General features: G+C 37.0%; 3 protein-coding genes and 1 pseudogene across 3 annotated transcripts; 2 read left to right on the forward strand and 2 right to left on the reverse strand.

Moving 5' to 3' along the window:
• The first annotated feature begins 16,039 nt into the window (after positions 1-16,039).
• LOC116896113 (small proline-rich protein 2D) lies at positions 16,040-16,297 on the forward strand. Its single transcript, XM_032897077.1, has one exon. It carries the CDS (start codon positions 16,040-16,042, stop codon positions 16,295-16,297), a length of 258 nt encoding a protein of 85 aa, XP_032752968.1.
• Positions 16,298-33,344: 17,047 nt separating this feature from the next.
• On the forward strand, positions 33,345-33,563 carry LOC116896117 (small proline-rich protein 2I-like). The gene has a single exon (XM_032897080.1). The coding sequence runs from the start codon at positions 33,345-33,347 to the stop codon at positions 33,561-33,563; it is 219 nt and encodes a 72-aa protein (XP_032752971.1).
• Positions 33,564-51,148: 17,585 nt separating this feature from the next.
• Positions 51,149-51,367, reverse strand: LOC116896118 (small proline-rich protein 2I-like). The gene has a single exon (XM_032897082.1). It carries the CDS (start codon positions 51,365-51,367, stop codon positions 51,149-51,151), a length of 219 nt encoding a protein of 72 aa, XP_032752973.1.
• A 3,497-nt stretch (positions 51,368-54,864) lies between these two features.
• LOC116896116 lies at positions 54,865-55,095 on the reverse strand (annotated as a pseudogene).
• Positions 55,096-61,649: the final 6,554 nt, after the last annotated feature.

Consider the following 61,649-nt stretch of genomic DNA (forward strand, 5'->3'; position numbering starts at 1 on the left):
CAGAGGGTAGAGCAGCTGCTGTCTAGTCTGTGTACTCAGAAGATGTTTTTCAAAACTGTCAGTCACCTTAGTAATTGTGTTGTCCCTGTGATTTCATTTCCCGAATAAAGCACAGTCTGATTAATGGTATTCATGTGTCCCTTTCTGAAACACTCTATTACCTGCCTGACATGCTTATGTTCCTTTATTTGTATTCACTGATCCCAAGGTCATTCTCCCGCAATCAAGTTTTGACTGATATTGGACCATATCAAATTTTACATAGTGTTTGTTGATTTGCTTGAGAGACACATTCTTTTATTCTGCACAACTAAATGTCTCCTTGGTCACTTGCTAACGTAGAAAGAGTATCTGATATTTCAAAATGTGTGTGCCGCTTTGCACATGCTTCTACATTCTCCTAACTCCCCCATATGTTTGCTCTTCATTGACCCCTTCCTCTGACCTAATAGTTACATATTTACATCAATTATCATAGTTATGTTTTTCTACATCTCTAATTTAGACAACTATGCCAACCTGATATTTTCAAATGTCCTTATATTTCTTAACATGATAAAATGCAGTTCATTCAGCTTTCTAAAAATGCCATATCATTGTTTGTTATTACTGACTATTATTTCACTACATATACATGCCACATTTTTTAAAACCATTCATTCATTAGTAAGCAACTAGGTTTATTATTTATCTTGAATCTAAGGAGTTGGTACTAACATACAGATAGGCATGCAGGCATGTCTATTTTATGCACTATTGGACTTTTTAAATATGAACATAAGTGATGATGGTGTTCATATAATATGAATCATATGATAGTTTTGCTTTAGTGTTATTTCTTTGGAAGACTCCACACTGATATCCATATATGTTGGGTTCATCTACTTTCACAGTCTGAGAATTTGCATCCCTTTTTGACCACTTTTCTGTCAGGTCCTGCTATTATGTTGATGGTTCTCTTCTTACACAGGTATGATGATTCTGGTATTATTTTTGTTTTTGTTTCTCCACCTCTGCTACCTACCAGCTTCGTTTCACAGTCCATAAAAGCTAAAGAATCATCTTCTCAGTGTGCCTCACTGCTGCAGGTATTTTAAGAGCTCATCTGGTTTCACAGGTAAACAAATCAGTGGTTCCCATGTTAATTTAGAATTGTCAATACTGAAGATATTTAACATTTATATTTATGTACTGAAATCACAGGTCAACTAAGGTCATGTCATGTGACAACTAAGTCCTTTCCTAGACTGACATGAAAATGTAAATGGAACTAAAGGCTGTTAGCTTGTAGTAAATGGATTTTAAACCACAGTTTCACTGCAACCACCATGGTTATCTGTTCAGCTACAAGAACCTTGAGGACAAGTGTGAGTCTCCATGATTTTTAGGAGTCTTTTTTGGTTCATTCCCTCAAAGCACAGTCAGGTTCTTCAAGGTAGCTTTTCAAAAGGTAATATTGAGTGAAAGTTTTCATGGGAATGACTAAAACCATGAAGTTTTGTTTGTTTCTCCAATGATTCTTTAGTGACATTCCAGTATATTTTTTTTGAAATAGCATGTGGCGAATGCCAGGCATCTTGTCAATATAGAAAAAAATATTATAATGTCAAAGTGAGAAGAAGTCATCTACTCTCCTATGTCCCTGCTTGAGACAAACATATTTTATGGAACTAAAGAGCTGCATATCCACTTCTATCAAGGTATAGATTTACACATAGTGCAGAGAAACCTCTCTTATGGAAGCTGTTAGTGGACGTTTGTTTTCTGTTTCCCCAAAATAGGCTGGTCAGTCACATCTTTAGGAGCAGTGCAAACTCACCTCTTGGTGTCCAGTATTGGTTTACTGTGCTTTATTATTTGATGTTTTGTTTCCACTCCACTATCAAAGCATTTAGACTCATGTGGATGTTGACGTCATTATTCTTCTAAGCACAGCAGTCCTGGTAAATATACAAACATGCAGAGACTCTGGCAGCATACACAGGACCTGGACAGGTCTATGTCTAATGGGGTATCTCCAATTGATAACAACTTGCAAATAAACAATACAATTTCTCTAGTACAGTCGTAATGGGTATACAAACTATTCAAGTCCAGGACCCTTAGCCAGCTGTAGATGTCCAACACAAATAGAAGTCAAAAGAATTTGGGGACTTTTTTCTTTTGTTAATCCACAGGTCCTTTGCTTATATATGTTTACAAATTTGTATTTGTTTTACATTTTTAATGACATTTCTGTATTGTCCAATATGTGTGTTTCTATATCTCTGTGTGTTTCCTGTGGCTTTCCTTTGGGTCTTTGTTTTTCTGGTCATTTGCTTAGTGCTATTCATTTTCTTTGTTTTTAAATCTCGTTTTGTTACCTTCTGTTTTACTTTGTAAATACCTGTGGTGGGAAGGTATAGAACTTCTGGAATGAGTTGAGGAGTCAGAACCATAATCAAATATTATTGCATGGAAACTACCTATTTTCAAGAAGCTTAAAATAAAAATAAACTACATCCCCCAAATCAAATAAAGTATTATTAAATGTAATAATGTACGGGTGAAGTGATTCTAGCCACAGAATCCGAGGTCTGCATAGAACCTCCTGTTTCTTGTTCTTATTTTTTGCATATGTTATTGTACAATCTTGATTCTTTTCATGCAGTATTTTCTTAATGGAATAGGATATACTGCAGTAAAATATAAAGTTAAATGAAAACTCAAAAACATTTAATCTTGATGTTCAGTTCTATAATTTGATTCATAAAAAAAACTTAGAAAACCGGGATCTCCAGGACAAGAGAGAGACCTGGTAAAAGGAAGGTGCCCAAGAATCAATGGAGGTGACCTTAGCTGTGAATCATGACATTGAGGATATGGAACCTGAAGAGACTACTTCCTGTACCCAGGCAGGAAGCCCAGTGGAGTGATAGAGACACCAATCTACCCACAAACCTTTTCATCCAAAATTTAACCTGTCTAAATAAATTGCATGCACAGGGGACAGAGTAGAGACTGAGGGAATAAATAAGTGGTCCACCTTGAGACCTATCTCATGAGCATGCACTAGTCTCTGACACTAGTTTATTATTGGATATTTTAAAATTTGCATTTCCTGATCAAAGAAGCTTCTCCTTGCTGTAGATTATTAACACAGAGACCATCAAATTATCATGGTACAGAGAAAAAGGGAAGAAAGGCACAGAGGGTACATAAGGAGAGATGTTGGGGGATAGCTCTATGGTAATTCTACTGATCCAGGAACATAAGAGATCTTTCTATCTTCTGATATCTTCTTCCATTTATTTCTTCAAAGAGGTAAATTCTTACCATAGAGGTCTTTTATTTGCTTGGTTAGAGTTACACCAAAATATTGTATATTATTTTGAAGGTTGTTATTGCTGATTTTCTCAAAGTAACAGCACTTGGTTTTGTTGATTCTTCATGGTTTTTGTTTGTTTGTTTGTTTGGTTGGTTGGTTGTTTCTAATTGACTAAGTTCAGCCCTAAGTCTATTTCCTGTTGTTTATTCCTCTTGTGTGTGTTTACTTCCTTTTGTTCTAGAACTTGCAGGTGTGCTGTTGCATTCCTCCTATAAATCTCTCCAGGTTCTTTATGAAGGCACTTAGTGCTATGGATTTTCCTTTCGTCATTGCTTTCGTCATCTCATAAATTTGCATATTTTATGCCTTCATTTTCATTGCATTCTAGAAAGGCTTTCTTTCTTTCTTCCCTGACCAAGTGACCACTGAGTAGATAGGTCCATAAATATGTTCTGTTTCCATGAGTATAGGGGGCTTCTGTTGTTTCTGTTATTATTGAAGACCATATTTAATCCATGATTGTCTGATAGGGTGAAGGTATTTTTTCAATCTTGTATCTACTGAAGCTTGCTATGAGTCAGATTATATGGTCAGTTTTAGAAAAAGCTCTCTGAGGTGCTGAGAAGAAGGTATATTCTTTTGGTTTTGTGTGAAAGGATCTATAGAAATCTTTCAGATCCATTTGGTTCATAACATGTTAGCATCATTGTTTGTTTATTTTGTGTGTTGATTACCTGTCAATTGTTGCTAGTGGGGTGTTGAAGATCCCCATTATTACATGTGGTTCAATGTATAATTTTAGATTTAGTAAATTTTCTTTCACAAATGAGGATGCCCCTGCATTTGGAGACTAGAAGTTCAGAATTCTGATATCAACTTGGTGGATTTTTCCTTTAATTAGTATGAATTTTCCTCCCCACTTCTTTTGATATTTTATTAGATATCACAATGGTTATACCAGCTTGGTTCTTGGGTCCATTTACTTGAAGATCTTTTTTCCAGCTCTTTACTCTGAGGTATTATTTATCTTTATACCTGGGGTGCGTTTCTTATATACAGCAGAATGGCATATCCAGTCTGTTAGCCAGTGTCTCTTTATTTGTGAATTGAGTCCACTGATGGTGACAAATATTAATGACAAATGATTATTTTTTCCTGTTGTTTTGACGTTGGTGGTAGTACTATTGTTTTGGTTTTTCTGTCATATGGTTGAGTTCTTGTATTTTCTTGGTGTAGTTATTCTCCTTGTGTTAGAATTTTCCTTCAAGTATCATCTATAGGGCTGTATTAGTTGAAAGACATTATTTACATTTGGTTTTGTCATGAAATTCCTTGATTTTTCCATAATAATTGAGATTTTGTCTGGATATAGTAGTCTGAACTGGTATGTGTGGGTCACTTTGGGTCTATAAGATATCAGACCAGGATCTTCTGGGTTTTAGAGTCTCTGTTAATAACTCTAAGATCAAGAATCAACAAATGGGACCTCATAAAACTACAAAGCTTCTATAAGGCAAAGGACACTGTCATTAGGACACAACAGGTTGGGAAAAGATCTTTAATCTTTGGGTTGTGATGGTCAGATTGCACTAACATTTATTGATTTATGCTTTTGAACTTGCCTTTTTCTGTCTGGTTGTCTCTTGTATTGGTTAGCCTGGTTATACCTGAGAGTAAAGCCTCTGGAACTGGTTGTTCCAGATAGTTGCAGGTCTCTCAAAATGCAAGCAGAGCTGTGAGCTAGAATGTGGGGTACAGAGTCTTTATTGCAGGAGCAGATGTGAACCAGAATGAAGATGGAGCTCCCATCGAGTAGAACAGAGCTCACCACTGCTGGACTTGTTGGTTCCAGCATATGGATACATTGAAGCATGGGTGTCTCACCTGGATATCCTGGACTGGGGCAAACCTCCTGGGTGGCAGGTGAAGTTCTGGGGTAAGGAACAGTGTGTTGTTCCAACATTGGCAGTGGGATCCTTGTACCTTTTTCAAAAGATATTCAGTGTTAGTAATCTCTCTCCATATTTCCTGATATACCCTGCCCTCACATCTCTCACACAAATATTTGTTTTCCTTTTCTACTGTGGTCTTTGTCTCTTTAAACTTTTCTAAGTGGGCTATACTCAATAAAACTTCAGATGTAACTAATGTTGTGTCCTATGGCTCCATAATCACAATACAGTTGGTTATTTTGTAATTTGGCATAAGAGCTACTAGATATTTGTCTAAGGAAGATACTATTGGTGTGATATGCAAATATAGAAAGTATTAAGCCTCCTACTGACCTGGCTCTTTGTTATATGTACTAACTTTTTTGAGCAATCTTATGGTCATAAATTACTCAGCACCTGGCCCCGGGTACAGAACTGATGACTCTTTCCCATTAGGGACAAGGACAATGACATTCTCAGCTAAATTCTTCCTTACTGTCAGAGGCATTGACAGTCATAGGAAACTCACATACATCACTGAACCTGAATCAATGTCTGGGTGCTTCTCCAAACAGAGTTGGGACTAATTGAGGCTTCGTTTTACCTTCCTCATTTTAATCTTTCTTCTTCAATTATAATGTTCCGTAAAGCTTTAATGATTGCTTTATTAAGATGAGGAAATACTAGCAACAATGTAATGCAAGGCATTCTTGGAGCTACTCTGAAAGGAGAGTTCCACCTGGTGTTTACAGCACTGTTGTCAATGGTAAGATGTCAGCACCTTTAGTGCAGAGCACACAGGTGGAGACTGTGATTCTGTTCATGAAAGAAAGAATTGCAGAAAATGTCAGGCTCCAACTAGTTAAGCAGATGGCTTAATCCAGCCTTACCTGTTATGGAAGGCAGATGCTATTATTACTTTTTTCTTATTAATTTGTTCCAGAAAAATATTTAAACTCTGGGAGGAGAAAAAAATGGATACAGATTGCCAGAGGTGGACATGGAATCACAAATGATGTTTCTTCTACTTTTTCCTTCTTATGGCATAGTGAGAAATTGTATAAGAAATGCAATGATATAAGTAAATATATCAGTGTGCTCCAAAGTGGCAAAAACCTGACATGGGTAGTTTCAAATCCAGGGAAGATGAGGAAGAGAAAATGATATGGTAGTCAAAGAGAAAATAATTGTATAGAAACCAGCTAGAAGATGCTTCAGTTTCCACAGCTGCCAATAGTTACTGAAAATGTGGGAAATGTAAGGATCTCTGACTCAGAACCCTTCAGCAGTGAAGATGCTCAAGAAGAGTGATGTCCTTCTTTGTATAGTACTGGCTTAGCCATTTATGTATAATTAGCATTTTGTTTAGGATATTATTAGACATGCTCATCCAAAGCAGTCTTATGAAGAAGCTCTTGGATGCATAAATGCAACAAGACTTCACCTCAAGCACAAAACTACTTCTGAAAACTCTGAATTCCGAAATGTCTGAATTTGTCCTTGCTCAGCTCCTGTTTATGCACTCATGTTGGTGAAACTTCATGCACATAGTGTGTGAAATTACTAGCAGAAACAGTCTCATAGCAAACTACCTGATCCTCTGACTTTGACAGGCTTTTTTCTTTTTTTCTCATTTTCCCTGAAATTTCTCTTAGCCATAGAAAGGGGGAGATATTTTGTAGATGTATCTATTGGAACCATAATAAAAAATTTGCATTTTGATGGGTTTTTGTTTTCTACAATAGTCTTTCTGTTGGGAATAGCCATCTCCTTCATGGGGAACAAGTGCTATACTTACCTGTGGGTATAAGAACAGATATTTAGAATGTACTTAGAGAGTAAAGTAGCTTATAGGTTCTTCTCCAATGTCCTTAATTTCACCTGTCATGGGAACTTCAGTAGGTTTCCAGTATAATGCATTTTTCCCCTCTTGTTGAGAGGATCTTATATCCAATACAATCAAGACTTGCTGATTACTGTAAATGTATGCTTGTCACTACTGCACCCTTGGGTTTATTGAGCCACACTTGTTGTTGTTTTGGTTTAACCAGTCTTATCTGGTTAGGGTTGTTGGTTGTTCCCTTTCTTTGTAAGGTTGAATAGTGTCTTTAACAGCAATAAACATACTATACTGGATGGAAGAAAAACAATGAGGCCTCCATTCTACACAGAGACTACAAAGAACAAAGGAACACTGAGAGTGGTGGAAATACTCTTACCCAGGGAAGGCGGCTATCCAATATCAAATGGTCAGCTCTGAAAACATACATACAAGTTACATTATGCATACTGAATAAGTTATATGCAGGAATACACACACACACACACACACACACACACATATATATACATATATTTATGTAACAGATATTAATGAAAAATAGGGCATGAATTAGAAAAGAAGCAAGAAGGGATAGATAGGAAGGACTGTACAGAAGAAGGGAAAGGGCAAACTGAAAAATAATACATAAACAAACTACAAAGAAACCCAGGAATGAAACATTCTATAAAAAAAGTTTTGAGGCAATGGCTGCACATGTTATTAAAAAAATATAGTGTATTCAAATATAAATGGTTAAGATTTTCAGCCTTTCCCAACTTCCTGTCCTCCTGTGTTGATGAAATATGATTTCCTGGCCTCCTATGCTAGTCTACTCACCATCCTTCTACAATGTCTTCCCAACCAGGCAGAACCACATACCTTTTGAAACTGAAAGAAAAAATGATCACATCCTCCTCAAACTTTGCTTTTAATCATTGTATTTTTAATCACAAAACAATAAAAAGTAATAGAATATATATTTAGAAGTTGCATTCACATTGTTTCAATTCATCTAACAAGAGAATTAAGAACTTAAATTTGCCTTGGTCTTATGTCTTATCCAAACACGAGCTTTTGAGTGTGTTCACAATACCAAGTATGATATATGCACACACATATATATATGTGTGTGTGTGTGTGTGTGTGTGTGTGTGTGTGTGTGTGTGTGTGTGTGTGTGTGTGTGTGTGATGGAAAGTGTTTCCAGGCTAATCATAAAGTGATTGGGTTAGTATCACAACAGTCATGGCACTGTTGCCCAAGCGGGTATATTTTGACTAGGAGAGTGGTACTAAAGTTTCTGGGTACACAGCGAGGTAAGACTATTGATGCCTTTTCTCATTCAGCCTAAGTAGCATCTTCTAAGCACTATGAAAGTTAAATTGTCAGGGAGGAGGTGTCTAACACAGCTATATCCTGATTTCTTAAGCAACCAATATGCAAGATGTCTTCAGCTATTCAAACATTTCACCCCAGGTATTTCCCATGTCTACTTTCATATTTTCTGTGTTCTACTCTCTACCCTCACCCCTTTTAAGGCAACCACTTCCCAATAGTCTCTTTGTAGACTTCTGGCTTTTCCAGGAGTTCTAAGCTAAATGCAACAACTAGAGATTAGAGACCGCATGCATAAAAACAAAACAAGACAAACAAACAAACAAACAACATCGGGCACTTGCTTTCTCATGTCCAGGTTTCTTCACTACATTATTTCTAGTTTCATTCATTTACCTAATAATTTTACAGTTATACTGTTGCTTATAGATAAATAATATTCTATCATGTAATAAATTAGATGTTGTAAAAACAGGCTGATTCTATAGTAAAGCAATTGTGAATAGAGGTAGCAAATATCTTAATAGTAGACTATAAATGTTTTTTGGTGAATGCACTGGAAAGTACTAGATGAGTCAGAATTAATCTAGTTTTTTGGGGAATCATCACACAGATTTTCACTGACTGCACCAGTATTTATACCTGCCAACGTACATAAGTGTTTATTATTTTGTTCTCTTCTTCATTAGCACTTGTTGCTTGATTTCTTATTTGTTTGTTTATTTATTTATTTATTTACTTACATTTCAAATGTTGACTCCCTCCTCTTCCTCCCGCCTAAAGTTCTTCATCTCTTTGCCTCTGAGAGGGTGTAACACCCTAATCCCTGTGCATTCCACTTCCCTGAACATCAAATCTTTACAGGATTAGGTATATCTTTTCTTGATTTCTTTTTTTTTCCCATCTTTATTAACTTGGGTATTTATTACTAACATTTCAATTGTTATTCCATTTCCCACTTTCCAGGACAACATCCCCCTAACCCCTTCATCTCCCCTTCTATATGGGTGTTCCACTCCCCCTCCTCCCAACATTACTGCCCTCCCCCAAACAATCACGTTCACTGGGGGTTCAGTCTTGGTAGGACCAAGGGCTTTCCCTTCCACTGGTGATCTTACTAGGATAATCATTGCTACTTATGCATTTGAAGCCCAGGGTCAGTCCATGTATAGTCTTTGGGTAGTGGCTTAGTCCCTGGAAGCTCTGGTTGGTTGGCGTTATTGTTCATATGGGGTCTCAAGCCCCTTCAAACTCTTTCAGTCCTTTTTCTGATTCCTTCAATGGGGGTCCCATTCTCAGTTCAGTAGTTTGCTGCTGGCATTCGCCTATGAATTTGCATATTCTGGCTGTGTCCCTCAGGAGAGATCTACATTCAGTAGCTGTCAGCCTGCACTTTTTTACTTAATCCATCTTATCTAGTTTGGTGGTTGTATATGTATGGGTCACATCTGGGGCAGGCTCTTAATGGGTGTTCCTTCTGCATCTGTTCTAAGCTTTGCCTCCCTATTCCCTCCCAAGGGTATTCTTGTTCCCCTTATAAAGAAGGAGTGAAGCATTTGCATTTTGGTCATCCTTCTTGAGTTTCATGTGTTCTATGCATCTAGGGTAATTCAAGCATTTGGGCTAATAGCCATTTATCAATATGTACATACCATGTGTGTTTTTCTGTGATTGGATTACCTCCTCAGGATGATATTTTCCAGTTCCATCCATTGCCTATGAATTGCGTAAAGTCATTGTTTTTAAAAACTGAGTACTATTCCATTAGGTAGATGTACCACATTATCTGTATCCATTCCTCTGTTGAAGGGCATCTGGGTTCTTTCCAGCTTCTGGCTATTATAAATAAAGCTGCTATGAGTGTAGTAGAGCATGTGTCTTTGTTATATGTTGGGGCATCTTTTGGGTATATGCCCAAGAGAGGTATAGCTGGGTCCTCAGGTATTTCAATATCCAACTTTCCGAGGAACCTCCAGACTGATTTCCAGAATGGTTGTACCAGTCTGCAATCCCACCAACAATGGAGGAGTGTTCCTCTTTCTCCACATCCTTGCCAGCATTTGCTGTCACCTGGGTTTTTGATCTTAGCCATTCCAACTGATGTGAGTTGGAATCTCAGGGTTGTTTTGATTTGCATTTCCCTTATGACTAAAGATGTTGAACATTTCTTTAGGTGTTTCTTAGCATTTTCGCATTCCTCAGCTGTGTGGGATTCTTTGTTTAGCACTCACCCCATTTTTTAATAGGGTGATTTATCTCCCTGCAGTCTAATTTCATGAGTTCTTTGTATATTTTGGATATAAGCCCTCTATCAGTTGTAGGATTGGTAAAGATCTTTTCCCAATCTGTTGGTTGCCATTTTGTCCTAACAACAGTGTCCTTTGCCTTACAGGAGCTTTGCAGTTTTATGAGATCCCATTTGTCGACTCTTGATCTTAGAGCATAATTGGTGTTTTGTTCAGGAAATTTTCTCCAGTGCCCATGTGTTCGAGATTCTTCCCCATTTTTTCTTCTACTAGTTTGAGTGTATCTGGTTTGATGTGGAGGTCCTTAATCCATGTGGACTTAAGCTTTGTACAAGGTGATAAGAATGGATCAATCTGCATTCTTCTACACGCTGACCTCCAGTTGAACCAGCACCATTTGCTATCTTTTCTCCATTGGATGGTTTTGGTTCCTTTGTCAAAAATCAAGTGACCATAGGTGTGTGGGTTCCTTTCTGGGTTTTCAATTCTATTCCACTGGTCTATCTGTCTGTCTCTGTACCAATACCATGCAGTTTTTATCACTATTGCTCTGTAATACTGCTTGAGTTCAGGGATAGTGATTCCCAGGAAGTCCTTTTATTGTTGAGGATAGTTTTAGCTATCCTGGGTTTTTTGTTATTCCAGATGAATTTTCAAATTGTTCTGTCTAACTCTTTGATGAATTGACTTGGTATTTTGATGGGGATTGCACTGAAACTGTAGATCACTTTTGGTAAAATGGCCATTTTTACTATGTTAATCCTGCCAATCCATGAGCAAGGGAGCTCTTTCTATCTCCTGAGATTTTCAATTTCTTTCTTCAGAGGCTTGAAGTTCTTATCCTACAGATCTTTCACTTGCTTGGTTAAGGCCACACTGAGGTATTTTATATTATTTGGGACTATTATGAGGGGTGTCATTTCCCTAATTTCTTTCTCGGCTTGTTTCTCTTTTCTGTAGATGAAGGCTACTGATGTATTTGAGTTAATTTTATACCCAGCCACTGTGCTGAAGGTGTTTATTAGGTTTAGTAGTTCTCTGGTGGATCTTTTGGGATCACTCAAATATACTATCATATCATCTGCAAATAGTGATATTTTGACTTCTTCTTTTCCAATCTATATCCTTTTGATCTCCATTTGTTATCTGATTGCTCTAACTAGAACTTCAAGAACTATATTGAATAAGCCTTGTCTAGTCCCTGATTTTAGTGGGACTGCTTCAAGTTTCTCTCCATTTAGTTTAATATTAGCTTCTGGTTTGCTGTATATGGCCTTTACTATGTTTAGGTATGGGCCTTGAATTCCTATTCTTTCCAGGACTTTTACCATGAAGGGGTGTTGAACCTTGTTAAATGCTTTCTCAGCATCTAATGAAATGATCATGTGGATTTTATCTTTCAGTTTGTTTATATAGTGGATTACATTGATGGTTTTCCGTGTATTAAATCATCCCTGCATGTCTGGGATGAAGCCTACTTGATCATGATGGATGATTGTTTTGATGTGCTCTTGGATTTAGTTTGCAAGAATTGGGTATTTTTGGATCGATATTCATAAGGGAAATTGGTCCGAAGTTCTCTTTCTTTGTTGGGTCTTTGTATGCTTTAGGTATAAGAGTAATTGTGGCTTCATAGAAGGAAGTCGGTAGTGCTCCATCTGTTTCAATTTTGTGGAATAATTTGGGTAGTATTGGTATGAGGTCTTCTATGAAGGTCTGATAGAATTCTGCACTAAACCCATCTGGACCTGGGCTCTTTTTGGTTGGTAGACTGTTAATGAGTGCTTCTATTTCTTTAGTAGTTAGGGGGTTGTTTAAATGGTTTATCTGTTCCTGATTTAACTTTGGTAACTGGTATCTGTCTAGGAAATTGTCCATTTCCTGCAGATTTTCAAGTTTTGTTGAATATAGGCTTTTTGTAGTAGGATCTGATGATTTTTTGAATTTCCTCTGATTATGTAGTTATGTCTCCCTTTTCTTTTCTGATTTTCTTAATTTGGACACACTCTCTGTGTCCTCTCGTTAGTCTGGCTAAGGGTTTATCTATTTTGTTGATTTTCTCAAAGAACCAGGTTTTGGTTCTGTTGATTTAATGATATCTGTTCTAACAAGTCTGAGATAGAATCTCAAATTTATCTACTAATTTTTTTATTTGTTTATCTACATTTCACATGTTATCCACTTCCTGGTTTCCCCTCTGAAAACTCCCCATTTCATGCACTCCCCAGCCCCTGCCTCCATGATGGTGCTCTCCCACCCATCCAATCACTCCTGCCCCACTGAATTAGTATTCTCCTATGCTGGGGCATCAAGCCTTCACAGGACTAAGGGCTTCCCCTTCCATTGATACCAGACAAAGATATCCTCTGGTACATATGTAGCTGGAGCCATGGGTCCCTCCATGTGTACTCTTTAGTTTGTGGTTTAGTCCCTGGGAGCTCTAGGGGTTCTAGTTGGTTGATATTGTTGTTCCTCCTATGGGTTGCAAATCCCTTCAGATCCTCAGTCCTTCCCGAACTCCTCTATTGGGTTCCCCATGTTTGTTCCAATGGTTGGCTGCAACCTCAAATTTAGATCTGCATTTTCTCTATGGGTAATGTTGTTGAACACTGTTAGAAATACTTATCATACATCAATATTTATTCCTTTGGAAATTCTCATTTTATATTTGTAGATATTTTTGATTATTGTAGGTATTATTGTAGGTGTTTTGTTGATATTTGATTAATTTTATTTATTATTTATTTATTAAGTTTTTTGAGACAGAATTCCTCTGTATAATCTGTGTAGTACCTACTGTCCTTGAACTTGCTCTGTAGATCAGGATGGCCTAGAACTTAGAGAGCCTCCTGCCTATGTCTCCCAAGTATTGGCATTAAAGGTTTGCACTACCACAGCTTGGCTTTAATGTTATTTCTTACATTATAGTTTGATTTTTAAATTATGGTTTTAATTGAAACAAAATTACATAACCTAATCACTATCTTTATTCCAACCCAGTCTCTTCTGGCTAAGTTCCTTATACTATATTGCATCTGCTTTCCCTAACCCCTGCAAGTTGCCAGCCTCCTTTTGGTAACTAGTATCTGTCTAGGAAATTGTCCAGTTCCTGCAGATTTTCATTTTTTATTGAATATAGGCTTTTGTAGTAGGATCTGATGATTTTTTGAATTTCCTCTGATTCTGTAGTTATGTCTCCCTTTTCATTTCTGATTTTGTTAATTTGGACACACTCTCGTTAGTCTGGCTAAGGGTTTATCTATCTGTGAGATCAACTACTTAGAGATGTAATATGAGTGAAATCACACAGTATTTGTTTTCCTCTTTTTGACTAACCAGTTTACAGAACATAGTTCTATCCATAGTTATTACAGCTTAGACTCTGTCTTTTACATGCTCATATAGTGTTATGTGGTGTATATTCTCATCATATTTTTTACCTGTAATCTGTAGACATATTTGGCATGGATTGTATTTAGGACAGAAACTAGAAGCCAGAAGGAACTTTTAGAAAATGGTTGTGTATATTTCTTATTCTTTTAGCAATATACTTAAAAATAAAGTATTTATCAGGCTGGAATACAGTTAATAATAACTTGAAAATTTTGATGATACTGTATAAAAATTCAGACATTTTAAACAGTGTCTTTAAAAGCATATATATTTATTTGATTTTGGTTCAAAATTTTGTATAATCAAAAATGGCCTTTTCAAATACTATCTAATGAATTTAAAATTGCAAAACAATAATGTTTTATTTTGTCAGTATTTATTTGACAGTAATTAAAGTAAACCTTAGAAAAACAGGAGTGATACATATAGCTACATGGGATGGAGGTTAAGCTCTAAGACTCATGGTCTTTCTGTGTATGTGTCTCTGTTTCTCTTTGTCTGCCTCAGATCCTGCCCCCTTGCCACCATCTCTCTCTGTTTGTGTGCATGTGTGTGCGGGCGTGCTTGCATGTGTGTGTGTGTGTGTGTGTTTGTGTGTGCATGTGTTAACCACCTAAATTTGTGCTACTATCATGACAAGCAGTCTTGTGATTATCTTCAAAAGTGAGTTCAAATATATATCTGAAATATGTCATTTGACACGCAGTCCTGAAGAATGTCATAAGACCAAAAACAATTAGTATTCACTAAAAAAGGCATATACAATTTTCCGATATTCAGAAAAAAAAAAACATTGTCAGGAAGGAGACATGAATTGACTCTAGGCACAGGGTTTTCATACATGAAGCTAAAACCACAAAATTTTTTTAATACTTTCTTTCAGTCTATAGGCAAATTATATTAAAAAAAAAAGAAGAAGAAGTGAGCAAAGGCAACAGAGACTATTAATAAGCTAAAGTAGAACAAATAAAATACATAATTTAGGACATATGAGAGTTGTAACAGAGGAAAAAATAACATTGGCTACAATCACAAAAGAGCACATAGGCAACCAGTTAGATCTTACTGAAACTTAAAACAGGGAAGGACTCACTGAGTCACAGCTCTCAACAGTGATGATGTCCAGGAACAGGACGTTTCCCATTTTGTAGAGTCTCAGTCAAACCAGTCATGAGTGGATTTGCATTTTGGTTTGGAAATTTTGGGACCTGCCCACTCTCAGTCATCTCTGCCTCCACTGGGATAACCAGCCAGTTCTATAAATTGGTCCTTTGACTGTATGACTGCAGATTCCGGATAGTCACATCCTAGACTACTTTGGAGAACCTGGTGAGTATCTTTTCTTGAGTTGGTCTGTCATTTTGTTCTTTGCATGTGCTGTAGTCAATTTTGACAGAGTAAGTGTCTTGAGCTCAGCTTTGGTTATGGGATGAATGGGACCTACCTAGCAGTAAGAAAATTCACAGTGGATACAACAGTCAAGGGTGACACATGGCTTTCCTTTACATATAATAACTTGTAGAACACAGAATATTTCTCTTTTATGTACATCATTTGGTGTACTTTGAAAGGCTATATACCTAAGTAGGTATTACAACCTAAGACTTTCTTCAGCTGTCCTTTACTCTCCAATCCCAGACACCCTGCTGGGGTAATACATGTAATGAAGAGGACAGGAACTGGTGCTGTTATTTTTCAGGGCAGCAGTACTTGTGACAGCCTGTCTTAAAGGTGTTCTCTTGTGTAAACAGCATTACTTGTTTCTTTGACAAAATACTTTATCTTGGGAGAAGGAATGAAACACAGGATCATTTCGCAAGGCTGCTGCAAAAGAGTGCTGACAAGAAAGAGAAAAGCCAGAAAGTCCTAAAATAGGAGTTGGGAAATGATGTTGATGTTCAGAGGGACAAGTTCAGTTGATAATTCATAGCTCCATCTCTCTTCTCTGAGTTTCTCACCCCTGAACACCCTCATGTAATCTCTTTCAGATCCTGAGACTCCAGCACTATGTCTTATCAACAGCAGCAGTGCAAGCAGCCTTGCCAGCCTCCTCCTGTGTGCCCACCTCCAAAGTGCCCAGAGCCATGTCCTCCTCCAAAGTGCCCTGAGCCTTGTCCTCCTCCAAAGTGCCCAGAACCTTGTCCTCCTCCAAAGTGTCCAGAGCCTTGCCCTGAGCCATGTCCCCCTCCCTCATACCAGCAGAAATGCCCTCCTGTGCAACCTCCTCCACCCTGCCAGCAGAAGTGCCCACCCAAGAGCAAGTGAGGACTTCAGCACTCATCAGGAGAAGGGAAGAGAAGAGAATCTGTCTCATGTACTTGCAAAGGAACACCTTCCCCTTCCCTCCATAGTCTTTCATGAATGCACAGGAATCTTCTAAACTTTTCCCTCTCCATGTGCCTGTGATGACCCCTTACACAGAAGATTTCCTGCTTTTGGTATCAAGAGCCTGATGAAAATGATCTCTCCTAAGTGATTATGTGTTCCAGATACTCAGTGGGAAATGTAGCTCTTATCTACCCTGTGCACTCAGAAGATGTTTCTCAAGATGTCAGTCACCTTAATTGTAGTGCTGCCACTGTGATTCCTGAATAAAGCACAATCTATTGAATGGTATTAATGGATCCTTTTTTTTCTTTTTTCTTTTTTCTTTTTTCTTTTTTTTTCATTAGATAGGTTTTATTTTCACTTCAAATGTTATCACCTTTCCAGGTTTCCTAGTCATGAGTCCCCCTATCCCTTCCACCTCCCCTACTTCTGTAAGGGTGTTCACCCTCCACACACATCCCCATTCCATTCACACTCTCCTAACATTGCCCTGCAATTTGAAGCCCAACCTTGGCAGGACCAAGGGCTTCTCCTCCCTAGGTACCCAAGAAGGCCCTTCTCTGTTACATATGCCGCTAGAGCCATGGGTCTGTCCATGTGTAGGCTTTGTAGTGGTTCAGTCCTTTGGAGCTCTGGTTGTTTGGTATTGTTGTTCTTATGGGATTTCAAGTCCCTTTGGCTCCTTCAATCCCTTCTCTATTTCTTCCAACAGGGACCTGTTCTCATATATATATATATGTATATATTCTCATATATGTATATATATATATATATATACAGATTATATATATATATAATCTGTATCATCATGTAAAGCAGGCTCTCAATGTCCATTCCTTTAGTCTCTACTCCAAACTTTGTCTCCATATCTCCTTCTATGAATAATTTTGTTTCCACTTTTAAGAAGGACTGAAGCATCTGCACTTTGGTCACCCTTTTTCTAGACCTTCAGGTGGTCTCTCGATTGTATCATGGGTAATTTGAGTTTTAGGGCTAATATACACTTATCAGTGATTTCATACCATGTGTGTTATTTTGTGATTAGGTTTTACTCAAGATGATATTTTCTAGTTTCATATATTTGCTTCTGATTTTAATGAAGTTATTGTTTTCAATATCTCAGTAGTACTCCATTGAGTAAATGTACCTCATTTTCTGTATCCATTTCTCTGTTGAAAGACATATGGGTTTTTGCAGCTTCTGTCTATTATAAATAAGGCTGCTATGAACATAGTGGAGCATGTATCTGTGTTGTATGTTGGAGCATCATTTGAGTATATGCACAGTAATGGTATAGCTGGGACCTCAGGTAGTGAAATGTCCGATTTTCTGAGGAACCTCCAGACAGATTTCCAGAGTGTTTGTACCAGTTTGCAATTCCACCAACAGTGGAGGAGTGATAATCTTTCTTTCTTTCTTTTTTCTTTCCTTTCTTTCTTCCTTCCTTTTCTCCTACTTAATTTCCATTCTCTCTCTCTCTCTCTCTCTCTCTCTCTCTCTCTCTTCTCTCTCTCTCTTTTGTCTCTTGTAAAAATTAGTATTCATTAATTATTTTATTTCTTTACATTCCTAATGCTTCCACTTCCCAGTCCCACCACTGTGGTATTCATTCACCAATTGCCCTTTCCTGCTAAACACTGATGTGTTTTCCCCTCCCTAGCATGCCCTCTCCAGGGCACTAAGTCTCTACAGGACTAACAACATCTCTTGTACTGGCCAGACAAAACAGTACTCTTCTGCATATATGCCTGGGGCCTCAGACCAGCCCATGCTTTTTCCATGCTTGGTGATCCAGACACTGGGAGCTCCTAGGATTCCAGGTAAGTATGGAGTTAATATCCCCTTAAGTTCCTTCAATGTTTCCTCCAACACTAAAAAAATGGGTCTCAATCTTCAATTAAATATTTATTTTGAGCATCTGCATCACTTTCAGTCAGTTGCTGGTAGAGCCTCTCTGAGGACAGCCATGCTTTTCACCCATCTGCAAGCATAACATAACATCAGTAATAGTGTCAGTGTTGGTGTCTGTCAACGGGATGGATGACAAGTTGGGCAGGTCATTGGTGAGCCTCTGCTCCATCCTTGCCCCTGCTCCTCTTCCAGATGTGAACACACTTGGAACAGAACTTATACACTCGGGTTAGAGTCACCAATCTTCCACTAGGGGGCCTCTATAAATTGGAGTTGTTCTCTTCATACTCTACATCCCCACTGTCAGGCATCTATGCCAAGTTCACATACTTGTCAATCCTATTACTATAACATTTAGACTCCTGTGCATGTTGAAGTCATTATGCTTCTAAGCACAACAGGATTGGTGAACATATGAACTTTCAGAGAATGTGATAGTAGTCACAGGATGAGGACAGGCTTAGGCCTGAATGCGTTTCAGTGCTGAGAGTCAAACAGACACCCAGAAACTTAATCTACAAAATGTCTTCAGCTGACAATCATTTGCAAATGAACAATACATTTTCTCCAAGTGTCCTAGTAGGTATACAAACTATTCAAGTCTAGGACACATGACCAGCTGGAGCTGTTTAACAGAAAGGGAATTCATTAGAATTTTGTGATATTTTTTCCTGTTATCCTGTTTGCTTGTTTACTATGGTTACACATTTGTATTTTTTTCCTTTTAAAATGAAATTTCTGTGTTTGCCAACATGTGTGTCTCTATATTTCTGAGTGTTTCCTGTAGTTCTTCATTGGTTATTGAGGTTTTGACTTGTGACAATGACAACCAGGGAGACAGGCTGAAAGCAGAGACTCTCAGGCACAGCACTGTTCTCAGTAGTAAGCAGTGGTTACAGTTTTGGGTTGGCCCCGACATGTGAAGCCCATTTATGATATCTTTATGCATATATTTCCATTCATTCATTTTTATGGATCCTATGGCACACATGTATGTTCAAGTGCTGAATTGCTTCCCCTACTTAGTAGAATAGAGAGTATTTTCTGAAACCGTAAAAGGTGGACTGCGGAGAAGTGTGCTAATCCATCTGGAATCATATAAACACCTGTGTTCCTAGTGTATAATAAATGAAATTTAGTAAATTTTATATAAATATAAATCAATATGATTTCTTGAGTTTTTATTAAACCATTTTAATGACATTTGTACCACTTCTATCTTCTGTTTTTGTATTGAACTCTCTATCACTTTTTCCACAGGAATTACCTCCCCTTCATTCTATTACGTGTACATGTATGTATCTGTGTATGTGTTAATGCACACAAATACAATGTTTAGGATGCCAGAAGGTGATACCATGTTCTATGGGAGTGGAAGTACAGGGATTTGTGATCTGATAGACATTCATGTTGGCAAGAGAACTTGGGTCCCTTGAGAGAAGTTAAATGTTCTTAACCCTTGAACCATCTCTCTTGCCACTTCTCTTTCTCTATCTCTCTTTCTCTCTCTCTCTCTCTCTCTCTCTCTCTCTCTCTCTCTCTCTCTCTCTCTCTCTCTTTTCCCTATTTTTTCTGCTTTTCTTTTTCTGTCTTTTCTTTCCTTCCTTTATTTCTTACTTCTTTTTGTCTGTCTTCCTGTCTTTCATATTTTTCTTTCTTTTTCTTTCTCCCTCTCCCCACCACCCCTCTCTTTATTTTTTTGGCTCCTCTCCTTTACTTTGAGTTACCTGTGGATTTTCGTTATTAGTCCTGCATGGGATGTTGTAGGTATTTGTCAAGGGGGTGATACATATAATACAGCACAACACTTTAGAACTCAAGGAAACTATCCACTGGTTAGCACAACCATGATGGATATGCCTAGGAGAAGGGGAGACCTGAGGACTAAGTGTCCTAAGGACTACATTCGTTGTAGAGTTTTCCTCTGTTTGTTGCTCTCAAAGCCACCATACTCCTCCTAATCAATGAGTTATATGAATACTTTAGGAGGTTTTTAGTCCCTCAGTGTGCAGTGTGACTGACAAAATATTAGTGATGGATCTTTTTCAAGCAGTGATACTGGAGCAGATTTATGAATTAACTACCACCCTTAGAATGTAGAAGGGTGAAGAAAATTATCACAGGTGGCAAAGGGAGGGAGGGGGAGGAAAAAAGGCCAAAACCAAGTATAGAAGGAGATAGGAGAGAGAAGTACAGAGGGTCAGGAAACTTAATGAAGGTATGTAACAGTGGGGGTTGGGGAACTGGGAGAAGGCATGAGAAAGACACAGATGCCAGAAAGTCAAGAGAGTCCCAGGACCCAAGAGGGATGGTATTAGCTGAAATACCTAAGAAACGGGAGAGAGAACTTGTAGAGACCATATCCAGAAGTTAGGTACAGCCCCCAGTTGAGGAACAGGGCCACCCACACATCTCAAAAATATTAGCACAGAATTGTTCCTGATCAAAGGAAATGCACAAACAAAGTGAAGCAGAGACTGAAGGAAAGACTATCTAGAGACTACCCCACCAAGGGATCCATCTCATCTGCAGATACAAAACCCAGACAAGATTCTTAATGCCAAAATTGGTTGCTGAGAGGATCCTGGCATGGCTGTCCTCTGAGAGGCTCTTCCAGAGCCTGAGCAATACAAATATGAATGTTGCAGCAAACCACTGGACTAAATATGGGACGACAATGGAGGAGTTATGGGAAAGACTGAAAAAACTGAAAGGATTTACAACCTTATAGAAAGAGCCCCATTATCAATGGACCATGTGCCCCAGAGCTCCCATGAACTAAATCACCAACCAAAGAGTACACATGGACGGACTCATGGCTCCAGCTGCTTAAGTAACAGAGGTTTTTCTTATTCAGTATCAATGGGAGGGGAGGCCCTTCATCCTGTGGATACTCAATGATCCAAGGTAGGGGAAGGCTAGGGGAGAGAGGCAGGAATGGGTAGGTGAATGGTTGAGATCTCTTATAGAAGCAGGGAAGAAGGGGAGAAGGAGAATGTGATAGGGGTTTGTGGAGGAGAAACCAGGTAGGCATATAACATTTGAAATGCAAACAAATAAAATAACCAATAAAAAAGAGAAAGAATTTACATATGTGGATTTTTAGCAAAAGTTGGTTAAGATGTTTTTCTTAATGACTTTGACATAGAAAATACTGGAGAACCATTTAATGCTCAAAAAGCAAACTCCTAATAATTGAAGGAGTTTTTTTAGGTCATGGAACAAGAAAAATGGCAGCCCAACAAATACTAGTTGATTTGTGTTTTGTTTAGGCTGAGCTGGTGATCCAGGTGATGAATAAATTCTTCTACCAATTTTTGCTGTCAGCTTTCGGGTAGTATTTACTAAAAAGTTGTTTTTGAGTCGGTGTGGTCTTTGAAGATTTAAAGTAGAAGATGGTGTTGGCTTTTTATATATAAATGTTTACATTTTTGATGCTTTGAAGGGTTTTTATGATTTTGCTTTAAGACTAAAAATAAGATGAATGGTTTCTTCTTTGTAACTGAAAGTTCAGCCTGTCAGTAAGAGAGACTGGCTGTGAAAAAATATATTGCTAGCTTATGTTTTTTAATTTATAATAAGTTGCTTAGGTATGGTTGTAAGTGTATTCTTGGAACTAATGTGTCTTTTACTGTATTACATAAAATGTTCAATCATGTAATGTTATTATGGAAAATGGTACTTTTTAACTCATGGTAATTATTCATATAAATAAAAATAGAATATGATCACATTGAAATTTTTATGTTGCTTGAAAGATTTCTTGGGATACATAAACTTGAAGAAGCAATAAAGTTTTTTGAGCTTGTGGAACCAAACTACATACATGGGATGTGTGTGAGTGTGTGTGGTGTGTGTGTGTGGGTGTGTGTGTGTGTGTGTGTGTGTGTGTGTGTGTGTTCTGTGTGTGCCTATATTCCCTTTCCCTTTTCTCTGTCCTGAGAGAGTTTACCTCTGGGAAACAACCTATTAAAGTTTATTCCTTCAGAAAGAAGTCTACCCAGTGAATAATTGCCTACTCCATACCTCCTGAAATTAACCTGACCTATTGAAACTGTCTTAAACAGGCATTTATATTTAAAAACTTGTTATAACACATATCCCCAAAGCTGTTGCCAGTAAGTTGGATTTGTTCTTGTACCTGGGATGCCTTTTCTGTCCTCAGTGGGAGAGGAAGTGCCTAGCCTCACAGACTTGAAGTGCCAGGATGTGGGTGGGGGATAACCAATTGAGCCCCTCCCTTCCAGGGAAAATTGGAGGTTGTTGGGGTAAGGATTGTCTGAGGGAGTGGTCACAAGGAAGGCAGTGAATAGGATGTAAAGTGAAAAAATAAAATAAATAAAATGCAAAATAAAATAAAATGGAAAGCCTGTTTTTCTTAACAATGTGCTACCCATTCATATATTTCTATAATTAGTTTCTATTCTTGATCATGATTTGTGCACAATTTCTGTATCTGATTTATTGGAAGCCATGACATCAAAGTTATATTAGCTTCATTTAAGGAGAAGCATTTTCAACTGCTATTTAGAAAAATATTGTATAATATACAAATATTTCATTCTTAAATAAAAATGTAAATTTCCTAGTTAAATTAAATTTAAAAATAACTTGATATAACTGCTTTTGCTATACATCCAGTGTCCTAATAGGTTCAAGTCTAGAGATTTAAAGCTTTAAACATTACTTTGGTTTTCTAATAATTCAAAAGAAAATTGTTCAATCTCCATGTATTTCTACAACTTTGAAGTATACTTCTTCCTGTTTCTATTTTTCTGCAGGGCAGTATCAGTTTTTCATTTTGTTATGATTACCTTCTGTCAATAAACCTTGGTGTATCACAGAGAAATTATCTCCATATAAGACAGTTCATTTCACAATGTTATGTAGCTCAGCCTGTAGGGTTTGGCTTGAGAGTGAGATATATTTCACATTTTAAATATGAAGAATCTTTTGTTGTAGTTTTTTGTGTGTTTTTGCGAAGATTATCTGTGGCTGACAGTGGTATACATATGAGGGTTATTCCTTTTTTCCCTGATGAATATCTCTATTCATGTCTATCAGTGATTAATTACTAAAATTTTGCGAACTTGGCTTATATATATAAAGCTGCAGTTTCTCAGTTGATTGTTTCCTTTTTTCCATGTAGTGGTACTTTTTCATTCCTCTGCTTGGCTTTAAAGTTTCTGTTGCAGATGATGATCACCAATTCAGGGAAGCCTAATCATTCTACTTTTTTGGAGAATGACTTTTTTCACATGTTCACTTCTATCTTTGTACAGCATTGTGTTAATGGTCTTTAGAAAATAACACAACAAAAACCTGAAGCCTTTTTTTATTTGGATATTTCCATTTTATTTTTAATGGAGTTTCATTATAGTGCACGCAATGAGTGGTACCATGATTCAAGCAAACATTGCTGACAGTTCAAACCAAGGTCTGTATATTCCACACTTACAATGTTTACCATTGATTATGGTGAAAACAATCCTGTGATGTAGAAATTTGACAATACAAAAAGGTTCACTGAACTCTTTTTGCATTGATTGTACCTTAGATAATTTTCGAAAACTTTTCATATTCTTCTGTCACCTACACTGAACTCATGGAAACCAATGTCATCCTGTAAGACTCCGTGATTTGAAATTTGAGAGAAATCACACAGTATTTGTTTTCCACTTCTTGAGTAACTTCAGTTAACATGCCTGAGTTTTGATCATAGTTATTGCATGCTATGCTCTTTCTTTTACATGCCCATACACTATTATTTTCATATATATATATATATATATATATATATATAATGTTTGTTTTTTGTCTATGTCATCTGTCACTGGGATATGGATTGTATTTAGGACAGAAACTAAAGCCAGAAGAAACATTTAGAAAATTAACGTGTACAATTCCTATTCTTTTAGCAATATATTATATATTAAAATATGCACGTTGCTGAAATAAATTCAATTAATATTGGAAAACGTTGATGGTATTGTATAAAAATTCATACATTTCAACAATGTCTTCAAAACCATATATGTTTATCTAATATTGATTCAATAATTTGTATAATCAAAAATGGCTTTTTCTAATAGAATTAAATAAATGAATTAAAATTACTAAAAATAACATTTTAATTAATTTTGTCAGATTTAATATGACCGTAATTTAAGTAAAGGCATAGGAAATTAGAAAGTCATACTTGTAACTACATGTGAGGGAGGTTAAAGTGTAAGACTGATGGGCTTTCTGTGTATGTGTTTCCGTTTCTCTGTTTGAGTCTTTGTGTGCCTCAGCTCCTGTCTGCCCCGTACCCCATATGTTTGTTATGTCTTACCAACAGTGTCAGTGTAAGCAGCCTTGCTAGTCTCCTGCTGTGTGCCCACCTCCGATGTACCCCAAGCGTTGTCCTCCTCCAAATTGCCCTGAACACCTAAGAAAGAACATGGAACTTTAGTTTTGGTACAGTCTTGTGTTCATATTTAGAAGGGAGTTCAAATATATACCCCAAAAGTGTCCTTTGACATGCTGTCCCAAAAAACGTCAAGATCCAAGACCAGGTAGGGGTAGATCATTCAAAATGCAAATAAATAAAGTAACCAATAAAAAAAGAGAAAGAATTTAAAGATGTAGATTTTAAGCAAAAGTTGGTTAAGATATTTTTCTTAGTGACTTTGACATAGGAAATATTGGAGAACCATTTAATGTTCAAAATACACACTCTTGACAATTGAAAAAGGAGTTTTTCAGGTAATGGAACAAGAACAATGGCAGCCCAACAACTACTAGTTGATGTGTGTTTTTTGCTAAGGCTGGGCTGGTGATCAGGTGATGACAAAAATCTTGTACTAAGTTTTGCTTCAGCTTTCTGATATGATGTACTAAAAGGTTGTTTGTGATTTGGTGTGGTCTTTGAAGATTTAAAGTAGAAGATGCTGATGGTTTTTACATATAAAAGTTTATATTTGTGACTCTGAAGGGTTTTTATGGCATTGCTTTAAGACTAATAATAAGATGAATGATTCTTCCTTGGTGACTATAAAGTTCAGACTGTCAGTAAGAGAGTCTGACTGTGAAAAAATATATTGCTAGCTTATATTTGTTAATTTATAATAATTTGCTTAGTTATGGTTATAAATATGTTCTTGGAAATAATGTGTCTTTAACTTGTATTACATAAAATGTTCAATCATGTAATGGCATTGGGGAAATGGAAATTTTATTTCATGGTAATTATTTACATAAATAAGAGTAGAATATAATCACATTGGCATATTTATATTGCTTGAAAGATTTCATTGTGATATACAAACTATTGAAGAAGAAAAAAGTTTTTGGTGCTTGTGGAACCTTGCTTCACACATGGTTTGTGTGTGTGTGTGTGTGTGTGTGTGTGTGTGTGTGTGTGTGTGTGTGTGTGTTTTGAGTGTTTGTATATTCCCTTTCCCTTTTCTCTGTCCCTAGAGAGTTTATCTCTGTGAAACAAAGAATTAAATTTTATTCCTTCAGAAAAATTTTGTTGTGCAAATAATTGCCTATTTCATGCCCTCCTTAAATTAACCTGACCTGTTGAAACTGTCTTCAATAGGCATTTATATTTAAAAAATTTTAAAACACATGTCCCCAAAGTTGTTGCTATAGGTGGGATTTGTTCTTCTACCTGAGATGCCTTTTCTGTCCTCAGTGGTAAAGGAAGTGGCGAGCCTCACAGACTTAAGTGCCAGGGTTGGTGTGGAAGATAAGCAGAGGAGCCCCTCCCTTCCAGGGAATAGTGGAGATTATTGGGGTAAGGATTGTGGGAGTAAGTGGTCAGGGGGAGGCAATGGCAATGAGCAGGATGTAAAGGGAAAAAATAAAATAAAATACAGTAAAATAAAATAGAAGATAGAAAAGTAGTGTGCCATCACGATGTGCTATCCAATCATATATTTCTATAATTAGTTTCTATTCTTGATCAAGATTTGTGCACAATTTCAGTATTTTATTTATGGGAGGCAGTGGCATCGAAGTTATGTTAGCTTCATGAAGAGAGAAGAAATTTCATATGCTATGGTGGAAAATATTGTATAATATAGAAATATTTCATAATTAAATAAAATGTAAATTTCCCAGTTAAATTAAATTTAAAAATACCTTGATACAACTGCCTTTTCTGTATATCCACTGTTCTAATAGGTTCAAGCCTAGAGACTTAAAGCTTTAAACATTACTTTGATTTTCTAATAATTTAAAAGAAAATTGTTCATTCTCCATGAATTTGTACAACTTTAAAGTATACTTCTTCCTGTTTCTATTTCTCCATTATTATTTGATAAAACAGAGGAAAGTATCACTTTTTAAGTTTGTTAAGATTACTTTCTGTTTAAGCCTTGATGTATCACAGAGAAATTATTTCCAGATAAGACTGTGCATTTTACAATGTTGTATAGCTCAGCCTGTAGTATTTTTTATGAGAATGAGATATATTTTATATTTTAAATCTAAAGAATACTTGCTTTAGCTTTTTTGTTTGTTTGTAGAGAAGATTATCTATGGCTGATAGAGGTATAAATAGGAGAATTATACTTTTTTCCTTGATGAATATCTCTCTTCCTGTCTACCAGTGATTAATAAAATTTTGCGAACTTGACTTGTATATGTAAAGCTGCAGTTTCTCATTTGATTGTTTCCTTTTTTGACATGTAGTGGTACTCTTAATTCCTCTGCTTGGCTTTTAGATTCTGTTGCAGATGATGGTGACTAATTCAGGGAAGGCTAATGATTCTATTTTCTTGGAGTATCATTTTTTTCACGTGTTCACTTCGATCTATGTACAGCATTCTGTTAATGGTTTTTTCAAAATATCAAAATAAACACCTGAAGTCTTTTAATTGTATATTTCCTTTCCATTTTTAATGTAATTTCATCAGAGTGCATGTAATGAGTGGTATCATGATTAAATCAAACTTTGCTGACAGCTCAAAACTAGGACAGTGTATTCCACAATTTCAAAGTTTATCATCGAATATGGTGAAAACAATCATATAGTGTAGAAATTTGACAATACAAAAAACTTTACTGAACTTATGTTTGCATTCATTTTAGCTTAGATAACTTTCAGAAGACTTTTCATATTCTTCTCTCACCTATATTGTTCTCATGGAAACCAAAATCATCCTGTAAGACACTGTGATCTGAAATTTAAGAGAAATCACAGAGTATTTGTTTTCCTCTTCCTGAGTAACTTCAGTTAATGTGCCTGGGTTTTGTCCATAGTTATTATAGATTATAGTCTTTCTTTTACATGCCAATACAGTATTATGTGGTATGAATTTTCATCATATATATGATATATTTTCATCAATTTACATATGTATATATAATATATATATACAAATGTTTGTTATTTTTATGTAGGACATTTGTCACTTGGACATGGACTGTATTTAGGACAGAAACTAGACATGAAAAGAAACATTTAGAAAATTATTGTGTACATTTCCTATTATTTTAGCAATAACTATACAATAAAATATGCAAGATGTTGTAATAAATTCAATTAGTACTGGAAAATTTTGATGATATTGTATAAAAATTCATACATTTCAACAATCTCTTCAAAACCACATATGGTTATTTAATATCGATTCACTAATTTGTATAATAAGAAATGTTTTTTTTTAAAGTATTCAATAAATGAATTAAAATTACAGAAAAATAACATTTTAATTCATTTTGTCAGTTTTAAAAAGACAGTAATTTTGGTAAAGCCATAGAAAATAAGAGAGTGATACTTGTAACTACATGGGAGGGACGTTAAACTGTAAGACTGATGTCTTTCTGTGTATGTGCCTCTGTTTCTCTCTTTGAGTCTTTGTCTGCCTCAGCTCTTACCTGCCTCTTGGGCCATGTATTTGTTATGTCTTACCAACAGCAGCAGTGCAGGCAGCCTTGCCAGTCTCCTCCTGTGTGGCCACCTCTGAAGTGTCCCAATCTTTGTCCTCCTCCAAAGTGCCCTGAACACCTAAGAAAGAACATGGAATTTTAGTTCTAGTACTGTCGTGATAAACAGTTTTGTGTACATATTTAGAGGGGAGTTCAAATACATATGCCCACAGTGTCTTTTGACATGCTGTCCTGAAGAATGACAAGAACAAAGACCCCAAGTCTCTGTTATGAAGGGTATATCATATTTTCCAACATTCAGAAAAATCAGGTATCTCAGGAGGGATACATGACTAACTCTAGGCATAGAGTTGTCATAGATAAAGAAGAAGCCATGGTTAAAATCTTTATTACCATCTTTCTTTCAGTCTACAGGGAAATTATCCTTAGAAAACAGGAATTTAATGAGCCAAGGCATCAAAGAATGTTAATAAGCTGAAGTGAACAAATAAAACATGTAATTTAGGACAAAAATTGTTGTAACAAAGAAATCAAGTATTGGCTACAATCACAAAATAGAACTTAGGTGGCCAGTAAGATAGAAACTGTAAAGAGGGAAATGTCCAGTGAGTCACAGTGATGATATTCAGGAACAGAAATGCATTTCCAACTTTGTAGAGTCCCAGTCAAGCCTGTAATGCATGGATTTGCATTTTGGTTGGGAAATTTTTGGAACTGCCCACTCTCAGTCACCTCTGCTTCCATTGGCTGGCCAGCTATTTCTATAAATTGGTCCTTGACAGAGTGACTGCAGACTCCTGGTACTCAAGTAAAGAGATTGAGTACCTGGTGAGTGTCTTTTATTTATTTGGTCTGTCTTGTTCTTCCTGTTTACAGTCTTTGGAGGATTAAAGTGTCTTGAGTTCAGTTTTGATCATGAGATAATCAAAACTTAGTAGTCAGAAACAGAAGAGGATAAAATAATCAAGAGTGATAAGTGACTTTTCCTATACATTTAATAATTTGTAGAACACAGTTTATTTTTTCATACACATTTTTTAAAGTTTTTTGAAAGGCTATACACCTAAGTATCTAAAACCCGAGCCATCCCTTAGCTGTGCTTTATTCTCGAGCCCGAGAAAACCTGCTGGGATGGCACATGTAATGAAGAGGACAGTAACTGGTAATATTATTTCTCAGGGCACCAATACTTGTGAAAGTTTGTCTTGAAGGTGTTTCCTTATATCAACAATCATTACTTTTTTCCTTGGATCAAAATACTTTCTCTTGAGAAAAGAACTGAAATGCAGAAGGATTTTCCTAGTCTGTTGGGACAGAGTCCTCACAGGAACAGAAAACTGCAACAAGCTCTAAAATAGGAGATGGGAAATAACGATGTTCAGAGAGACAAATGGACTTGATGGTCCATATCTCAACCTGTCTTCTCTGAAGTAATCATTCCTGAACACCCTCATGTAATCTCTTTCAGATCCTGAGACTCCAGCAGTATGTCATACCAACAGCAGCAGTGCAAGCAGCCTTGCCATCCTCCTCCTGATGTGCCCAGAGCTTTGTCCTCCTCTGAAATGCCCAAAACCTTGTCTTCATCCAAAGTGCACTGAACCTTTTGCTGAGCCATTTCCCCCCGTCATGCCAGCAGTAATGCCCTCCTGTGCAACCTCCTCCTCCATGCCAGCAGAAGTGTCCACCCAATATCAAGTGAGACCTTCAACAGTCATGAGGACAAGGGGAATAGAAAAGTATCTGTCTCATGTACTTGCAAAGGATACCTTCCTCTTCCTCCAAAGCCTGTCATGAATGTAGAGGAATCGTCTACACTTTTTCCCTCTCCATGTGCCTGTGCTGACTCCTTACATAGTGGTTTTACTGCTTTTGCTATCAAGAGTCTGCTGAGAATAATCTGTCCTCAGTGATTTGGTGTCCCAGAGACTCAGTGGAACGTGTAGCTGTTATCTATCCTGTGCACACAGAAGATGTTTCTCAAGCTGTCAAAACCTTAGTTGTAGTGCTGCAATTGTGATTTCATTTCCTGAATAAAGTACAATCTGATGAATGATATCCATGTGTTCTTTTCTTCTAATATGTACTCTATTACAATTTTTGCAGGGATTTGCAATTTGGCTTCAAAATTTTGGGATCTGACCACTTTCATTCACCTCTGCTCCAACTGGGCTTGCCAGCTAGTCCTTTAAATTGGTCCTTGAATCCATGATTGCAGACTTTTGGTACTCATGTCATGGACTACATTGAAGAACTTCATGCATTTTCTTTTTCTTGAATTGGTCTTACTTTTTGTGCTTCCTATGTCCTATAGTTCTTTAGTTTTATTCATTGACTACCAAGTCATTCAGAATGGCTGTAATCTGGTTTTGACTGACTTTTTTGCCATAATCAAGAGTATTTTGTGTTGGTTTTCTCAAGAGACACATTACTTGATTGTTCATAACTGTGGTGTCTCCTTTATGACATGCTAATTCAGGAGGACTATCTAATCTTCAGACATGAAAGTTCTATTTAGGACACACTCATATATTCACCTAATACCAACAAGTCTTTTGTTCTCTCTTCACTCCTTCCATGGGCATTTACCTCAACTATTATGTTTTTGTACTTTCATAATTGAAATAACTCTGCCAACTTTGGATTTTAAAAGGTCTGTATTGTTTTAATAAAATCATAGGCCATTTCCATCACCATTCTCAGAATTGTATGACATCATTATTCATTATCATTGACTATTACTCCTTTATATATATGTGTTATATTTTCTTAATTCATTCATTCTGTTCTAAGCAGCTAGGTTGATTATTTTGAATATTAGGAGTAGTGCTGGAACAGAGATGGTTATGTACTCATTTGAATTGTATGTAGTATAGAATTTTTTCAATATAATTAATGCAAGTGATGCTGCAGAATCATATGATAGTTTTTCTTCAGTGTTATTTCTTAGGAACACATCAAAATGATTTCCATATTTGTTTGATTAATGTACTCCTTTCCAATTTCAGTGTTTGTGTTCCTTTTATTCCACTGTTCTGCCAGGTCCTGTTATTATGTCAATGATACTCATTCTTACACAGGTAAAATGGTTCTGGTGTAATTTTGGGTTTTGTTTCTTTTATAATTGGAAATATTGAACATTTTCTTGTTACTGTTATTTGTGGAAACTTAATTATACCCCAAACTTATCTTTAGTAAAAACTGAACTATTTCATGCCTTTTCATTTGCACAGACTACAGAACCTAATTAGTTGTATGTAAGTGAAAATTTGAGAAACGCCTGTCCACATTGTGTGTACCATCTTTACTACCACCTCATTTCCATCTGCGAGATGACCATCTTCATTACCAATTCCACAATTATTATCATAAACTGTGCAGGCTATCACACTATCCACTGTTCCTACCTTCCCTATCATTGCCATCCTCAGTCTTCTCATCCCTATAAAGCGCATCATATCCATGTCCACCACTATTTACATGCCTATTGACTCCAGGAAGGAAAACATCACTTGTACTACCACAATCAATAGCACAATGACAACAGTACAATTGGTCCATTAAAGATGTGGTTTGCACATAATTAGCATAGGTATTGTGTTCCAACACATGTTATATTTCATCTTCCCTTTATTTTCTTATGTGTATTTCATCAGTAATATTGAAGATAATAGATGGATGTAATCGGGTATCATGTTTGTTTTTGAGGAGGGGTTTTATGTATGAAGTGAAACATTTTCATATTTTTAATTCTCTACTCTTCTACTTATTATTATCATTATTATTTACATATTAATTTTATATCCTATTCTCAGCACCTGGTCCTATTCAACTTTTCCCATATTCTGTTCCACATCCTCCCTCACTATTTGCTAAGAGCAGGTGGGTTCCCCTTTAGGGTATTGCCACCCTCATACATCAATTCACTGTGATCCTAAGTGAATCCTCTCCAATGAAGCCAGAGACAAGGCAGCCAAGTTAGAAGAAAGGAGGAATGAATTGACTCTAAGCACAGGGTTGTCATACATGAAGCTAAAACCACAATTAAAAATTTTAATACTTTCTTTCAGTCTATAGGAAAATTATATTTAAAAAATAGAACAATAAGTGAGCAAAGGCAACAGAGAATATTAATAAGATAAAATAGAACAAATAAAATACATACTGAAGGACATATGAGAGTTGTAACAGAGGAAAAATAACATTGGCTACAATCACAAAAGAGCATATAGGCAACCACTTAGACCTTACTGAAACTTAAAACAGGGAAGGACTCACTGAGTCACAGCTCTCAACAATGACAATGTCCAGGAACAGGATGTTTCCCATTTTGTAGAGTCCCATTCAAGCCAGTCATGCATGGATTTGCATTTTGGTTTGGAAATTTTCGGACCTGCCCACTCTCAGTCATCTCTGCCTCCACTGGGATAACCAGCCAGTTCTATAAATTAGTCCTTGACTGTATGACTGCAGACTCGTGATAGTCACATCCTAGACTACTTTGGAGAACCCGGTGAGTATCTTTTCTTGAGTTGGATTGTCATTTTGCTCTTTCTATGTGCTGTAGTCAATTTTGACCAAGTAAGTGTCTTGAGTTCAGTTTTGGTTATGGGATGAATGGGACCTACCTAGAAGTAAGAAAATTCACAGTGGATACAACAGTAAATGGTAATACATGGCTTTCCTTTACATATAATAACTTGTAGAACACAGGATATTTCTCTTTCATATGCATCGTTTGGTCTTCTTTGAAAGGCTATATACCTAAGTAAGGATTACAACATGAGACTTTCCTCAGCTGTCCTTTGCTTTCCAATCCCAGACACCCTGCTGGGGTAATACATGTAATGAAGAGGACAGGAACTGGTGCTGTTATTTTTCAGGGCACCAGTACTTGTGACAGCCTGTCTTAAAGGTGTTCTCTTGTGTAAACAGCATTACTTGTTTCTTTGACAAAATACTTTCTCTTGAGAGAAGGAATGAAACACAGGATCATTTCTCAAGGCTGCTGCAAAAGAGTGCTGACAGGAAAGAGGAAAGCCAGAAAGTCCTAAAATAGGAGTTGGGAAATGATGTTGATGTTCAGAGAGACAAGTTCAGTTGATACTCCATAGCTCCATCTCTCTTCTCTGAATTGATCACCTCTGAACACTCTCATGTAATCTCTTTCAGATCCTGAGACTCCAGCACTATGTCTTACCAACAGCAGCAGTGCAAGCAGCCTTGCCAGCCTCCTCCTGTGTGCCCACCTCCAAAGTGCCCAGAGCCATGTCCTCCTCCAAAGTGCCCTGAGCCTTGTCCTCCTCCAAAGTGTCCAGAGCCTTGTCCTCCTCCCTCATACCAGCAGAAATGCCCTCCTGTGCAACCTCCTCCACCCTGCCAGCAGAAGTGTCCACCCAAGAGCAAGTGAGGCCTTCAGCACTCATCAGGACAGGGGAGGAGAAGAGAATCTGTCTCATGTACTTGCAAAGGAACACCTTCCCCTTCCCTCCAAAGTCTTTCATGAATGCAGAGGAATCTTCTAATCTTTTCCTTCTCCATGTTCCTGTGATGACCCCTTACACAGAAGATTTCCTGCTTTTGCTATCAAGAGCCTGCTGAAAATGTCTGTCCTCAGTGATTCAGTGTTCCAGATACTCAGTAGGAAATGTAGCTCTTATCTACCCTGTGCACTCAGAAGATGTTTCTCAAGATGTCAGTCACCTTAATTGTAGTGCTGCCACTGTGATTCCTGAATAAAGCACAATCTGTTGAATGGTATTATTTGGTCCTTTTTTCTTTTTTCTTTTTATTATTAGACAGTTTTTATTTTTACTTCAAATCTTATACCCTTTCAAGGTTTCTCAGTCATGAGTCCCCTAGCCCATTCCCCTTCAGTACTTCTATAAGGGTGTTCACCCTCTCCCCCCATTCCATTCACACCCTCCTAACATTCCCCTGCAATTTGGGGCCCAGCCTTGTCAGGTCTAATGGCTTCTCTTCCCATTGGTACCCAAGAAGGCCCTCCTCAGTTACATATGCAGCTGGAGCTATGGGTCTGTCCATGTGTAGGCTTTGTGTAGTGGTTTAGTCCTTTGGAGCTCTGGTTGTTTGGTATTGTTGTTCTTATGATGTTGCAAGTCCCTTCAGCTCGTTCACTTCCTTCTCTAATTCCTCCAACAAGGACCCTGTTCTCATATATATATATATATATATATATATATGCTGTATCTCCATGTAAAGCAGGCTCTGAATGGCCATTCCTTCAGTCTCTATTCCAAATTTTGTCTCCATATCATCTTCTATGAATATTTTTGTTTCCCATTTTAAGAAGGACTGAAGCATCTGCACTTTGGTCACCCTTTTGCTAGAGTTTCATGTGGTCTCTGGATTGTATCATGGGTAATTCGAGTTTTAGGGCTAATATTCACTTATCAGTTAGTGCATACCATGGTGTTATTTTGTGATTAGGTTTTACTCAGGATGATATTTTCTAGTTTCATACATTTCCTTATGATTTTCATGAAGTTATTGTTTTTAATATCTGAGTAGTGCTCCATTGAGCAAATATATCTCATTTTCTGTATCCATTCCTCAGTTGAAGGACATTTGGGTTCTTCCAGCTTCTGGCTATTATAAATAATGCTGCTTTGAACATAGTGGAGCATGTATCTGTGTTGTATGTTGGAGCATCATTTGAGTATATGCACAGGAATGGTATAGCTGGGTTCTCAGGCAGTGCAATTTCCAATTTTCTGAGGAACCTCCTGACAGGTTTCCAGAGTGTTTGTACCAGTTTGCAATTCCACCAACAATGGAGGAGTGATAATCTTTCTCCACATTATTGCCAGCAACTGTTGTCACCTGAGTTTTTGATGTTAGCCATTCTGACTGGTGTGAGGTGGAATCTCAGGGTAGTTTTGATTTGCACTTTCCTGATAACTGAGGATGTTGAACATCTCTTTAGGTACTTCTCAGACATTCAGTATTTCTTACCTGAGATTTCTTTATTTAGCTCTGTACTCAATTTTTAATAGTGTTGTTTGTTTCTCTCTAGTCTAACTTCTTGGGTTCTTTGCATATATTGATTACTAGCCCTTTACCTGATGTAGCATTGGTAAAGATCTTTTCCCACTCTGCTGGTTGCCACTTTATCTTAATGACAAGTTCCTTTGCCTGAAGAAGTTCTGCTGTTTTATGAGGTCCCATTTGTTGATTCTTGATCTTAGAGCATAAGCCATTGGTGTTTTGATCAGGAAAATTTGCCCAGTTCCCAATGTGTTTGAGTCTGTTCTGTACTTTTTCTTCTATTAGATTGAGTGTGTCTGGATTTATGTGGAGATCCTTAATCCAATTGAATTAAGCTTTGTACAGGTGATTAGAATGGGTCAATTTGAATTCTTCTGCATGTTGCCCTTCAGTTGAACTGTAACCATCTGTTGAAAATGCTATCTTTTTTTCCACTGGATTGTATTAGCTCTTTTGTTAAAGATCAAGTGACCACAGGTGTGTGGGTTCATTTCTGGATCTTTAATTTCATTCTATTTATCTATTTGCCTGTCTCTGTAGCAATTCCATACAGATTTGATCGCTATTGCTCTGTTATACTGCATGATATCAGTCATGGTGATTCCCCCAGAAGTTCATTTATTGTTGAGGATACTTTTCACTATCCTGGGTTTTTGGTTATTCCAAATGGATTTGTAAATTCCTTTTTCTAACTCTATGAAGAATGGAGTTGGAATTTTGATGGGAATTGCATTGAATCTTTAGGTTACTTTTGGCAAAAGGCCATTTTTATTATATTCATCCTGCAAATCAAATCATTTTGCATGGGAGGTCTTTCCATCTTCTGAGATCTTCTTCAATTTCTTTCGTCAGAGACTTGAAGTTCTTTTCATATAGATCTTTCAGTTTCTTGATTAGAGTCACATTGAGATATTTTATGTTATTTGTGATATTGCATCAGGTGTCATTTCCTTAATTTCTTTCTCAGGCTGTTTTTCCTTTGTGTAGAGGAAGGTTACTGATTTGTTTGGGTTAATGATATACCCAGCTACTTTGCTGAAGTTGTTTATCAGGCTTAGTAGTTCTCTGGTGGAACTACTTAAGTATACTATCATATCATCTACAAATAGTGATATTTTGACTTTTCCCTTTAAAATCAGTACCCCTTTGATCTCCTTTTGTTGTCTGCTTGCTCTGGCTAGAACTTCAAGAACTATATTGAATAAGTAGGGAGAGAGTGGGCAGCCTTGTCTAGTCCCTGATTTTAGTGGGATTGCTTCAAGTTTCTGTCCATTTGGTTTAATGTTAGCTACAGGATTGCAGTATATGATTTTTAATATGTTTAGTGCCTTGGATTCGTCACCTTTCCAGGACAGTTATCAATAAGGGGTGTTGAATTTTGTCAAATGCTTTCTCTGCATCTAATGAAATGATCATGTATGTTTTTTCTTTGAATTTGTTTACATTCTGTTGATGGATTTCCATATATTGAACCATCCCTGCATAACTGGGATAATGCTTGCTTGATTATGATGGATGATCATTTTGATGTGTTCTTGGATCTGTGCAGGAGAATTCTTTTGAGTATTTTCGTGTCAATATTCATAAGGGAAATTGGCCTGAACTTCTTGTTCTTTGTTGGATCTTTGTGTGGTTTAGGTATGTGCATAATTGTGGATTCATAGAAAAAGTTGGCCACTGTTCCTTTGTTTTCTATATTGTGGAATAGTTTGGACAGTGTTGGTATGAGGTCTTCTATGATGTTCTAATAGGATTCTGTAATACACTTATCTGGCCCTGGCCTTTTTTGTTGGAAGACTTTTAATAACTGCTTCTATTTTCATTAGGATTGATGACATCATTTAGATGGCTTGTCTGATCCTGATTTAAGTTTGATACCTGATATCTGTCTAGAAAATTGTCCATATCATCTAGATTTTCCTGTTTTATTGAACACAGGCTTTTGCAGTAGTATCTTACGATTTTTTGAATTCCCTCTGATTTTGTTGTTATGTCCCCTTTTCACTTCTGATTTTGTTACTTTGGATACACTCTCTTTGCCCTCTGGTTAGTTGGGCTAAGGGTTTATCTATCTTGCTTATTTTCTCAAAGAAGCAGCTCCTGGTTTGGTTGATTCTTTGTATAGTTCTTTTTGTTTCTACTTGGTTTATTTTAGCCCTGAGTTTGATTATTTTCTGCCTTCTACTCATCTTAGGTGTATTTGTTTCTTTTTCTTTTTGAGATTTTAGGTGTGTTGTCAAGCTGCTAAGGTATGCCCTCTCCCGTTTCCTTTTGCAGGTACTCAAAGCTATAAGTTTTCCATTTAGCACTGCTTTCATTGTTTCCCATGAGTTTGGGTATGTTGTGCCTTAATTTTCATTAAATTCTAAAAAGTCTTTAATTTCTTTCTTTATTTCTTCCTTGGTCCAAATTGTCATTGAGTAAAGTGTTATTCAACTTCCATTTATTTGTGGACTTTCTGTAATTATTGTTACTATTGATGACCAGTCTTTGTCAATGGTGATCTAATAGGATGCATGAGATTATTTCTCTCTTCCAGTATCTTTTGAGGCCTGTTCTGTCATATGGTTTAGTTTTGGAGAAAGTACCATGCTGTGTTGAGAAGAAGGTATATTATTTTGTTTTAGGATGAAGTGTTCTATAATTATCTATTAAATACATTTGGTTCATGATTTCTGTTAGTTTCTCTATATGTCTTTTTAGTTTCTGTGTCCATGATCTCTCCATTGATGAGAGTGGGGTGTTGAAATCTCCTACTATTATTATGTGAGGTGCAATGTGTGCTTTGAACTTTAGTAAGGTTTCTTATGAATGTAGGAGCTCTTGCATTTGGAGCATAGATATTTAAGATTGAGAGTTCATTTTGGTGGATTTTTCTTTGATGAATATGAAGTGTCCTTCCTTATCCTTTTTAATGACTTTTGGTTTAAAGTCAATTTTATTCGATATTAGAATAGCTGCCCTAGATTATTTCTTCAGAACATTTGCCTGGAAAGTTGTTTTCCAGCCTCTTACTCTGTGTTAGTTTCTGTCTTTGTTACTGAGTTGTTTTTCCCATATCCAGCAAAATGCTGGCTCCTCTATACATATCCAATCTTTTAGTTTGTATCTTTTTATTAGGGACTTGAGTCGAGTGATGTTGAGAGATATAAAGAAGAGTGATTGTTGTTTCCTGTTATTTTTGTTGTTAGAGGTAGAATTATGTTTGTGTGGCTACCTTCTTTTGGTTTCATTGCAAGGAGATTACTTCTTGCTTTTTATAGGGTGTAGTTTTTCTTCTTATGTTGGAGTTTTCCACTTATTTTCTTTGTAGAGCTGGATTTGTAGAAAGATATTGTGTACATTTGGTTTTGTCATGGAATATCTTGGTTTCTCCATCTATGTTAATTGAGAGTTTTGCTGGATACAGGAACTTGGGCTGGCATTTGTGTTCTCTTAGGGTCTGTATGATATTTGTCCAGGATCTTCTGGCTTTCATAATCTTTGGTGAGGAGTCTGGTGTAATTCTTATAGGTCTGCCTTTTTATGTTACTTGACCTTTTCCCCTTACTGCTTTTAATATTCTTTCTTTGTTTTGTGCATTTGGTGTTTTGACTATTATGTGATAGGAGGAATTTCTTTTCTGGTCCAATCTATTCAGAGTTCTGTAGGCTTCTTGCATATTTAAGGCATCTCTTTATTTAGGTTAGAGAAGTTTTCTGCTATAATTTTGTTGGAGATATTTACTGGCCCTATATTTTGGAGTCTTAGCTCACTTCTATACCTATTATCCTTAGGTTAGATCTTCTCATTGTGTCGTGGATTTCCTGGATATTTTGTGTTAGGAGCTTTTTGCATTTTCCTTTATCTCTGATGGTCGTGTAAATGTTTTTTATGTTATCTTCTGCCCCTGAAATTCTCTCTTCTATTTCTTGTATTCTGTTGGTGATACTTGTGTCTATGCATTCCTGATCTCTTTCCTAGGTTTTCTTTCTTTGTACTTCTTTATTGTTTCTATTTCCATTTTTAAATCCTGGATGAATTTGTTCAATTCCTTCACTGTTTGGTTGTGATTTCCTGTAAATTTTTAAGGGAATTTTGTGTTTCCTATTGAAGTGCTTCTATTTGTTTACCTGTGTTGTCCTGTAGTTTTTTAAGGGAATTATTTATGTTCTCCTGAAAGTCTTCTACCATCATCATCAGATGTGGTTTTTAAATCCAAATCTTGCTTTTCTGGAGTGTTTGGATATGAAGTATTTTCTTTAATGGGAGAACTGATCTCTGAGGATGCCAAGTAGTCCTGATTTTTGTTGCTTAGGTTACCGTGCTTGCCTCTTGCCATCAGGTTGTTTCTGCTGTTACCTTGTCTTGCTGTCTCTGACAGCTGTTTGACCGTCCTGTAGGCCTGTGTGTCAGTACTCCTTTAGACCTGTTTTTTTTTTTTTTCAACAGGCTCTGGGTACTGAGAGCTGTTCCTGGGTTTGTGTCCTGAAACCTCCAGGCAGGTCACTCAGAGCAGAAGAGTTGGTCTTACCTCTGCTCTCAGGTGTGTCAACACTGCAGGCAAATGGTTTTCAGCTCTGGGCTCAGGCAGAAATGGGAAGGGTCCTGAGCCTGTTTGCCCCTATATTTCCTTATTTAGAGGCACTAGGCAGGTTCTGCTTGGGCCGGGAATGTGAGCAGAATTGGTCATTTCCCCTGAGCTATCAGGATTGTCTGCACTTCTAGGAGACCAGCTCTCCCCTCACCCCTTTTTCTAATATGTACACTATTACAAGTTATACAAGGATTTGTATTTTGGTTTCATAATTTGGGACCTGACCACTTTCAGTCAGCTCTGCTCCTACTGGGCTGACCATCTAGTCCTATAAATTTGTCCTTGAAGGCATGGTTGCAGACTTTTGATATTCAGATGCTGGAATACATTGGAGAACATGGCGAGGTTTTTGTTTTTTTTCTCAAGTTTGCCTTACTTTTTGTGCTTCCTATATCCTGTAGGTCTTTAGTTTTATTCATTGTCTCCCAAGTCATTTGGCTGTAATCAGGCTTTGAATGACTTTTTGTCATAACAAAGATTATTTTGTGTTGGTTTCCTTAAGAGACACATTGATTTACTCTGCTTAACCACAATGTCTCCTTTAGCATATGCAAATTTAGGAAGACTATTTCATCTTAAGATATGAAGGTGTCATTATTCCTCTGATACCACCATGTATTTTGCTCTCCCTTGACTCCTTTCATGGACCAAATAGTAACACATTTACATCAACTATTATAGTTATATTTTTGTACGTTAATAATTGAAACAGCTATGCCAACTTTGGATTTTAAAAGATCTGTACTTCTTCTTAATATAATTATATACAGTTTGAATCACACTTCTCAAAATATGATATCATTATTCATTATCATTGACTATATCCAGTATATCCGTGTGTCATATTTTCTTAATTCATTCATTCTCTTTTAAGCAGCTATGTTGATTATTTTCAATATTAAAAATAGTGCTAAAACATAGATGGTTATGCAGGCATCTCTATTTTATTCCTATTTGATATTTTTTTTAAATATAATGAATGCAAGTAGTGGTGTTGAATCATATGATATTTTTGCTTTAGTGCTATTTCTTTGGAAGACCCCACAGTGATTTCTATATTTGCTTGGTTAATTTACTCTTTTACAATTTGAATATTTGTGTTCCTATTACTCCACTGCTGTGCCAGGCCCTTTAATTATGTCAATGATACTCATCCTTACACAGCTAAAAAGGTTCTGTTATAATTTTCATTTTTGTTTCTTTAATAACTAGAAATATTGAACATTTCCACATTTTTTTCTACTACCCTTACCACCACACCATTTCCATCTGCAAGATCACCATGTTCATCACCAATTCCACCATTATCACAAACAGTACAAGCTCTCACACTGTCCACTACTGCCTACCTTCACTACCATTGTCATCCTCACTACTCTCACCCCTACTAAGATCACCATATTCAGACTCATCACCAGTTACATGCCCATTGACTCCAGCAACAATATCACTTGTACTACCACTATCAATAGCACAATCCCTATAGTATAATTGGTCTATTAAGAATGTGGCTTGCAGTAATTTGCATAGGCAATCATACTCCAAAATGTGTATGTTTCATCTTCCCTTTATTTCCTTCTTATGTTTATTTTATCTATAATATTACAGATAAAGGTAGATGCAATTGTATATTATCCTTGTTTCTCAAGAGAAGTTTTATGTATGAAGCAAAAATATTTTCATGTTTCTATTATAGTTCTTCTACTTATTATTATCATTATTATTTTACATTAATTTTATATCCCATTCACTGCCCCTGTTCCTGGTCAACTCCTCCCATAGTCTCTTCCCCATCCTCCCTCACTTTTCCTAAGAGGTGGTAGGCTTCACTCCTGGGTAGTCCCCCACTCTGGTACATCAATTCTCTGTGAGGTTAGGTGAATCTTCTCTAATGAAGCCACAGACAAGGCAGCTCAGCTACAACATATTCCACATACTCCACAGCTCTAATTGTTAGGGTACACACAACACAGTTTAACAGATGGATATTGCATAAAGTTAACAATGTGTCTAAAAGGTTCAAATTGTCTTTCCTTCTCTTTTGCTCTCAACTTCCTTTTACACACCATAAAATTAAAGAAGCATCCTCTCATGGAGTCGCATTTATACAGATACTTTAAATGTTAATCTGGAGGCTGGAGACATGGCTCAGAGGTTAAGAGCAGTGAGCACTGTTCAGAGATCCTGAATTCAATTCACAGCGACCACATGGTGGCTCACATCATTTATAATTGCATCTGATGCCCTCTTCTGGTGTGTGTGAAGATGGCTACAGTATACACACATAAATAAATAGATAAAAAAATAAATGTAAAACATAATTAAATAATTTCCTCAACTACATATGCAGATACAGTTGTGATTTCCCTGTTAATTTAGAATATGAAACTACTGCAGAATTGCAGCATTTCTCTTTAAGTACTGAACACACTGGTTAGTTAATGTTATAGCAAGTACTGAATCCATTCTGTACACAAATAGTTCTGTCTAACTCTCTGAAGAATTGGATTGGTATTTTGATGGGGATTGCATTGAATCTGTAGATTGCTTTTGGTAAAATGGCCATTTTTACTTTATTAACCCTGCCAATCCATGAGCATGGGAGATCTTTTCATCTTCTGAGATCTTCTTCAATTCCTTTCTTCAGAGGCTTTAAGTTCTTCTCATACAGATCTTTCACTTGGTTAGTTAAAGTCACACTGAGGTATTTTATATTATTTGGGTCTATTATGAAGGGTGTCGTTTCCCTAATTTCTTTCTCGGCTTGTTTCTCTTTTGTGTAGACGAAGGCTGATGATTTATTTGAGTTAATTTTATACCCAGCCACTTTGTTGAAGTTGTTTATCAGGTTTAGTAGTTCTCTGGTGGGACTTTTGGGATCACTTAAATATACTATCATACCATCTGCCAATAGTGATATTTTGACTTCTTCTTTTCCAATCTGTATCTCTTTCATCTTCTTTTGTTGTCTGAATGCTCTGGCTAGAACTTCAAGAACTCTATTGAATAAGTAGGGAGAGAGTGCTCAGCCTTGTCTAGTCCCTGATTTTAGTGGGATTTTCAAGTTTCTCTTCATTTAGTTTAATGTTAGCTACTGGCTTGCTGTATATGGCTTTTACTATGTTTAGGTATGGGCCTTGAATTCCTATTTTTCCAGGACATTTATCATGAAGGGGTGTTGAATTTTGTCAAATGTTTCTCAGCATCTAAATTTCTATGCAGTAAAAATTTCTTTGATGTTGCCATTATCTATTTCTATATTTTAGATATGATGAACTGTTGTTTATATGTAAGCAAACATCAGGATATAATGGTTATAATTTGTTCCACATATTAAAGTCTATTATTATTTCATGCCTGGTACTTTAAACTGTTTTTTTTGTTTCCTTTCTTTCTTTTTTCTTTCCTTCTTTCTTTCTTCCTTCCTTTCTTCCTAATTTCCATTCTCTCTCTCTCTCTCTCTCTCTCTCCTCTCTTCTCTTTCTCTTTTGTCTCTTATAAAAATTAGTATTCATTAATTATTTTATTTCTTTACATTCCTAATGCTGCCACTCCCCAGTCCCACCACCATGGAATTCATTCACCAATTGCCCTTTCCTGGTATACACTGAGTGTTTTGCCCTCCCTAATAAGCCTTCTCCTTAGGGCACTAAGTCTCGACAGGACTAAAGACTTCCTCTTGTACTGGCTAGACAAAGCAGTACTCTTCTGCATATATGCCTGGGGCCTGAGACCAGCCCATGCTTGCTCCATGTTTGGTGATCCAGAAAATCAGAGCTCCTAGGATTCCAGGTAAGCATGGGGTTACTATCCCCTTAAGTTCCTTCTATGTTTCCTCCAACTCCAAAAAAAATGGGTCTCAATCTTCAATTAAGTACTTAGTTTTGAGCATCTGCATTTCTTTCAGTCAGCTGCTGGTAGAGCCTCTTTGAGGACAGCCATGCTTGTCTACCATCTTCAAGCATAACATAACATCAGTAATAGTGTCAGTTTTTGTTGCCTGTCACTGGGATGGATGACAAATTGGGCAGGTCATTGGTGAGCCTCTGCTTCTTCCTTGTCACTGCTCCTCCTCTAGATGTGAACACTCTGGAAACAAAACTTTTACACTCAGGTTAGAGTCCTCAATCTTCCACTATGGGGCCTCTAAAAATTGGAGTTGTTCTCTTCATACTCTACATCCCCACTCTCAGGCATCTATGCCAAGTTCACATATTTGTCCATCCTATTACTATAACATTTAGACTCTTGTGCTTGTTGAAGTCATTATGCTTCTAAGCACAACAGGATTGGTGAACATATGATCTTTCAGAGAATGTGATAGTAGTCACAGGATGAGGACAGGCCTAGGCCTGAATGCGTTTCAGTTCTGAGAGACAAACAGACACTGAGAAACTTAATCTACAAAATATCTTCAGCTGACAATCATTTGCAAATGAACAATACATTTTCTCCAAGTATCTTAGTAGGTATACAAACTATTCAAGTCCAGGACACATGACCAGCTGGAGATGTTCAACAGAAAGGGAATTCATTAGAATTTTGTGATTTTTTCCTGTTATCCTATACAACTTTTACTTGTTTACTATGGTTACACATTTGTATTTCTTTTTCCTTTTAAAATCAAATTTCTGTGTTTGCCAACAAGTGTGTCTCTATATTTCTGAGTGTTTCCTGTAGTTCTTCATTGGTTCTTGAGGTTTAGACTTGTGGCAATGACAACCAGGGTGACAGGCTGAAAGCAGAGACACTTAGGCACAGCACTGTTCTCAGTAGTTAGCAGTGGTTACAGTTTCATATTTGTCTTTCTTTTTCTTTCTCTTTCTCCACACCACCCCTCTCTTTACCTTTTTGGCTCCTCTCCTTCACTTTGAGGTAACTGTGGATTTTCTATATTAGACCTGCATGGGATGTTGTAGGTATTGGTGAAGGGGGAGATACATATAATACAGCACAACACTTTAGAACTCAAGGAAACTATCTACTGGTTAGCGAAACCATAATGTGTATGCCTAGGAGAAGGGGAGACCTGAGGACTAAGTGTTCTGAGGACTACATGCTGCTGTAGAGTTTTTCTCTGTTTGTTGCTCTCAAGGCCACAATCCTCCTCCTAATCTATGAGTTATATGAATACTTTAGGAGGTTTTCAGGTCCTCATTGTGCAGTGTACCTGACACAATATTAGTGATGGATCTTTTTCAAGCAGTGATACTGGAGCAGTTTTATGAATTAACTACCACCCTTAGAATATAGAAGGGTGAACAAAATTATCACAGGAGGCAGAGGGAGGGAGGGAAAGCCAAGACCAAGTGTAGGAGGAGATAGGGGAGAGAAGTACAGAGGGTCAGGAAATTTAATGAAGGTGTGTAACAGTGGGGGTTGGGGAACTGGGGGAAGGCATGAGAAAGACACAGATGCCAGAAAGTCAAGAGGGTCCCAGGACCCAAGAGGGATGATATTAGCTGATATACCTAAGAAAGGGGATAAAGAACTTGTAGCGACCATATCCAGAAGTTAGGTACAGCCCACTTTTGAGGGAAAGGGCCACCCACACATCTCAAAAATATTAGCACAGAATTGTTCCTGTCTAAAGTAAATGCACAAACAGATGAAGCAGACCCTGAAGGAAAGGATATGTAGAGACTACTCCACCAAGGGATCCATCTCATCTGCAGATACCAAACCCAGACAAGATTCTTATTGCCAAAATTGGTTGCTGAGAGGATCCTGGCATGGCTGTCCTCTGAGAGGCTCTGCCAGAGCCTGACCAATACAGATATAAATACTTGCAGCAAATCACTGGACTGAACATGGGACCACAATGGAGGAGTTATGGGAAAAACTTAAAAAGCTGAAGGGATTTGCAACCTTATAGAAAGAGCCCCATTATCAATGGACCATATGCCCCAGAGCTCCCAGGAACTAAATCAGCAACCAAGGAGTACACATGGAGGGACTCATGGCTCCAGCTGCTTGTGTAGTAGAGGTTTCCCTTATTTGGTATCATTGGGAGAGGAGGCCCTTCATCCTCTGGTTGCTCAATGATCCAAGGTAGGGGAATGCTAGGGGAGTGAGGCAGGAGTGGGTAGGTGAATGGTTGAGATCTCTTATAGAAGCAGGGGAGAAGGAGAATGGAATAGGTGCTTGTGGAAGTGAAACCAGGTAGGCAGATAACATTTGAAATGCAAACAAATAAAATAACCAATAAAATGAGAAAGATTTTATAGATGTATATTTTTAGCAAAAGTTGGTTAAGATGTTTTTCTTAGTGACTTTGACATAGAAAATACTGGAGAACCATTTAATATTCAAAAAGCAAACTCCTGATAATTAAAGGAGTTCTTCAGGTTGTGGAACAAGAACAATGGCAGCCCAACAACTACTAGTTGATTTGCGTTTTGTTAAGGCTGAGCTGGTGGTGATCCTGGTGATGAATAAATTCTTCTGCCAATTTTTGTTGTCAGCTTTTGGGTAGGATTTATTAAAAAGTTGTTTTTGAGTTAGTGTGGTCTTTGAAGATTTAAAGTAGAAGATAGTGTTGGCTTTTTATATATAAAAGTTTACATTTTTGATGCTCTGAAGGGTTTTTATGACTTTGCTTTAAGACTAATAATAAGGGTACTGGAGCTGCAGGTTCCCCGAGGTCCAGACACTACCTGGACCTGAAGGGAACAATCAAGAGCTCTCTGCACCCAAATCACATGGGAGGGAGAGCTAAATCTTCAGAGGGGCAGACATGCCTGGGAAGCCAGAATAGAATACACTCTGCCCACATTTCTGACTCCAGAGGAAAACACCTAAAGTCATCTGGGACCTCAGTGCACGGGGGCTCCCAGAAAAGGCAGTGCAGGCCCTCCTCATTGGCACCCTCTTGTAGAGCTCAAAAGCAGCCCCCCAGGAGCAACTTGAGCTGCAGGACCATAGGTAAGACCAACTTTTGTACTCCAAGCGACCTGTCTGGTGGACTCAGGACACACAGAGGCAAAATTCCTCTGAGACTGGACACTTCCGGTTTTTAGCTATAGCCAGAACCTCGCTGATCCAGGACCACAGCTACCTGCTACCAAACACTGTGGGAGAGAGAGCTCACTGCCCAGACAGGTGGGCACTCGTGAGACTGCAGAGCCGGAGAGACCAACAATACTGCCCACCCCTGCCCACATTCCTGACCCAAGAGGAAACTGTATAAGGCTTCTGGGAACCAGAAGACAGGGGCACTGTTGGGGCAGGTCTCCCCGGTCCAGACACTGCACAGACCTGAAGGGACCAATCAGCAGCTCTCTGCATCCAACGTGGGAGGGAGAGGTAAACCTTCAGAGGGGCAGACACGCCTGGGGGGCCAGAAGAGATTACACTCTGCCCACATTTCTGACTCCAGAAGAAAACAACTTATGCCATCTGGGACCCCAGTGCACGGGGGCTCCAGGAAAATGTGGCTCAGGCCCTTATGGTTGCTGCCCTCATGGAGAGCTCAAAAGCAGCCCCCCATGAGCAACTTGAGCTACACGACCACAGGTAAGACTAACTTTTCTGCTCCAAGCGACCTGCCTGGTGGACTCAGGACACAGTGCCACAGGAATAGCTGAAGACCAGTAGGCAGGAAAGACTACACGCCTGAAAGCAGAACACTTTGTTCCCACAACTGGCTGAAAGAAAACAGGAAAACATCTACAGCACTTCTGACACACAGGCCTAAAGGAAGGTCTAGCCACTGTCAGAAATAGCAGACCAAGGTAACCTGATGGCGAGAGGCAAGAACAGGAACCCAAGCAACAGAAACCAAGACTACATGGCATCATCAGAGCCCAATTCTCCCACCAAAGCAAACACTGAATATCCAAACACAACAGAAAAGAAAGATCTAGATTTAAATTCATATTTGACCATGATGTTTCATGTCAAGAAAGACACGAAGAACTCCCTTAGAGAAATGCAGGAAAACATAAATAAACAAGTAGAAGCCTATAGATTGGAATCACAAAAATCCCTGAAAGAATTCCAGGAAAACACAATCAAACAGGTGAAGGAATTAAAAATGGAAAAAGAAGCAATAAAGAAAGTATAAAGGGAAACAATCCTGGATATGAACACCAAAGAAAGAGACAAGGAGCCCAAGACACAAGCATCACCAACAGAACACAAGAGATGGAAGAAAGAATCTCAGGAGCAGAAGATTCCATAGAAATCATCAACACAATGGTCAAAGATAATGTAAAACGGAAAAAGCTACTGGTCCAAAGCATACAGGAAATCCAGGACTCAATGAGAAGATCAAACCTAAGGATAATAGGTATAGAAGATAATGAAGACTCCTAGCTCAAAGAACCAGTAAATATCTTCAACAAAATCATAGAAGAAAACTTCCCTAACCTAAAGGAAAAGATGCCCATAAACATACAAGAAGCCTACAGAACTCCAAATACATCGGACTAGAAAAGAAAATCCTCCCATCAAATAATAGTCAAAACACCAAATACACAAAATAAAGAAAGAATATTAAAAGCAGTAAGGGAAAAAGGTGAAGTAACATATAAAGGCAGACCTATCAGGATCACACCAGACTTCTCACCAGAGACTGTGAAAGCCAGAAGATCCTGGACAGATATCACACAGACCCTAAGAGAACACAAATGCCATCCCAGGTTACTGTATCCTGCAAAACTCTCAATTAACATAGATGGAGAAACCAAGATATTCCATGACAAAACCAAATTTATACAATATCTTTCTACAAATCCAGCACTACAAAGGATAATAAATGGTAAAGCCCAACATAAAGAGGCAAGCTACACCCTAGAAAAAGCAAGAAACTAATCGTCTTGGCAACAAAACAAAGAGAAGAAAAGCACACAAACATAATCTCACTCCAAATACAAATATAACAGGAAGCAATAATCACTATTCCTTAATATCTCTCAACATCAATGGTCTCAACTTCCCAATAAAAAGACATAGATTAACAAACTGGATACACAATGAGGATCCTGAATTCTGCTGCCTTCTGGAAACACACCTCAGAGACAAAGACAGACACTACCTCAGAGTGAAAGGCTGGAAAACAACTTTCCAAGCAAATGAAGAAGAAGTGGAATAGCCCTTAAATATCGAATAAAATTGATTTTCAACTAAAGGTCATCACAAAAGATAAGGAAGGACACTTCATATTCATCAAAGTAAAAATCCACCAAGATGAACTCTCAATCCTAAATATCTATGCTCCAAATACAAGGGCACCTACATACATAAAAGAAACCTTACTAAAGTTCAAAGCACACATTGCACCTCACACGATAATGATAGGATATTTCCACACCCCACTCTCATCAATGGACAGATCATGGAAACAGAGATTAAACAGAAACATAGACAGACTAAGAGAAGTCGTGAACCAAATGGACTTAACACATATTTATAGAACATTCTATCCTAAAACAAAAGGATATACCTTCTTCTCACCACCTCATGGTACTTTCTCCAAAATTGACCATATAATAGGTCATAAAACAGGCCTCAACAGATACAGAAAGATAGAAATAATCCCATGCGTGCTATCAGACCACCACAGGCTAAAGCTGGTCTTCAATAACAATAAGGGAAGAATGCCCACATATACATGGAAGTTGAAAAATGCTCTACTCAATGATAACTTGGTCAAAGAAGAAATAAAGAAAGAAATTAAAGACTTCTTAGAATTTAATGAAAATGAAGGTACAACATACCCAAATTTATGGGGCAGAATGAAACTGAGCTAAGAGAAAAACTCATAGCTCTGAGTGTCTGCAGAAAGAAACAGGAGAGAGCACACATTAGCAGCTTGACAGCATACTAAAAGCAATAGAACAAAAAGAAGCAAATACACCTGGGAGGAGTAGAAGGCAGGAAATAATAAAACTCTGTGCTGAAATCCACCAAGTAGAAACAAAGAGGACCATACAAAGACTGAACAGAACCAAAAGTTGGTTCTTTGAGAAAATCAACAAGTAGATAAACCCTTAGCCAGACTAATGAGAGGACACAGAGAGTGTGTACAAATTAACAAAATCAGAATTGAAAAGGGAGACATAACTAAAAAATCAGAGGAAATTCAAAATCATATATTCAAAAATCATCAGATCCTACTACAAAAGACTATATTCAACAAAATTTGAAAATGTGCAGGAAATGGACAATTTCCTAGACAGATACCAGGTACTGAAGTTAAATCAGGAACAGTTTATGACCTGTTAAACAATCCCATAACTCCTAACGAAATAAAAGCAGTCATTAAAGGTCTCCCAAACAAAAAGAGCCCAGGTCCAAATGGGCCTCCAATTACTGGAAAATATCATCGTGAGTAAAGTAACCTAATCACAAAATAACACACATGGTATGCACTCACTGATAAGTGGATTTTAGCCCTAAAACTCGAATTACCCATGGTCCAATCCAGAGACCACATGAAGGCCTAGAAAAAGGGTGACCAAAGTGCAAATGCTTCAGTCCTTCTTAAAATGGGAAAGAAAAATATAGAAGGAGATATGGAGACAAAGTTTGGAGTAGAGACTGAAGGAATGGCCATTCAGAGCCTTCTTTACATGGAGATACAGAATATATATATATATATATATATATATATATATATATATATATATATATATATATATATGAGAACAGGGTCCTTGTTGGAGGAATTAGAGAAGGAAGTGAACGAGCTGAAGGGGCTTGCAACACCATAAGAACAACAATACCAAACAACCAGAGCTCCAAAGGACTAAAACCACTACACAAAGCCTACACATGGAGAGACCCATAGCTCCAGCTGCATATGTAACACAGGACGGCCTTTTTGGGTACCGATGGGAGGAGAAGCCCTTGGTCCTGCCAAGGCTGGGCCCCCAATTACAGGTAAATGTTAGGAGGGTGTGAATGGAATGGGGGGGGAGGGTGAACACCCTTATAGAAGTAGGGGACGGGGATGGGATACGAGACTCATAACTGGGAAACCTCAAAAAGAGATAACATTTGAAGTGAAAATAAAAACTGTCTAATAAAAAACAAAAAAGGAAAAAAGGATCCCTTAATACCATTCAACAGACTATGCTTTATTCAGGAATCACAGTGGCAGCACTACAACTAAGGTGACTGACATCTTGAGAAACATCTTCTGAGTGCACAGGGTAGATAAGAGCTACGCTTCCCACTGAGTATCTGGAACACTTGATCACTTAGGACAGATCATTTTTAGCAGGTTCCTGATACCAAAAGCAGGGAAACTTCTGTGTAAGGGGTCATCACAGGCACATGTAGAAGGAAAAGATTAGAAGATTCCTCTGCATTCATGAAAGACTATGGAGGGAAGGGGAAGGTGTTCCTTTGCAAGTACATGAGACAGAGTCTCTTCTCTTCCCCTGTCCTGATGAGTGCTGAAGGCCTCACTTGCTCTTCGGTGGACACTTCTGCTGGCAGGATGGAGGAGGTTGCACAGGAGGGCATTTCTGCTGGTATGAGGAAGGGGGACAAGGTTCTGGACACTTTGGAGGAGGACAAGGCTCTGGGCACTTTGGAGGAGGACATGGCTCAGGGCACTTTGGAGGTGGGCACACAGGAGGAGGCTGGCAAGGCTGCTTGCACTGCTGCTGTTGGTAAGACATAGTGCTGGAGTCTCAGGATCTGAAAGAGATTACATGAGGGTGTTCAGGGGTGAGAAACTCAGAGAAGAGAGATGGAGCTATGAAGTATCAACTGAACTTGTCTCTCTGAACATCAACATCATTTCCCAACTCCTATTTTAGGACTTTCTGGCTTTTCTCTTTCTTGTCAGCACTCTTTTGCAGCAGCCTTGAGAAATGATCCTGTGTTACATTCCTTCTCTCAAGATAAAGTATTTTGTCAAAGAAACAAGTAATGCTGTTTACACAAGAGAACACCTTTAAGACAGGCTGTCACAAGTACTGGTGCCCTGGAAAATAACAGCATCAGTTCCTGTCCTCTTCATTACATGTATTACCCCAGCAGGGTGTCTGGGATTGGAGAGCAAAGGACAGCTGAGGAAAGTCTTAGGTTGTAATACCTACTTAGGTATATAGCCTTTCAAAGAACACCAAATGATGTACATAAAGGGAAATATTCTGTGTTCTACAAGTTATTATATGTAAAGGAAAGCCATGTATTACCCTTCACTGTTGTATCCACTGTGAATTTTCTTACTGCTATGTAGGTCCCATTCATCAAATAACCAAAACTGAACTCAAGACACTTACTCTGTTAAAATTGACTATAGCACATAGAACAAACAAAACGACAGACCAACTCAAGAAAAGATACTCACCAGGTTCTCCAAAGTAGTCTAGGATGTGACTGTCAGGAGTCTGCAGTCATACTGTCAAGGACCAATTTATAGAACTGGCTGGTTATCCCAGTGGAGGCAGAGATGACTGAGTGTGGGCAGGTCCGAAAATTTCCAAACCAAAATGCAAATCCATGCATGACTGGCTTGAATGGGACTCTACAAAATGGAAATCATCCTGTTCCTGGACATTGTCATTGTTGAGAGCTGTGACTCAGTGAGTCCTTCCCTGTTTTAAGTTTCAGTAAGGTCTAACTGGTTACCTATGTGCTCTTTTGTGATTGTAGCCAATGTTTTTTTTTCTTCTGTTACAACTCTCATATGTCCTTCAGTATGTATTTTATTTGTTCTACTTTATCTTATTAATATTCTCTGTTGCCTTTGCTCACTTATTGTTCTATTTTTTAAGTATAATTTTCCTATAGACTGAAAGAAAGTATTAAAATTTTTAATTGTGGTTTTAGCTTCATGTATGACAACCCTGTGCTTAGAGTCAATTCATTCCTCCTTTCTTCTAACTTGGCTGCCTTGTCTCTGGCTTCATTGTAGACGATTCCCTTAGCATCACAACGAATTGATGTATGAGCGTGGCAATATCCTAAAGGCGAACCCACCTGCTCTTAGGAAAAAGTGAGGGAGGATGTGCAAGAGAATAATGGGAAAGGTTGAATAGGACAAGGGGCTGAGAATAGGTTATAAAATTAATCCAATAATGATAATAATAAGTAGAAGAGCAAAATTAAAAATATGAAAATGTTTCACTTCATACATAAAACACCTCCTGAAAAACAAACATGATACACGATTACATCCATCTCTTATGTTCAATATTATTGATGAAATACACATAAGAAAATAAAGGGAAGATGAAATATAACATGTGTTGGAACACAATACCTATGCTAATTATGTGCAAACCACATCTTTAATGGACCAATTGTACTATTGTCATTGTGCTATTGATGGTGGTAGTACAAGTGATGTTTTCCTTCCTGGAGTCAATAGGCATGTAAATAGTGATGGACATGGATATGATGCTCTTTATAGGGATGAGAAGAGTGAGGATGGCAATGATAGGGAAGGTAGGTAACAGTGGATAGTGTGATAGCCTGCACAGTTTATGATAATAATCATGGAATTGATAATGAAGATGGTCATCTTACAGATGGAGATGAGCTGGTAGTAAGGGTGGTGGAAACAATGTGGACAGCAGTTTCTAAAACTATTAGTTGAATACATCTAATTAGGTTCTGTAGTCTGTGCAAATGAAAAGGCATGAAATAGTTCAATTTTTACTAAAGATAAGTTTGGGGTATAATTAACAGTTTCCACAAATAACAGTAACAAGAAAATGTTCACTATTTCCAGTTATTAAAGAAACAAAACCCAAAATTGCACCAGAACAATTTTACCTGTGTAAGAATGGGTATCATTGACATAATAACAGTACCTGGCAGAACAGTGGAATAAAAGGAGCACAAATACTGAAATTATAGAGGAATACATTAATCAAACAAATATGGAAATCATTTTGGGGTCTTCCAAAGAAATAACACTGAAGAAAACCTCTCATATGATTCTGCAGCATCACTTGCATTCATTATATTGAAAAAAGTCCTATACTACATACAATTCAAATGCCTAGATAACCATCTATGTTCCAGCACTACTCCTAATATTCAAAATCAACAACGTAGCTGCTTAGAACAGAATGAATGAATTAAGAAAATATAACACACATATATAGATGAGTAATAGTCAATGATAATGAATAATGATATCATACAATTCTGAGACTGGTGATGGAAACGGCCTATAAATGTATTAAAACAATACAGAACTTTTAAAATCCAAAGTTGACAGAGGTATTTCAATTATAAAAGTACAAAAACATAATAGTTGAGGTAAATTTGTTACTATTGGTCCCATGGAAGGAGTGAAGAGAGATCAAAAGACTTGGTATTAGGTGAATGTATGAGTGTGTCCTAAATAGAACTTTCATATCTGAAGATTAGATAGTCCTCCTGAATTAGCATGTCACAAAGGAAACACAACAGTTATGCAGAGTCCAATAATGTGTCTGTTGAGAAAACCAACACAAAATAATCTTGATTATGCCAAAAAGTCAGTCAAAACCAGATTACAGCCATTCTGAATGACATGGGAGTCAATGAATAAAACTAAAGAACTATAGGACACAGGAAGCACAAAAAGTAAGATCAATTCAAGAAAAAGAGAATGCAAAAAGTTCTTCAATATATTCCATGACCGTAGTACCAAAAGTCTGCAATCATGGATTCAAGGACCAATTTATAGGATTAGCTGGAAAGCCCAGTTGGAGCAGAGCTGAATGAAAGTGGTTGGGTCCCAAAAATTTTGAGGCCAAATTGCAAATCCCTGCAAAAATTATAATAGAGTACATATTAGAAGAAAAGGACACATGGATATCATTCATCACATTGTGCTTTATTCAGAAAATGACATCACAATTGCAGCACTACAACTAAGGTTACTGACAGCTTGAGAAACATCTTCTGAGTGCACAGGATAGACAATAGCTACACTTCCCACTGAGCGTCTGGGACAACAAATCGCTGAGGACAGATCATTCTCACCAGGTTCTTGATAGCAAAAGCAGTAAAACCGCTGTGTAAGGAGTCATCACAGGCACATCGAGACAGAAAAGGGTAGAAGGTTCCTCTACATTCATGACAGTCTTTGGAGGGAAGAGGAAGGTGTCCTTTGCAAGTACATGAGACAGATCCTCTTCTATTCCCCGTGTCCTCATGACTGTTGAAGGTCTCACTTGCTATTGGGTGGACACTTGTGTTGGCATGGGGGAGGAGGTTGCACAGGAGGGTATTTCTGCTGGCATGAGGGAAGGGGTTCATGGTTCATCACAAGGCTCAGTCCACTTTGGAGGAAGACAAGGTTCTGGGCATTTTGAGGAGGACAAGGCTCTGGGCACTTCGAAGTTGGGCACACAGGAGGAGGCTGGCAAGGCTGCTTGCACTGCTGCTGTTGGTAAGACATAGTGCTGGAGTCTCAGGATCTGAAAGTGATTACATGAGGGTGTTCAGGAATAATTACTTCAGAGAAGACCGGTTGAGATATGGACCATCAAGTCCACTTGTCTCTCTAAACATCGTTATTTCCAAACTCCTTTTTTAGAGCTTGTTGCAGTTTTCAGTTCCTGTGAGGACTCTGTCCCTGCTGACTTCTGAAATCCTTCTGCATTTCAGTTCTTTTCTCAAGGGAAAGTATTTTGATCCGAGCAAACAAGTAATGTTTTTTATATAAGGATTCACCTTCAAGACAAGCTTTCACAAGTATTGGTGCCCTGAGAAATAATATTACCAATTCCTGTCCTCTTCATTACATGTGTCATCTCAGCAGTGTGTCTTGGGCTTGAGAATAAAGCACAGCTAAGGGACGACTCGGGTTTTAGATACTTAGGTGTATAGCCTTTCAAAAAACATTTAAAAATGTGTATGAAAAAGTAAACTGTGTTCTACAAGTTATTAAATGTATAGGAAAAGTCACTTATCACTCTTGATTATTTTATCCTCTTCTGTTTCTGACTACTAAGTTTTGATCATCTCATGATCAAAACTGAACTCAAGACACTTTAATCCTCCAAAGACTGTAAACAGGAAGAACAAGACAGACCAAATAAAGACACTCACCAGGTACTCAATCTCTTTACTTGAGTACCAGGAGTCTGCAGTCACGCTGTCAAGGACCAATTTATAGAAATAGCTGGCCAGCCAATGGAAGCAGAGGTGACTGAGAGTGGGTAGTTCCAAAAATTTCCCAACCAAAATGCAAATCCATGCATGACAGGCTTGACTGGGACTCTACAAAGTTGGAAATGCATTTCTGTTCCTGAACAGCATCACTGTGACTCACTGGACATTTCCCTCTTTACAGTTTCTATCTTACTGGCCACCTAAGTTCTATTTTGTGATTGTAGCCAATACTTGATTTCTTTGTTACAACAATTTTTGTCCTAAATTACATGTTTTATTTGTTCGCTTCAGCTTATTAACATTCTTTGATGCCTTGGCTCATTAAATTCCTGTTTTCTAAGGATAATTTTCCTGTAGACTGAAAGAAAGATGGTAATAAAGATTTTAACCATGGTTTCTTCTTTATCTATGACAACTCTATGCCTAGAGTTAGTCATGTCTCCCTCCTGAGAATCCTGATTTTTCTGAATGTTGGAAAATATGATATGCCCTTCATAACAGAGATTTAGGGTCTTTGTTCTTGCCATTCTTCAGGACAGCATGTCAAAAGACACTGTGGGCATATGTTTTTGAACTCCCCTCTAAATATGTACACAAAACTGTTTATCACGACAGTACTAGAACTAAAATTCCATGTTCTTTCTTAGGTGTTCAGGGCACTTTGAAGGAGGACAAAGATTGGGACACTTCAGAGGTGGCCACACAGGAGGAGACTGGCAAGTCTGCCTGCACTGCTGCTGTTGGTAAGACATAACAAATACATGGCTCAAGAGGCAGGTAGGAGCTGAGGCAGACAAAGACTCAAAGTGAGAAACAGAGGCACATACACAGAAAAACATCAGTCTTACAGTTTAACTTCCCTCCCATGTAGTTACAAGTATCACTCTCTTATTTTCTATGGTTTTACCAAAATTACTGTCTTTTTAAAACTGACAAAATGAATTAACATGTTATTTTTCTGTAATTTTAATTCATTTATTGAATACTGTTAGAAAAAGCCATTTCTTATTATACAAATTAGTGAATCGATACTAGATAACCATACGTGGTTTTGAAGACATTGTTGAAGTGTATGAATTTTTATACAATATCATCAAAATTTTCCAGTACGAATTGAATTTATTACAGCATCTTGCATATTTTATTGTATAGTTATTGCTAAAAGAATAGGAAATGTACACAATAATTTTCTAAATATTTCTTCTCATGTCTAGTTTCCGTCCTAAATACAGTTCATGTCCAAGTGAAAAATGACCTAGATAAAAATAACAAACATTTACATATATATTATATATACATATATATATATATAAATTGATGAATATATATCATATATATAAATATGATGAAAATTCATACCACATAATATATGATACTATATGATTATTATACATACTATATGATTATTACATATATTATACATACTATATGATTATTTTCACCATAATCGATGATAAACATTGAAATTGTAGAATACACTGTCCTAGTTTTGAGCTGTCAGCAATGTTTGATTTAATCATGATACCACTCATTACATGCACTATGATGAAATTACATTAAAAATGGAAAGGAAATATCCAATTAAAAGACTTCAGGTGTTTTGTTTTTTTTTGATATTTTGAAAAACCATTAACACAATGCTGTACACAGAAGTGAACACGTGAAAAAAAAATGATACTACAAGAAAATAGAATGAGTAGGCTTCCCTGAATTAGTGACCATCATCTGCAACAGAAACTCAAAGCCAAGCAGAGGAATGAAGAGTACCACTACATGTAAAAAAAGGAAACAATCAACTTAGAAACTGCAGCTTTACATATACAAGTCAAGTTCGCAAAATTTCATTAATTAATCACTGGTAGACAGGAAGAGAGATATTCATCAAGGAAAAAAGTATAATTCTCCTATTTATACCTCTATCAGCCATAGATAATCTTCTCTACAAACAAACAAAAAATTACAACAAATATTCTTTAGATTTAAAATATAAAATATATCTCATTCTCATAAAAAATTCTACAGGCTGAGCTATACAACATTGTAAAATGCATAGTCTTATCTGGAAATAATTTCTCTGTGATACATCAAGGTTTAAACAGAAAGTAATCTTAACAAACTTAAAAAGTGATACTTCCCTCTGTTTGATCAAATAATAATGGAAAAATAGAAACAGGAAGAAGTATACTTTCACGTTGTACAAATTCATGGGAAATGAACAATTTTCTTTTAAATTATTAGAAAATCAAAGTAATGTTTAAAGCTTTAAGTCTCTAGGCTTGAACCTATTAGAATGGTGGATATATAGAAAAGGCAGTTGTATCAAGTTTAAATTTAATTTAAGTGGGAAATTTATATTTTATTTAATTATGAAATATTTCTATATTATACAATATTTTCCACCATAGCATATGAAATTTCTTCTCTCTTCATGAAGCTAACATAACTTCGATGCCACTGCCTCCCATAAAAAAAATACTGAAATTGTGCACAAATCTTGATCAAGAATAGAAACTAATTATAGAAATATATGATGGGACTCACAAAATTGGAAATCCATTTCTGTTCCTGATCATTATTATTGTGACTCATTGGACACTTCCCCCTTTACAGTTTCAGTAAAATCTTACTGGCCACTTAAGTTCTCTTTTGTGATTGTAGCCAACTAAAACTTTTTGTTCTAAATTATTTTTTCTACTTCATCTTGTTAATATTCTGTGATACCTTGGCTCATTTAAATTCCTTTTTTAAGGATAATTTCCACATAGACTGAAAGAAAGAAGATATTAAAAATTTTAACTGTGGTATCCTCTTTCTTTATGACAACCCTATGTCTAGATTCGGTCATGTCTCCTTCCTGACAATGCTATTTTTCAGAATGTTTGAAATATGATATGCCCTGCAATGCAGAGATTTAGGGTCTTGGATCTTGATGTTTATCAGGACAGCATGTCAAATGACACTTTTGGGGTATATATTTGATCTCCCTTCTAAATATGAACACAAGACTGTACCAAAACTAAAATTCCATGTTCTTTCTTAGGTGTTCAGGACACTTAGGAGGACAACGCTTGGGGTACATCGGAGGTGGGCACACAGCAGGAGACTGGCAAAGCTGCTTGCACTGACACTGTTGGTAAGACATAACAGACACATGGGGTACAGGGCAGACAGGAGCTGAGACACACAAAGACTCAAACAGAGAAACAGAAACACATACACAGAAAGACCATCAGTCTTACAGTTTAACCTCCCTCCCATGTAGTTACAAGTATGACTTTCTAATTTCCTATGCCTTTACTTAAATTACTGTCATATTAAAACCTGACAAAATTAATTAAAATATTATTTTTAGTAATTTTAATTCATTTATTTAATTCTATTAGAAAAAGCCATTTTTGATTATACAAATTATTGAATCAATATTAGATAAACATTTATGGTTTTGAAGACATTGTTGAAATGTATGTATTTTTGTACAATACCATCAACGTTTTCCAATATTAATTGAATTTATTTCAGCATCTTGCATTTTTAATGTATAATATATTGCTAAAAGAATAGGAATTGTACACATTAATTTTCTAAATGTTTCTTCTGGCTTTAGTTTCTATCCTAAATACAGTCCATGTCCAAGTGAGAGATGACATAGACAAAAAACAAACATCATATATATATATAGATATATACATATATATATATATAATGAAAATTCACATGACATTATAGTGTATTGGCATGTAAAAGAAAGAGCATAGTATGTAATAACTATGAACAAAACTCAGGCATGTTAACTGAAGTTACTCAAGAAGTGGAAAACAAATACTGTGTGATTTCGCTCAAATTTCAGATCACAGAGTCTTACAGGATGATTTTGGTTTCCATGAGTACAGTGTAGGTGAGAGAAGAATATGAAAAGTTTTCTGAAAGTTATCTAAGCTACAATCAATGCAAACATAAGTTCAGTGAAGTTTTTTGTATTTTCAAATTTCTACTTCACAGGATTGTTTTCATCATAATCAATGGTAAACATTGTAAGTGTGGAATATACTTACCTTGGTTTGAACTGTCAGCAATGTTTGCTTGAATCATGGTACCACTCATTGCGTGCACTATAATGAAACTCCATTAAAAATAAAATGGAAATATCCAAATAAAAAAAGGCTTCAGGTTTTTGTTGTATTACTTTCTAAAGACCATTAACACAATGCTGTACACAGATAGAAGTGAACATGTGAAAAAAGTCATTCTCCAAGAAAGTAGAATGATTAGGCTTCCCTGAATTGGTGACCATCATCTGCAACAGAAACCTTAAAGCCAATCAGAGGAATGAAAAAATACCACTACATGTAAAAAAGGAAGCAATCACTTGAAATGTAAATAAGAAATACTCAAGTTAAAAAAATAAAATAAAAAAAGGAAACAATCAACTGAGAAACTGCAGCTTTATATATATAAGACAAATTCGCAAAATTTTATTAATTAATCACTGATAAACAGGAATAGAGATATTCATCAGGGAAAAAAAGGAATAACCCTCGTATGTATACCACTGTCAGCCACAGATAATTTTCCTAAAAACACACAAAAAAGCTACAACAAAAAGATTCTTCATATTTAAAATGTGAAATATATCTCACTCTCAAGCCAATCCTACAGGCTGAGCTACATAACATTGTGAAATGCACAGTGTTACCGGGAGATAAGTTCTCTGTGATACACCAAGGTTTATGAGAGAAGGTAATCATAACAAAATGAAGAACTGATACTTCCCTTCGGAAATATAGAAACAGGAAGACGTATACTTCAAAGTTGTAGAAATACATGGAGATTGAACAATTTTCTTTTAAATTATTAGAAAACCAAAGTAATGTTTAAAGCTTTAAATCTCTAGACTTGAATTTATCAGAACACTGGATGTACAGCAAAAGAAGTTATATCAAGTTATTTTTAAATTTAATTTAACTGGGAAATTATTTAAGAATGAAATATTTGTATATTATACAATATTTTTCTGAATAGCAGTTGAAAATGCCTCTCCTTAAATGAAGCTAATATAACTTTGATGTCATGGCTTCCAATAAATCAGATACTGAAATTGTGCACAAATCATGATCAAGAATAGAAACTAATTATAGAAATATGTGATTGGGTAGCACATTGTTAAGAAAAACAGGCTTTCCATTTTATTTTATTTTGCATTTTATTTATTTTATTTTTTCACTTTACATCCTACTCATTGCCTTCCTTGTGACCACTCCCTCAGACAATCCTTACCCCAAAAACCTCCAATTTTCCCTGGAAGGGAGGGGCTCAATAGGTTATTCCCCACCCACATCCTGGCATTTCAAGTCTGTGAGGCTAGGCACTTCCTCTCCCACTGAGGACAGAAAAGGCATCCCAGGTACAAGAACAAATCCAACTTACTGGCAACAGCTTTGGGGACATGTGTTATAACAAGTTTTTAAATATAAATGCCTGTTTAAGACAGTTTCAATAGGTCAGGTTAATTTCAGGAGGTATGGAGTAGGAAATTATTCACTGGGTAGATTTCTTTCTGAAGGAATAAACTTTAGTGCTCTGTTTCCCAGAGGTAAACTCTCTCAGGACAGAGAAAAGGGAAAGGGAATATACACACACACAGAACGAACACACACACACACACACACACACACACCATGTATGTAGCAAGGTTCCACAAGCTCCAAAAATTTTATTTCTTCTTCAAGAGTTTATATATCTCATGAAATTTTTCAAGCAACATAAAAATTCCAATGTGATTATATTCTATTTTTATTTATGTGAATAATTACCATGAATTACAAAAATACCATTTTCCCT

This window comes from Rattus rattus, chromosome 3 (genome assembly GCF_011064425.1).
Source record: "Rattus rattus isolate New Zealand chromosome 3, Rrattus_CSIRO_v1, whole genome shotgun sequence".
Classification (NCBI taxonomy): Eukaryota; Metazoa; Chordata; class Mammalia; order Rodentia; family Muridae; genus Rattus; species Rattus rattus.

Coding starts and splice junctions, on each gene's coding strand:
- LOC116896113 (XM_032897077.1), top strand. CDS start 16,040: ATGTCTTATCAACAGCAGCAGTGCAAGCAGCCTTGCCAGCCTCCTCCT.
- LOC116896117 (XM_032897080.1), top strand. CDS start 33,345: ATGTCTTACCAACAGCAGCAGTGCAAGCAGCCTTGCCAGCCTCCTCCT.
- LOC116896118 (XM_032897082.1), bottom strand. CDS start 51,367: ATGTCTTACCAACAGCAGCAGTGCAAGCAGCCTTGCCAGCCTCCTCCT.